Source organism: Octopus sinensis, linkage group LG1, assembly GCF_006345805.1.
Source record: "Octopus sinensis linkage group LG1, ASM634580v1, whole genome shotgun sequence".
NCBI classification, from domain to species: Eukaryota; Metazoa; Mollusca; class Cephalopoda; order Octopoda; family Octopodidae; genus Octopus; species Octopus sinensis.
This window is the reverse complement of record NC_042997.1, coordinates 136,630,655-136,702,743: the sequence shown is the minus strand read 5'-3', so window position 1 is coordinate 136,702,743 and position 72,089 is coordinate 136,630,655. Positions and strand designations below refer to the sequence as shown.

General features: G+C 38.6%; 1 protein-coding gene across 1 annotated transcript; it reads left to right on the top strand.

Annotated features, from left to right (window-relative positions):
- The first annotated feature begins 36,923 nt into the window (after positions 1 to 36,923).
- Positions 36,924 to 66,669, top strand: LOC115215647. The gene is made up of 11 exons (XM_029784901.2): positions 36,924 to 37,403; positions 47,913 to 48,004; positions 49,135 to 49,244; positions 50,625 to 50,747; positions 53,767 to 53,971; positions 56,663 to 56,792; positions 61,024 to 61,214; positions 62,459 to 62,683; positions 63,789 to 63,867; positions 64,354 to 64,403; positions 66,197 to 66,669. Exons 1-11 carry the CDS (start codon positions 37,313 to 37,315, stop codon positions 66,311 to 66,313), a joined length of 1,413 nt encoding a protein of 470 aa, XP_029640761.1. The 5' UTR covers positions 36,924 to 37,312; the 3' UTR covers positions 66,314 to 66,669.
- Positions 66,670 to 72,089: the final 5,420 nt, after the last annotated feature.

Sequence of the window (72,089 nt, the reverse complement as noted above, 5' to 3'; positions counted from 1 at the left end):
ACAATAACAACAACAACAACAACAACAACAACAACAACAACAACAACAACAACGACGACGACAACAATAATTCCCTTCAACCACTGCTCACTCCATCACCAACAAGTGAAAAAATAACGACGACAAGCAAACGAAATGCCGAAATTTGCGCTAATGCAGGACTAAATTACGCAGGCAATTTTCCACCCCTTGCTAGTTGCATAATCAGCAACCACAAACCTACAACCCACACCCCTGCCATCAACACCAACACCACCGGCAGTAACAACAATAACAAAACAACAACAAACTTCGCCGAGGCGATAAAAGAAAAGGTAACAAAAGTTTCGTTTACTACACAACAGATTAAAGATTGCAGAAACCTTATTACAAATCAAAACGGAAAAATACTCTTACACATACCTCAGCACATACTGAATGAGGAGAAAAAAAAGACAATTGTATATAAAATCACAAATAAGAAAACAAAAAGTCCAGAAAAGGCAAGCACAGACAAAGTCGAAAAGTGCTTACGCCCCATCTGGGGATACAAGGATTGTGTGACTTGGGCGAACAAGTTCGCACACGTACAGGTGGTTTTTCAGAATGAAGAGTTGGCGAAGAAATTCTCAACGATAACCCTTCATTCTGATGAACTAACGTTGACACCGAGTTACCTCGGCCAGAAGGTGATGAAAGTCATTATCAGTGGTGTCCCCCAAGTGACTACAACACTGTGGATTACATCCGCCTTAACATCCGAAATGGAGGACTTAAACATCCTAGATATCGGTGTTTCGGAAAACAAGGACTGGCTGGGAAAGAGAATAGAGTTCCTCTTCCACATAAGTCAAGAGGACATAAATAAAATCCCCACCCACGTACATCTTGAGGATGGCCGCAAGTTATACGTAGTAGTCGAGGGCAGAAGGCCACGATGCTATACATGTGGAAGTGAGGCACACCTCAAAAAGGAGTGCAAATCTGCCGCAAAATTACAACAACAACAACAGCCACAGGAAAAATCACAAAAGCCAGGATTATTGCCCACACCACAATATGGACAGCTAGTCAAGAAGCTGTATGCGGAATGCAGGAAAAACAACAAAGAACAAGCCAACCCAACCAAACAACACCAACACCAGCGCCAAGAACAGAATCATCACCACCAACAACAAATAAACCAATTCCAACACCAAGAATAACAACGAAGAAGACAAGCACCAAGGATGTAGGAGAGACAATAACCACAACAAACCCCCCAGCAACACCCTCCCCGCGCACCACAACAATATCTACAACCGCACAAACACACCCAGACGCTTTACCCTTGCCCCCTGCTGATTCGTCAGACTTTTCATCTAACGATGAAAGTTCGACAGAATGGCAAATAGCCACAGGGGGTAAAAGAAAAAGATCAAGAAAAACCAAACAAGAAATCGCAACCAAAGCAGGGAGATACCTGAACCCTGAAAACTCCATACACAACAAAACAAGCACCAACACCACAAAAACAATGCTATCAGCGATAGACACAAAAGACTCCAAACTAATGGAGTACATCACAGGATACACAAACATTTGTGAAGATGACTTTAAAAATAGCAATCATCCACGCACTACACCACCCAACACATCAAAATACTACACATCACACAAACACAACACCACAAACTCAAAGCCCTCTTCTCAAATGCTGTAGGGGGTTTCCAGAAATATCTGTCCCAAAAACTATATAGAAACCTCCTCGAAGACACATCAAAGAACGAGGAAGCCAAAACTTTCGACACAAGTAAGTAATTCTCTGTACTTTCATTTGTGTGTTTTAAAGCACACACCCCAATAGAATCATGGTCAAGATTGGTTGTGTGAATGCGCGTGGCTTGGGGTCTCCTTGGAAACAAGGATACCTCCTAAATGACATCAAGTCACATGATTTGGGAATCATAGCCATAAGTGAGACCAGACTCCACGATCCACGGGCCCTAAAGTCCATGTTTGGCGGACAGTTTAACATTTATTTCGCTCCCTGTCTGCCGAGGATGGGCGGTAGTGGCACCGCGGTACTTTTTCACAAGAGCCTGGATCTCGAAGTCAAGACGATATTCGTAGACCCGGAGGGTACACTGATCGTTCTGGATGTTGACGGCAGCAATGGGTGCGCTTTTCGACTCGTATCAGTCTACGCACCGCCCTTAACAGGTCGGGCGGATTTCTTTCGACGTCTAGAAGTATTCTTGGGAACGTCTCGTCCTTTACTCTTAGTGGGGGATTGGAATGCTACCTTGGACACGCATGTAGACTACGTGGGTAGAGACAGAAACAGAAGGGGATGCAAATGCCTCAGAGACCTGCTCAGACGATTCCAACTGTCTGACAGGTACCGACTCGACCACCCAAATGCACCAACGTGGACATGGAGCAACCGCAGTGGGTCGTCGAGATCGTATCTAGATAGGATACTGTGTAGGACAGTAGACAAGGATAACTTAGGATGTCCACAATTCCACACAGTCAGCTACACGGATCACAAATTGGTGACGTGTACGCTAGACTTAGATAAGGCACATAGACAGGGTCCTGGGTACTGGAAACTGAACGCATCATTCCCGTCCAGACAAGTTTTCAGAGACCGGATTAGCACACTAGTAAAGAGGGCTTTGACGGGAGCCATCATCAACAACAAACGGTGGTTTGCCCTCAAGAGAGCAGTAAAAGCAGAAGCGATTAGGTACAGCAAAGCACTAGCCATAGATAGAAATAGAGTAGAGGGTGAGCTAGTTAAGAAGCTAGAAGAGGCAATTAGAAGCGGCATCGCATCCGACGTTTTGGCGGCGAGGTTGGCCCTCGACCAACACTTCAACGCCAAACACGAAGGATGTGCTGTCAGAGCTAGGATGCGTGCTCTAAGGAACGAAGGTGTTGGAGCCGCGAGAGAGGCCCGGGTGGCAGAGGCGCAACAGGGCAACAAAGCCACCATTCGGTCACTGGTAGATGAACAGGGGCGCGAATTGCTCGATCCAAGTAAAATGTGTGAGGCCTTTCAGCAGCATTTTGCCCGACTGTTCGGGACGAGTGGAGGGCAAGAACGTAGGGTAGACTTCAGTGCCTACCTACATAGCCTGCCACGACTCTCGACAAGAAAGGCAGGGTGCTGCGAAGGTGCCATCACGGCGGCGGAAGTGCGGGAAGCGATGGCAGAATGCTCGAGGGACAAATCACCGGGTTTGGATGGTCTACCCTACGAATTTTACTATTGTATGCCAGACTTATTTGGAGACGTCTTGGCAGCGGTATACTGCAACTGGCAGCAAAACGGGAGCATACCCGGTTTTGTGAGTCAAGGAGCTGTAACTCTGCTGAAGAAAGATCCAAACAAGGGAAACATTATAGATAACTTTAGGCCAATCACTCTGCTCAATGCAGACCTGAAAATTTTAACAAAGGTGTTAGCCAAGAGGTTGGCGCTTGTCATGGAGAAACTGGTCGACAACGCACAAACGTGCGCCGTGCCGGGCCGGAGCATCCATGACAACCTCCATCTGATGCGCTACATCATAGACAGGGTAGTTAACGAACCTGGCATGGGTGGGGCCCTGATCAACTTGGATCAATCGAAAGCCTTTGATAGGGTAGACCATCGATACTTGGAGGCAGTCCTGAGAGCGGCTGGTTTCGGTCCCGTCTTCCGCGGCTGGATAGCTGCCTTGTACAGGGGCATCCGTTCGGTAGTTCGCGTAAATGGACATCTATCGAGACCCTTCGACATTGCACGTTCGGTCCGTCAGGGATGCCCCTCTCGGCGCTTCTATACGTATTGACTCTTGAGCCACTACTGCGGAAGCTGGCGACTCTGAGGGGCATCCCGCGAGAATTAGGATGCGGGACGAGCGTGTCTGCATACGCGGACGACGTCACCGTCATAGTGTCAAGCCACGAGCACATCGAGCGGGTCGGCGAGACACTGAAAGACTACGAAGCGGTGACAGGAGCAAAAATCAACCGGGAAAAGTCAGTGGGCTTGCGGCTCGGCACCTGGAGAAGCAAGCCCATGCCGTCCACCAGTACCTCCGTCGTGGGACGCTGGACAGACGGCCCGGTTGAGTTGCTCGGGGTCTGGTTCGGTCCGGACCTCCAAATGGAGAAGAACTGGAACGAGATAACGAGTAGGGTGGTCACTCTCGCCCAGCAATGGGCCGAGAGGAAACTGTCCCTAAAAGGTCGGGCGGAGGTGGTGAACGCGTACATCGCGTCCATCATCTACTACCGCCTGACCGTCGTACCTTGTCCCGACCCTACCATCACCAAACTAGAACGCATCCTCTTCCGCTTCTTGTGGAAAGGATGCGTCCCGATGGTCAGGCGATCCATTTGCTGTCAACACCCGTTAAAAGGATGGCTGGGCATGCCGTGGTTGATGATGCGCAGACACGCGCTGAGACTGCGACATCTCCGGCTCTATGTAGACGACGGTGAACAGGTGTGGTCGCCGTTTGTGAGGCACGCATTCCCGCAACTCGTCTCCATGACCGAACTACAGTCGTGGATCAAAAAGAGGCCGAAGAAGGGCGAATGGCACCGCGAGTGTCGCGTTGCTCTCAAGCAACTCTGCCGTCCCGGGTCGACCTTGAGTGACTTCAACACAACCAAAGCATTCTATAGGGGATTAGTGGAGGGGAGGTACGACGACGAGCTCGGGGCAAACCTGGGCGTCGACGAGGAATACCTGACCCGCCTGTTTCAAACGACTTTCGGCCCGGGACCTATGGACAACTTCCAGAGATCCCTGGCCTGGCGGTGCTACCGAGAAGCGCTACCCGTTCGGGATAAGCTCTATAGGCATGGCTCGAGAAACACGGGGCCGACCTGCCCGAGATGCGGGCAGAGCGACGAAACCGCTCTGCACGCAATCGTGCAGTGTCCAGCAATTTCCCACCTGTGGGCTTATGTCGAACGACTGCTGTCACGTGTGGACGTGTCGGTTTATCAGCCGAGTCTATCGTTAATATCGTCACGCCTCCTTCCTTCAAACGGGAAGGAAGAGCTATTTTTATCATACTTGTGGCTATGGCGAAAGAATGTATCTGGTGGACGCGTCTGAAAGGATTAGAGACAAACACTTTCCTCTCTGGTCAATCTCTCATCAACTTCTTCAAGTATCACTTGAAGAAAAAAGTGAGAGTAGAGAGGCAAGTTTTGTCTAGTGAATGTTTTAAAAAAAGATGGGTAAATGTAGCAAGGATGGCACGTATGAATGACGAAGCCACCTTGACTATGATTCTATGAACCGTAAAAATTAATACAGAGAGTTGCTTATTTGCAAAAAAAAAAAAAAAAAAAAGAAATATAACATGTGACTTCATTGACCGAGGTTACCGTGGTCTTTTCCGTAGGCTTTTCTTTCCACGGGTAAACCTCACCTGTCCTCCCCTTTACACTTCATATTGACATTTCTGTGATAACGATCCCTATTGATCAATTTTTTTCCTCTCCCCCTTTTTTCTTTAACCCCCCCTTTCTTTTTGTCCTCTTTCTCTCCTTTTACGATCCCTTTTGATCGACCCCCCCTTTTTTATTTTAATTTTATTTTATTTTTTATTTTTTTTATTTTTTAAACCTTCAAAAGAAAAGCTCTACCTTGTAATTTGTTCTATCTGTGTGCAGCCCTGTGTGGCTAATAAAGAAACATATCTATCTATCTATCTATCTATCTATCTATCTATCTATCTATCTATCTATCTATCTATCTATCAACGAAGGAGTTGGAGCCGCCCAAGAGGCCCGAGTGGTGGAGACGCAACGAGGCAACAGAGCCACCATCAAGTCTCTTATAGATGAACAGGGGCGCGAATTGCTCGAGCCTAAAAGGATGTGTGGGGTTTTTCAACAACACTTCACCCAACTGTTTGGGATAAGTGGTGAGTCAGAAAGCAGAGTGGACTTTAGTGCCTACCTGCATGCCTTGCCACGACTCTCAGCAAGGGAGGTGGAGTCTTGTGAAAAGCCTATCACAGCTGCGGACGTACAGGATGCGATGGTAGGCTGCGCGAGAGACAAGTCACCAGGCTTGGATGGTCTGCCCTACGAATTTTATTTTCATATGCCAGACTTGTTTGGAGGCGTCTTGGCAGCTGTCTACTGCAACTGGCAGCAGAACGGGAGTATTCCTGCTTTTGTAAAGCGAGGAGCAGTGGCACTGATCAAGAAAGACCCAAACAAGGGGGACGCCATAGATAATTTCAGGCCCATCACTCTGCTCAACGCAGATTTGAAAATTTTGGCCAAGGTGTTAGCCGAGAGGTTGGCGCTTGTCATCAAGAAACTAATCGACAAGGCGCAAACATGCGCCGTGCCGGGTAGAAGTATTCATGACAACCTCCACCTGATGCGCTACATCATAGACAGGGTAGTTAAAAATCCTGGCATGGGTGGGGCGCTGATCAATTTGGATCAATCAAAAGCCTTCGATAGGGTAGACCATCACTACTTGGAGGCTGTCCTTAAAGCGGCTGGTTTCGGTCCAGTTTTCCGCGGTTGGATCGCTGCCTTATACAGCGGCATCCGCTCAGTAGTTCGCGTAAATGGTCATCTATCCAGACCTTTTAACATCATGCGTTCGGTTCGTCAGGGATGCCCCCTCTCATCGCTGCTGTATGTACTGACTCTTGAGCCACTACTGCGGAAACTGGCGACGCTGAGGGGCATCCCACGAGAGCTGGGATGCGGGAGGAGCGTGTCTGCATACGCGGATGACGTCACCGTCATAGTGTCGAGCTACGAGCACATCGAGCTGGTCGGCGAGAGACTGAAAGAATACGAAGCGGTAACGGGAGCAAAAATTAACCGGGAAAAGTCAGTGGGCTTGCGGCTCGGCACCTGGAGAAGCAAGCCCATGCCGTCCAACAGCGTCTCCATCGTGGGACGCTGGACGGACGGACCGGTTAAATTGCTCGGGGTCTGGTTCGGTCCGGACCTCCAAATGGAGAAGAACTGGGGCGAGATAACGACTAGGGTGGCTACTCTCACCCAGAAATGGACTGAGAGAAAGCTATCCCTAAAAGGTCGGGCGGAGGTGGCGAACGCGTACATCGCATCCGTCATCGAGTATCGTCTGACCGTCGTGCCTTGTCCCGACCCTACCATCACCAAACTGGAACGCATACTCTTCCGCTTCTTGTGGAAGGGAAACGTTCCGATGGTTAGGCGATCCATTTGCTGCCAACACCCGCTAAATGGAGGGCTGGGCATGCCGTGGTTGATGATGCGCAGACATGCGCTGAGACTGCGACATCTCCGGCGCTTCATAGACAACGGTGAACAGGGGTGGTCGCCTTTTGTGCGGCGCGCTTTCCCGCAGCTCGTCTCCTTGGACGAACTACAGTCATGGATCAAGCAGAGACCGAGGCTAGGCGAATGGCACCGCGAGTGTCGCGTTGCTCTCAAGCAACTCTGCCGTCCGGGATCGAACTTGTGCGACTCCATCACAACAAAGGCATTCTATAGAGGATTAGTGGAGGGGAGGTGCGACGACGAACTCGGGCAGAGTCTGGGCGTCGACGAGGAACACCTGACCCGCCTGTTCAGGACAACTTTCGGGCCGGGACCTATGAACAATCACCAAAGATCCCTGGCCTGGCAGTGCTATCGAGAAGCATTACCTGTTCGGGATAAGCTCTACAGACACGGTTCCAGACACACTGGACCGACTTGCCCGAGATGCGGTCAGAGCGACGAAACCGTTCTGCACGCACTCGTGCAATGTCCAACCATTTCCGACCTGTGGGCTTATGCCGAACGGCTGCTGTCACGTGTGGGACGAATCCGCCTATCGGCCGAGTCTATCATGAGAATTGCTCCGCCCCCTTCCCTCAACCGGGAAGGCAAGGCAGTTTTTCATCGTACTGGTGGCCATGGTGAAAGAATGTGTGTGGTGGACTCGAGCGAAAGGATTAGAGACAAACACTTACCTCTCTGGCCAATCGCTCATCAACTTTTTCAAGTACCACTTGAAAAGGAAGGTGAGAATGGAGAGGGAAGTTTTGTCTCGCGAAAGATTAAAAAAAAGATGGGTGAATGTTGCAAAGATGGTGCGTGCTAGTAACGAAACCATTTTGAGCATGATCCTGTAGATCGTAAAAAAGAAAGAAAGAGAGCATTTTTGACCTCATGTGTTTATTTCCTCCCTGACTGGGGTTCCCGTGGTCTTTTCTGTAGGCTTTTCTTCCCACGGATGAACCCAATCTTGTTATATCAATGTTTACACCATTATTTCTGTGATACACGATTTTCTTTTTTTTCCTTTTTTTTCCTCCTCTCGATCCCTTTTGATCGCAATCTTACATTTTTTATTTTTTTCCACCCTCGAAAAGAAAAGCTCTGCATTTGTATTTGTCCCCTCTGTATTCAGCCCTGTGTGGCTAATAAAAGAAAGTTATCTATCTATCTATCTATCTATCTATCTATCTATCTATCTATCTATCTATCTATCTATCTATCTATCTATAGTTAGAGTTGGTCGCTGATACTGTGCATTTGTAAACGATGTTTTTAGTAAAACAGCGATTATTTAAAGGGTAGGAGGTTGAGTGTCTGCAGCTACAAAGTTTCATAGGGAGTGTTATGGATGAATTTATGGGGTAATTGCTATTTAGTGAAGGTCCAGTGTTAGGCTAGTGTCTGTTTCATTTCATTTTTAGATGGCGGATAAAAGCTCCCTCCAGTTTTCGTGAGGCGTGAATACGTTTGCATTCTCCACCCCAGCTCTTGAAGGAAGCTTGAGTGCAAGAGTAGATAGATAGATAGATAGAGAGAGAGAGAGAGAGAGAGAGAGAGAGAGAGAGAGAGAGAGAGAGAGAGTTTCTGTAATATAGTCCTTCAAATTTCGCTACTGCTGTCACTTTTATTGAGTCTTCAACGTAAAAAAAAAACAAAGAACAAAAACAAAACAAAATAAAGAGACAAAAGAAAACTAAGAAAAAACAAAACAAAAACCTATCGAACTTTATACGTGTGTAAGAAACATCAGTTACATTATCATTTAAAGAAGTTTCGCATTTTCATTTATTATTATTATTATTTTAGTTTGGCTAGAGAGGAGAATCTCTGTCCTCAAACAGCATACATCATATAACTTCCTTCATCACAGCTATTATGTAGAAAATCTCTTGCTATAACGGCGAGTGGATTCTTATTGCAGGAAGCCGGACCAATGACTACAGAACTAATCTCAAACAAATAATGTTTTAACCAACCCATAGCACTGTTCAGGCCGAGGACTTTAGGAAATTGCTCATAATCCATGCCTTAAAGTCTCTTAGAAAAGATTACTTAGATTGTCCTCGTTAACGTTTTGAATAATTTCCTAGTCAATTTCACGTAAACAACCCACTAATTTACACAGAATAAGTGTTGTCTTTCCGCTGACCATATTGTCCGAATGACTCAGTGTAATGAGCGCCAAATGTCCAACTCCAGCCTGTACTCGATCCATGAGAGTAACTCAGTTGCAGAGACGAGATGTGAAAATATGTGTGTGAACTGCACCCACACCTATTCGCCTTCATCGTCATCTTAGTCTTTTGCTGCAATGTTACCTACCGTTGAAAGTGAACGTTAAAGTCATTTTGGTTCTTATCTTTGGGTTTCTAAAAGCGGCGAGCTGGCAGAAATGTTAGCACGCCGGGCGAAATGTTTAGCGGTATTTCGTCTGTCTTTATGTTCTGAGTTCAAATTCCGCCGAGGTCGACTTTGCCTTTCATCCTTTCGGGGTCGATAAATTAAGTACCAGTAGTGTACTGGGGTAGATCTAATCGACTGGCCCCCTCCCCCAAAATTTCGGGCCTTGTGCTGAGAGTAGAAAAGTATATTTGGGTTTCTAGAATTATCTATAGCTAAGTTGATAGTAGCTGATGTTATTTTGATATGATTTTCCTGAATTATTGTCGACGAGAGTGTCATATTGAACTGGATTTCACAAATTTCATGAGGTGTAAATTGATGTTTTCCCTTACTCTCAGTGGCTATTACTTTTTTTTCTTTTTAATTGTGAAAAAATATAATTTATTAACGATTCTTTTTTAATCGTGGTAAAATATAATTTGTTAATGATTCTTCTCTGCCTTTAAAATTTTCGATGTAAACAGTCTGCCACTATGTGTGTCGAAGGAGCAGGGTAAATGGTTCAAGTTCCGCGCGAAAAAAGTTTATCCGTCTCGGAAACTTAGTCTCAGCAATGTCGCTAAGGTAGATAGAAGCAAACTGTCTGAAAAATTTCAGAAGGACTGTCTCTCTCTCTCTCTCTTTTTTTTTTTTTTTACATGTATCACGAATGTATACCTGTGTAACAGCCGAACTAGATCACTAAAAATAGAGTAGAATGGGCTTATCTAAATCAACCTCTGTTTCACCTAAGATGATGGCAAATTTAAACGGTTCAACAAATAGATATTATGTGCACATTCTGATGTCAATGGGAACAAACATGAAGACTGAGGTTTCGGTCTTTGGTTACGAATCCATTGTGTATCTCTTACAGATCGAACATATTATGTAGAACGAAGAAGAGCTGAAACTGTAGCCATGTTTGCTCCAACTTCTAAAATTCTCTAAATTATGATTTTAGTTAGTTGCTTTGCGTCACTTCCTGCCTTTTTTTGCTTCTGTTTATTTCGTGCTTCTTTCACTATTTTTCTCAAAGACTTCATTTCATAGGTGACAGAGTATAGTTTAATTTATAGGGGCTCGGTAAAAATCCATAAGTTTTATTAAAAATCTATTATAAAAAATAAACTTATCCAATATATTCTTCCGTTTTCGAAATCTTTTGAGTGCGCTTTGATGGAGATTTGTCTTTTATTTCTAGCTGATTGAACGACACCATAGAGATTTCGTTGTTGGTTCATATAGGACAATGTTTCTCAACCATTTTTTTAACCTATGGACTTCTTTGATTCCTAATTTACTCGAATTGACCTTCCTATCCATTCGATGTTTAACAAACCTTATTATATATTTATAATTAAATATTATTAGGAATTGTATATAAAAAATTGTGAAAATATTTTGTGTATTGCACAAGTATAACCAATTTATTGCAGATAAATTTTAACAACAAAATTTTATATGGAATCGCAAGGGTCATATGAATCCCGGTTGAGAACCACTGATATGGGACGTATCAACAAATATATTGGAAATATAATTCTAGAAGAATGTTGCTTTCTCATGTAGAAAATACTGAGGAATCTTGGTTTTGAAATTAAAACAGTTCGACGAAGAACTATATTCTTTCTTTTAGTTATAAACCAAATATTTTTTTTCACTTTTAAAATTTTACTCGATTTTTAAATGTCTCAGAAAATTATATATAAAAATAAACAAGAACAGAAATAATTCCAATTTATTTTCTCACTAGTATAATAATGATTAACGATAAGCAGATATGGTCGTCTGTTATGAACCACTCGTCGCCTGCAAACGTAAAGAGGAAAGCGAGTATTCAGTGTTGTGCGATGTACACAGGAAATCACAAGCTGGGTCAACGTCCGGTGGTACCACCCTCCCATTTAATGTAGGTCATGAACGACATTGGCATGACGGGTATTCTAGGCATATATCAGATAAGACTTTTGGATCGAAGATGAAAGATAATTGGCGGAGGTAAAGGACATGAACCGCATCCCATTTCGGTTATTATAATTTTTTTCCATACAGAAGCCCACTTTTTCGACTGCGGAAATTCCGAATCTACAAAAAAAAAAAAAAAAAAGTCGGCATTTCAAAATTTTAATCCCCCCACCCCACACCATTTTTTTCAGAATTTTTTTTAGCGAAATACGTAGAAAAATACCGAGATTATGATTCTGGGGGAAAAAAATTGCAAAATTTTAATTTTTCAAAAATAAATAAATAAACACCTCCTCCACTCCACCAGCGCATCCGTGACAGAAAGTGAACATGTGGTTGAGGGTCTTTTGGAATTAAGAGAGGTATGTAAACATTAGTTTTTTTGGCACACATACATACACACGACATTTTGAAATACCGATTTTTTTTGCAGATTCGGAATATCTCCAGTCAAAAAGGTGGGTTTCTGTAGACCCTTCCCCCCCAAGAAATAACCGAAAGGGGGTGCGGTCCACGTCCTTTCCCTCCGCCAGATAATTTCCAAATATTTTTAGTGTTTGTATTGTTGCCAGGTTTTACTGCCAGATCAGGTTAAGCTACACAGACATGGAAGTCTCATCAACGAAGCATTGCCGAACTGTAAAGAAGACAAGGAAAGTATTTCTTTACTCCACCCTAGAGAAAAAAATAATGATAAATAAATAAAATTAAATTAAAAAAAACGTTACTACCGCCTTCTCAATTCGAGTAGCTCTCTAAACCAGTGGTTTTTAGTTCATGCCTCACTCCCACACCTTTAATTTTTCCGTGGCTTTTAGATATTGTAGTGAAAAATTTATTTGAATTTTGTAATAAATGGTTAAAAGTAGAAACAAGTCACTTTTAAAAAAACTTAAAAGCTTTAATAAAAACCATAATTTGTTAAATTCATCAAAATAATGAAATTTTAAATATCAATTGTTTTAATTTAGTTTTATTATGAAATTTATTTCTATGAATATTGTTTGTAATGATGTAATGAATTTTTTGAACAAAAATTTATAACAAATAAACATTAAACAAATGTTATTTTTAGTGGTGACCTCTTTTGCTCCATTAACATAATAGACTCCATAAAAATACCAGTATCTATTAAATGCATATTTGTTCTCTATTTTATTTCACAAAAAGTAAAAATATTTTGTAGGTTAAAAAAAAAAAAACAAAAAAAAAACAACTATTTATAATTATATATGATTTTGTGATATAACATGCGTAACAAAAAACTTCTATTGACACTTTTGAGAAACAAAAGCATAATCTCTTACCCCCCCCCCGCCAAAAAAACAACAACTTTTTATCCTTTTAGTGTATTTATTCAGTAAAATCCTTGTAACTGACGCAGTTTCACTCGCTTTTCAATATCAAGACCATGGCTGTTAGAGACAAACAAAAATCATCTCTACTCACAATTACTAAGCGATTGCGTGCTTTAGATTGCAGGAAAGACGCTTGAATGTAGTAAAATATAATTTTAATTCCTGCCAAAGTGAAGGGAATTTCATAGAAATTTCACTACTTGTCCATAAATTATTGGGCCCGTGATTAAATTTAGCTTGAGCAGTGTGATTGCTCAGTTACTCAATAAAGCTTTATTATATCAACATCAGCTGCATTTGTCCGAAATAAGTCTTCCACCAAACTTGGAATGTTCATTTCCAGGAGATCTTTCAACCTAATTTCCATATCATTGTGTAATTTCTTCAAGTACTCAATGTACACTAAAATATCATTCTCTTGCAACTCCTCAACAGCAGCAAGTGTTGGGAAATGTATGAATTCCTTACTCCCAATATTTATCCTGGAAAAAAAAAAAAAAAAAGAATCTTTGTGGTTTTCATCACTGTTAACAGTTTTGTCCCAATTGTTTTCAAATTTGGTATACGGATTAAATTTTGTAGGATCTTTTCGGTTTGAACGGCAGTTTTTTCTAGCGGTGTCATATGAAATTGTCACCCATAATTATGACCCAAGAATTAATCTATTGCACTTCAATCTCTTTTAGGGTTAGGGGTGGGGAAAGGGTATCTTTTTTTCTTCACAAATGTAAATAAACCCAATCTGTTTCTTAAACGAGGGACATATTCATACGGCACAGAATGTTTTTACCTCAATAGACGTATTTGATTGGTTGAAATTGCCGAAATTGAAGAAATTAAAGACCCAATATCTTACAAACTATAGAATTTTCTCAATAAAGCCAAGAGAAAAAGATGTTTTATAAACACATTCTACCAGTATACGAAGTTTAAAATTTTTTTAGTTACCTAGAAATTATGTTAAAAACTGCCGTTCAAACCTAAAAGAATCAATTTTGTATACTAATTATGAAAATGAAATTCATTTTCCCTATAAATCCATAGTTAAAAAGTTATCAGCCTTTAATATTTGCAAAATTTGGGTATTTTAGCCAATCAGAAGCGAGTATTTTAGACGTCATCGTGGTGAAGAAGTCTGTTTCTTTAGTAACCAAAGTAAAGAAGCACCACGCGTTCCATAGCTGATTGCGAAGAACTCTGTTTCCATAGTAACCATAGATGCTGCGCATACGCACAAATAGTGTAACCACCACTTGTTCTGTAATTGTTTTTCATAACAGATGGGGCTTTCAACAAATTGAAAGTACTTGAGCATAGTTGACTTTTATATTTGTGAATTTATGTGGAGAAGGAGATACGAGAAAGATAATTTATTTTATAAAATCCTAGAGTGCATTGCAAATTTTCGTTCTTGAATTTTTCTAACTAATAAATTCTGTGTTTTAAACAATGTTTTGCTTGTTGATGTAATATTTTAAATATTGTGAATGTTTTAATATTAACTTTGCTCGTGTATATTTAAATGTTTTGACTGTTATTTCTAGAAACTCCTGTTTTTTTTTGTTCGTAGCTTTTAATTTAAAATTTAATTTGCTCGCGAAGCTAGTTTAATGTTTTGACATGCCGATACCCCCCACCCCCGATGATGAAAGAGGCAGCAAACGTGCTGTTTTCTGATTGGCTGAAAATTCCGAAATTGACCAAACTTTGAACACCTGTAACATTTTTGCAAAATTTTTCTGGAATAAATGAAAAACAAATTCGAATTCAGTGTCAAAAATTAATTCTATATGATACATAAAAAAAAAGTTTGGGATCTTTTCGGTTTGAACGGCAGTTTTTCTAGCGGCGTCATATGAAATTGTCACCCATAATTATGACCCTAGTATCGATCTATTGCATTTCAATCTCTTTTAGGGTTAGGGGTGGGGGGAAGGGTAACTTTTTTTCTTCTGAAATGTAAATAAACCCAATCTGTTTCTTAAACGAGGGACATATTCATACGGCACAGAATGTTTTCACCTCAATAGACGTCATTGATTGGTTGAAATTGCAGAAATTGAAGAAAAACAACAAATATCTTACAAACCATAGAATTTTCTCAATAAAGCCAAAAGAAAAAGATGTTTTATTAACACATTCTACCAGTATACGAAGTTTAAAAGTGTTTAGTTACGTGGAAATTATTAAAAAAACTGCCGGTCAAACCGAAAAGATCCAAAGTTTTTAAAGATAATTGTAAACAGTGACGAAAACCACGAAGATCAAAAAAAAAAAAAGAAAGAAAAAGAAAAAAATTTAACCGTTTTGGAAACTAAAAAAATTGTAGTTTTACTTTTTAGCTGTTTGTTCAACAAATTTAGCTTCTCAAAAATATATGCAAGTTTGAATATATTACATTTGGTTGCTTATCATTCAGAAACATTACATTGTCTCAAAGTTCAATGAAGCGATGCAAGCTATTACCCTGAGAGATTGTCACCGGATGTTTGAACTTCAATGCAGTAATATGATATTTAATTCATACCAGACTTTCCAATGTCAACTTGACACTTTATTCATGAATGATAAGTTATTTTCGAACTTATCAAATGAATCCTTTTTTCTGTCATGCCGGAACTTAAAACATAGAAAATGCATTGTATGTATGTGTGTAAGTGGGCTTTTGTGTATAAATTTTTAAAGAATTACGGACAATATCAGAAAATTTAAAGAAGAAACAGAATGGTAGTTATATGGCCTCCTTCACCGAGCCTATGACTCCATCTAATTCCCGAATTTTCTGTGAACCCACTGAAGTTTGCCATTGTTCCAAGGATGGGAAGCACAGATCTAAGCGATCATGAACGTTTTCATTTAACGAATTTCTTCGATCAGATCTCACGGATCCACATCGATGCAACTCACCTCTTACCACTTTTCGAGAAATCTGTTATATAATCTTCAATTATTTCATCCGATGACATTTGATTGTAGAAGAAAAACCTAAGTATTTAAGATTATTTTATCTCATAACGACGAATATCTTTGACAATATGGGAAATCCTCCAGATGCTTCAAGAAAATATAAAAACTCCGTATCGCTTCATATAGATAAAACTGCTAACATAAACAGGCTGACCAGATATAGTGTATTACAAATAAATATGATATATTTACTTCTTTGGTTACGAAACACTGATTTAGTCGGACTCTTAATTTGACTTAACTTACGCATCGCACAACGACTGGCAATAACTGTTCATTTCTAGAGTTAATTATTTGCAGCAGATTGTATTCACACGGATTAAAAGAATATATGTTCCTCTTTATCATTTAGTAATAATAATAATAATAATAATAATGATAATAAATGAAATTCGGACTCAAGAAGTGTGGTATAATGTGCCTGAAAAGAGAGAAGGTACAGTCCTTGCAGGGATAGAATTACCTAATAGAGAACTGATTAAAGAAATCGAAAAAGGCTACAAATACCTTGGTATACTAGAGTTCAACGAAATCATGGAGAAGGAAATGAAAGAACAATTGAGGAGGGAATATTTCCGAAGATTAAGATGGGTGTTGCGCTCAAAACTGACCGGTTGGAATAAAATACAAGCGGTTAATACATTGGCGATAGCATCACTTCAGTATGGAGTTGGAATCATAAAATGGCAAACGAAAGAACTGATGAACATGGATACGAAGACAAGAAAAATATTGGCAGTGCATGGAGCCATCCACCCTAAGAGTGACACCGACAGGTTGTACTTGTCTAGAAGAAAGGATGGGAGAGGTTTGATCAGTTGCCAGAATTCTATCGAAACAGAGGGAAACAGCTTAGGGTGGTATGTAAAAAAATATCGTGGAACCATTGTTGAAACTTGTGAAGAAGTCCGGCGTCATTAAAACTGATAATTGTGTAAAGAAAGAAAAACTTAAAGAGGAAAAGAACACACACACACACACACACACACACACACACACACACAACACACACACACACACACACAACCAACATGGAAGGAGAAAATCTGTAGTTAGTTTGCAAGAAATACAAATGTCAAGACAGATACTGAAGACCAGTGACTATGGATGAGGAGGAGTGACCTGAAGATAAAGACAGAAGCACTTATATGCACAGCACAAGTATACGCGTTGAGGACTAACTATGTGAAGTGCAGAACTGACAACATTACCGACAGCGACAAATGCAGAATGTGTAGTGAGAGGGATGAAACGGTATGGTACTTCATTAGCGAATACCCGAAATTGGCACAACGGAATTACAAAAGACGACATGACAATCTGACAAGAATGATCCATTGGCAGCTCAGTAGAAATCACAGCAAAGACGTGGTATGAGCAAATAGCAGAAGGAGTCACCGAGAATGAAGATTGCAAAATCCTGTAGGATGTAATGATTTAGTGCAATTACCTGTCCAGACATCGGAGACCGGACATTGTTGTAGTGAATAAAAAAGAAAGAACTTGCTTGATAATCGGCATAGCATGTCCCGGTGCCAACAGGATCAAAGAGAAAGAAGAAAAAAACTAAACAACTACGACGATTTGAAATGGGAAATACGAAGGCTGAGGTCAACGAGGAGAGTAGCCGTGATACCAGTAGTAATTGGCGCACTTGGAGGTATCAGCACTCAACTACCAACATGGCTCATAAAAATTTGTACACATATAAAGATAGAACACCTACAAAAATCAGCTTTGCTTGGAACTGCAAGAATTCTTTGCAGGGTTCTTGAAGCATGACCAGTAAACACGCGTCACCTTAGTCTGCTGGTTATGGACTGCTGGTTATGGACATTTTCCATCATACTCAGCAAAATAAGCTGATGGTTTTCATCAAATAATAATAATAATCCTTTCTACTAAAGGCATAAGACCTGAAATTTTTGGGGAGGGGACTAGTCGATTACATCGACCCCAGAGCTTCACTGGTACTTACTTTATCGAGCCCGATAAGTGAACCTCGGCAGAGTTTGAACTCAGAACGTAAAGACGGACGTAATACCCCTAAGCATTTCACCCGGCGTGCTAACAATTCTGCCAGTTTGCCGCCTTAATAATATTAATAATAATAATAATAATAACAACAACAATAATAATCTTTTCTACTAAAGGCACAAATTTCACCAAGGCACCTGATAAAGGCTGGAGGGTATATCAGCCGAAACGTTGTGTTAACATAAAACAAGATGAGGGCAAATATCCGTCAAATGTAAATAATGTACATAATTGATGACACTATCTCACTCGCTGTTTCCGGAAAGGATTCTTATGTTCCTGTTGTGAGCCCTTCTTTCTTTGTGGCTGCTTCGGGTGACTTTTACCTCCAGTTACTCGTTTCGTTTCCGAAGTTGACTGATTTGTCATTTCATCCGTCGAATCCAATCCATTCCACGAGACATTTCATCACGACTAAGGGACCTCCAGTTTTTTCCCAACCGCACCGTTTGTCTCTAGAGAAACTCCGGATCGCCCGGGCTGAATTTGAGCATATGCTCCAGCTGGGCCTTATTCGTCCCTCCACGATCCCGTGGGCAACATCTTTATACATGGCCAGGAAGAATGAAGCTAATTTTCGACCGGTTGGAGATTTTAGATGTCTTAATACTGTCACTATCGTCGATCGCTATCCCCTACCCAATGTGCAGGATTTTTTGTCTGCTATGCAAGGCTTTTTTTCTAAAATCGACTTGGTACGAGCGCACCAACAAATCCCTGTCAACCCCGACCACATTCCAAAGACAGCCGTCACCACGCCTTTTAGAGAGTTTGAATTTTTGTCTATGCTGTTTGGTCTTTGCAATGCGGCCAGCACGTTCCAAAGGTTCATTGATGACGTTGTTTGTGGGTTAGATTTTGTCTTCGCATACGTCGATGACCTAATCGCCAGTGTTACTCCAGACCAGCACCTCCATTCCTATGATGTGAAGATCAACCCGCTAAGTGTGTATTTGGTTCTACCAATTTGGAATTCTTGGGGCATCTCATTGACGACGACGGATTTCGTCTGCTTCCCTCTAAAGTGGAAGCCATCAAACGCTTGTCTCCTCCAGTTTTCCTTAAAACAGCGCAGGAATTTTATTGGTTTAATTAATTATTATCATCGTTTCATTAACTGTGCAGAGAAGTTTCTTCCCTTGACCCAGCTCTTGAAAGATCAACGAAAAAAAGATTCCCCGATAACGCTGTCTCCTACAGCCATCTAAGCTTTTGAATCTGTCAAATTTGACCTTGCTCAAGCATCCTTTCTCGCTCATCCTGTTGCAGATGCAAAATTATCACTCACTATCGACGCGTCATCGTCCGCTATTGCCGCAGTTTTAGAACAATCTCTCAACAGCCGAAGCCAACCATTGACCTTCTTTTCTCGCCAGTTGAAAGATGCTGAATATAGATACAGTGTGTTTGGTAAAGAACTCTTACCAATTTATCTAGCGGTGATGCATTTCTCTCATCTTCTCAAAGGTAGAGATTTCACGATTTTCACCAACCACAAACCACTAACGTTCGCTCTCTATGCCAAAACAGACCAGTACTCGCCCAGAGAAACAAAGCATTTGGACTACATATCACAGTTCACTAGTGACATTCGCCACATCACTGGCACTGACAACATCCCCACTGACGCCTTATCTCACCTGCCTGTTGGTGCATTGTTATCTCCTGCTTTGATTGATTTGGTTGCTATGGCTACTGACCAACTCTCCTTGAACTCTTTGGATGTCTCTTCACCACAGTTTTCCTGCTGCAAGTTTGAACACCTGCCTCTGCCTTTTTCTGAAGGAACCATTCTCTGCGATGTTTTTACCGGGTTACTCCAACCCCTCGTCCCTGAACATCACTGTCGTGCTGTTTTTGAAGCACTGCATCCACTGTCACACCCAGGCATTGCGGCCACAGCAAAGCTTATCTTGGCTCGCTTTTTCTGATCGAATATGTGTCGGTCTATTATTGCTTGGTCACATGCCTGTCTACCATGTCAGCGTTCCAAGGTGCATCGTCACGCGAGAGCACCTCTTGGGCACTTCCAGCCACCGAACACCAGATTCCGTCACATACACATCGACCTGGTTGGTCCTTGGTCGGTCAGTTGCGGATTTACTTATATATTGATCTGCATCGACCGCTTCTCCAGATGGCCTGAAGCCACCCCTCTCGTGGATATTTCCGCAGAAACAGTCACCAGAGCACACATCTCCGGTTGGATATCACGCTTCGGCGTACCCTCTAAGATTATTACTGATCGTGGGCGCCAATTTGAAGCTTGACTGTTCCGCGAGCTTTCGAGATTGCTCGGAGTTCAGCACATCCACACCACAAGTTGCCATCCCGCCGCGAACGGAATGGTGGAATGATTCCACCGCCAGCTTAAAGCCGCTATTCACGCGGCTCCTGATCCTCATCGTTGGTCCGAGTTTCTCCCCATTGTTTTGCTGGGGTGCCGCTCAGCTGTCAAGGATTTAGGCTACTCCTCCGCTGAGCTCCTGTATGGCACTACCTTAGCACTTCCTGGACAAATGTTGGCGCCCGTCGACTTACCGAATGCGGATCCCACATCTTACGTCACGCGACTCAGGTCATTCTTTGCAGACCTGCCACCAATGCTTCCTCGCGACCAGTCTATTTATTCTACAGTACCTCCGAATATTTCTACTTGGATTCACGTGTTTGTAAGAAATGATGTCGTCAAGGGACTGCTCACACCTCCCTACACTGGTCCCTATCGCGTTCTGAGAAGCACACCGAAACTGTTCACTGTGGACATTCACGGAAAAAAAAGAGATTGTCTCTATCGATAGAGGAAAAGGAAGCCATTTCCGAAACATTTATGCCCCTTGCTGACACACCTATCATCCCCAAAATACTGCCACCCCACCCCCAGAAGCATCACCTCCACTTACCAAAAAAACCAACTATACAAACGCATTCTTCACCTTACAGGACATGTTCTGGCAGATCGGTTCATTGCCTGAAAAAATTGTCTCAGACTGTTTACATTTCTTAACTTTGCCTCTCCAGTGACTGTTCCGGAGAATAGACTTACGTTGTTATAGACACCACATTCATATTACGGCCTTCTGAAGGAGTCATCCTTTAGATGGCTCCACGTATTTTACAAGTATGACATTGAATTTTATATGTATGAATTGCATCTATGCATACATATTAGTATATTTTCTCGGTATTATTAAATGTTAAAACTGTTAAAATGTTAAAATTATGATTATGAATATTCCCACTTACACATATCAATTGGTTCAGTTACATTCCGTTATTGGAAAGTCTTGGTTTTCTACACTTACTACAGTATTGCCGAATTTTCAAAATACAAGAACTTCAGTGGCTTAAGAATAGTTTTAACATACACCTCGTTCGAAAAGCTGTACATGTGAACAAATTAGACCATTTTCATTATTATTCTTCCATTTTATTATTGTCACAGACTTTTAGAAATACTTTAGAACTTACACACGAGAAATCTAGTGAGCAGTGCTATTAACCTCATAACTCTTCATTGGTCAACTAACTCTTCCCAGTTTATCCTAAATACTGTAATTACAAAACTGACATTTGAAAAGGTCTAGCTTTTGAACTTTAGAAGATGTAATTTTATCCATCATGTCTGACACGTTAAATGTGAGTGCGGTTTTTTCCCTGAATTTAGTATCATTTTCTAATGCAAACCTAGTTTATACGTAAGAAAAACAAAACTAAAATGTAACCTGTTCTCTTACATATATATGTAATTTTTATGGTTAGAAAGATTAATACTCTAATGATAAATATCCAATCCATACAATTGTGCGAACACGGAGACAATTGAACTTTATCATTATTAGGTAAGCTATTCTGAAATGTTATATGTATAAACCTAAAGAAAACAACGGCAATCTGCTCGATATTCGGTCTTAAGCCGAAATCTGCCATCATGTCGATCAAATTTGGAATTGCATGCATGGTAGTGTTGGTTCGGGTCACAAGTTGCCCTATGTTTAAATCAGGGAACAAGAGGATATCTTACTCAACTATAAATATTCCACATTAACTGCTACAAGTACAAATACGGCGACGATAACGATCACACCGTACTACTCAAAACTTTTTCAACTCTAATCTTCATCGCTTTAAACAGTATATTTCAACTTTATACGATACTCGTATCCTCCAACGCTGAAGATTTTCGAGCAGATAAATTCACACTTCTTAGGTACTGAAGTAGCAAATAAAAATGTTAACGGTATTAGAAATACTTTGAATACTTAATTTTTAGTGGTGGTCATGTTGCCTTAAATATTTAACTCCAGTATGTATGTATGTATGTATGTATGTATGTATGTATGTATGTATGTATGTATGTATGTATGTATGTATGTATGTATGTATGTATGTATGTATGTATGTATGTATGTATGTATGTATGTATGTATGTATGTATGTATGTATGTATGTATGTATGTATGTATGTATGTATGTATGTATGTATGTATGTATGTATGTATGTATGTATGTATGTATGTATGTATGTATGTAGTATGTATGTATGTATGTATGTATGTATGTATGTATGTATGTATGTATGTATGTATGTATGTATGTATGATGTATGTATGTATGTATGTATGATGTATGTATGTATGTATGTATGTATGTATGTATGTATGTATGTATGTATGTATGTATGTATGTATGTATGTATGTATGTATGTATGTATGTTGTAGTATGTATGTATGTATGTATGTATATGTGTATGTATGTATGTATGTATGTATGTAGGTATGTATGTATGTATGTATGTATGTATGTATGTATGTATGTATGTTGTATGTATGTATGTATGTATGTATGTATGTATGTATGTATGTATGTATGTATGTATGTATGTATGTATGTATGTATGTATGTATGTATGTATGTATGTATGTATGTGTATGTATGTATGTATGTATGTATGTATGTATGTATGTATGGTATGTATGTATGTATGTGTGTGTGTGTGTGTGTGTGCGTGCGTGTGTGTGTGTCCGTGCGTGCATGCATGCATGCATGTATGCATGTATGCATGTATGTATGTATGTATGTATGTATGTATGTATGTATGTGTGTGTGTGTATGTACATCTACATTTTTGTGTGTATGCGTATATCGTGTGTTAGTGCGTGTGTATAAGTATGTCTGTCTGTACGCATGTGTACATGCACGCGTACCTGTGTATAAATATACATACATACATACACGTATTTAAAACAAAAATGAACCAAGAGAAATACCTCAGGACGAAATAAAGGTACATTAAATATCATACAAGGTAAATTCTTGATTTATCGAAATTATTTTCGCTTCGTGAGGATGGTAAATAAACTCAGAATCAGTAGGGGAAATAATCTTAAGAATGAAGAATTCTCCGGAACTGAGGTACTAGTGAAGAAAAGACTGCGGTTCTGCCTCAATAGGCGTTATCAGCACAGTTGTATTACTATAGCTCTAACAGACTTAAACTAAGACATGTACAAAAAGAGTACACACACACACACACACACACACACACACACACCAGCATGGCGAGAGCAGAACCTAAAACAAATATCTTGATATATTTCTGTTTGACAGAGTTATCTCCCCTTACAAGAGTATTCACTGCGTTTCGTTGCTAACACGATTCACTATATCTCATTGGTTCTTGCTCACCCCAAGCGTATAAATCTTCGCCTTTTATTTTACGAGACCAATAAAATAAGTACAAGACAAAATAATGGGGTCAATGTACTCTCGCACTCTTGCAGACGACACAGCAGCTGTCCAATGACTGAAACTAACAAAAGAATAGAAGAATGATATATAATGCTAAGTGATTTTTCAGTAAAAATCTAAGGCCAAGTTTCAGTTTTCTTGCTAATTCAATTGGAGAACGTATGAACGTCATACCTTTCTTCTACTTTCTCATTCAACGCTAACCAGTTAAAAAGAAGAATTATTGGGTTGGCTTCGTAGCGACTTGAAGAAATCAAACGAAACGTAACCTCGTAACATTACATCTTTCATTCAGACATAATGTATCTATAAGGACATTATCCAAGATAGTAGGGGTTGGTGGTGATTTGAGTTACTGTTTCTAGCAGGTCTATAAACCATTTAAAGCTGGGTTTGTAATTGGGAGTATCCATACTCCTTACAGGCACGGCAATCTTAACAGTATTATAAGCCCCTGAGCAAAGCAACTCATTAGGGTCGATGGTATTTATTAATTGACAGCAAGTCACAGCATACATAGATAAACTTTGGGTCCCTATGTACCTCAACCTTAAGACAGTTCTGCTCAAGTGTTGGAGTACATCTTGTATCGATTTCAACAATAAATATGACAAATACCTTTCGATTCACGTTCCTGTTCTGTTCATGGTTATATACATGCAAAGTAAAACCCAAACCCTGGGACCTTTTGACGTCATACTGGCACCTTATAGTGATGACAATGATTTCAACAGTCTAACGAAGTGGGTATGTTTGGCAATCCTTTTGAGTCTGGAATCGTAAAAGTGTTAAACAATCCCCTAACGTTGAAGTACTCTTGATGTTTTGACCGCCCTAGTACTTATTTTCAGAGAAACTATGGCGTTAAAATTATACAGTGATATATCATCTATCATCTATATATATAAAGCTGAAGTTGTCTGTGTATGGCAGGTTTGGTAGCCTTCAACTAACACTATCTCCTCCGAGACTCTGCGGCGCAAGTTGACCAAAATTGAGAGTATGATAGAAGAAGGCTTGCTCTTCCTTCCGTAGTAGAAAAAATTCAAATCAGACCATGTTAAGACCAAAAATTATTTACATCAAAAAGGTGCTTTTTTTCTATGAAAATCCTTATTTTTTACGATTTTTTGACTGCTGTGTCGCCATTTTTCGGTGCATTTCAACCAGAAAGATGTTCACGTAAAGAAAATAACAAGCTACATACGAGGGGCGTTAAATAAGTAATGCCCCTGACCCACTTCCCATAGCAGTAGAGCAACGAAACTTGGCACAGTTATTAGTCTTTTTCTACATAGGAACCACCCAGAGTTACGCATTTCGCCCATTGTTTGATGCAGCTCTGGAGACCGTTTTTATAGAAGACCCCAGCTTGGTCCTCCAACCTGAACGCGACTTCAGAAATCAAGGCTGCATCATCTGGGAAACGCTTTCCTTTCAAAAACAAGTTCATGACTGGGAAGAGGTGAAAATCAGAGGGTGCAAGGTCAGGAAAGTAGGGGGATGGGGGAGGAGTTCATAGCCATACGCCTGTGCTTCTGATCTGGCGACAAGCGAGTTGTGGACCGGAGCGTTGTCCTGCAGGAGGAGGATGCCTTTGCTGATCTTGCCCCGCCTCTTGATTTTGATAACTTCTCTTAATTTCCTCAAAAGTGAAGCATAATAGGCTCCTGCAATTGTGGTACCCTTTGCCAGGAAATCTGTCATCACTACTCCGTCCTGGTCCCAGAAGACTGTGAGCATGACCTTGCCAGCGGAGGGCTGCACCCTTGCCTTCTTTGGAGGGGGTGAGTCACGGTGCTTCCACTGCATTGACTTGGCTTTGGTCTCTGGATCATCGTGATGGACCCAGGTTTCATCCTGTGTAATCAGTCTTTTGAAAAATTTTGACTCATCTTCTTGGCACATCTCCAAATTCACCCTCGAGCACTCGACGCGTTCTTGCTTCTGGAAAGGCGTGAGCAACCTGGGAATCCATCTGGCAGATACCTTTTGCATATGCAAATGGTCATGAATGATAGTTTCCACAGACCCGGTACTAATCTTGACCTCATGGGCTATTTGGCGAATAGTTATGCGTCGATCTTCCAAAATGGCAGCCTCAACTTGATGGACAGATGCCTCATCAATGGCAGAAGGAGGCGACCAGATCTGGGAGCTGTTTCCACAGAGTTCCGACCATGTTTGAATTCACGATGCCAGCGTTTTACAAGGTCATATGATGGGGCATCATCACCATAAGTTACTTTCATTTCATCAAAAGTCTCCCGTGGTGTGCGTCCTTTCAAATACAAAAACCGGATCACTGCTCGACACTCAACAGGTTCCATTTAACACTTGACTCGGTTCAAACACCTGTAAATCAGAAACCACAATTAATTCAGTGCTGTAATTTGCCACTTACTCTATAGAGATATAAATGATTGCACGTGCAAAATTTCAGCTAGATCAAACAACTGCAAGTGGGTCAGAGGTATTACTTATTGAACGTCCCTCGTAATGCAAAATTTTTACTTTTCAAAATTTCCAGTTCTAAAGGGTCGAAACAAACCCGAGCAACGCCGGGCGATACTGCTAGTTATAATATAAACAAATAGAATGCTATTGCATTAATCTCAGGGTTATATAATTGTTGAAAGACCGATCCATTATAACTTAATGGGGGTTAAAGGACTCCGTCGGTTGACCATATATCTGCACCTACATATACAGGCGTGGGCAAAGTTTTTTTCTTTGTGTAGAAGACTGGCAGTTGTCCATGTATTCAAGTCTTCTTTCTCCTCGCCACCGATGTCGTTCAAGGAAAAGGTCACTGCTTTGCATAGCTTGGCACTAATGTCATTACGGAGGTTGCTGCCAGAATGCAAAAGACTAGAACAGATACTGCAAGGCTCATACTGTTGTATTGCTCACACAAAATTCTATCTTGATAACTGGTACTCCGTCGGTTACGACGACGTATGTTCCAGTTGATCCGATCAACAGAACAGCCTGCTCGTGAAATTAACATGCAAGTGGCTGAGCACTCTACAGATACGCATACCCTTAACGTAGTTCTCAGGAAGATTCAACGTGACTTAGAATATGACAAGGCTGCTCCTCTGAATTACAGGTACAACTCATTTTTGCCAGCTGAATTGACTGGAGCAACATGAAATGAAATGTCTTGCTCAAGGACACGACGCACTCTTGGGAAACGAACTCACGACCTTAAGATTTTGAGCCGAATACCCTAATTACTAAGCGCGCGCTTTCACTCTATCCTGATAGATCGATACTGTCGCTGCTTTTGATGATAGTTCTACTCAGTAAAGGCTGACCTGTAACTAAGTAACAACAACAAAAGCTGACCAGAATTCTTCACTAAAGGTATGGATTCTTTTTATTGAAAGGCCAATGATATCGAAATAATTCCTGAGTTGTCTCCCATACAACGAATACAATTTGAAAAGAATATACTTAGCAAACTAGACTTCGATGTAATTTATACACTCAATGTAAAGGGACGTAACTAAATACTGACAGATTTTATCGTCGCTCAACCAATTTTGCCAGACTGCTCTAGTTTTTGTTAAGCTTAATCATCACATCAGCTATATGAGAGATACAGAGGATGCAATGATAGATAAACCAACGAACAGACAGACAGATATATATATATATATAGAGTGAAAGAGACAAAGAGAGAGAGAGAGAGAGAGAGAAGAGAGAGAGAGAGAGAGAGAGAGAAATAGAGAAAAGGGAGGGAGTATGGGTGTGTGCATGAGAGAGTGAGAGGTAGAGAGAGAAGAGAGAGAGAGAGAGAGAGAGAGAGAGAGAGAGAGAGAGAGAGAGATATGAATCATAAGATCAATAACAGTAGAGATGTATTTAATAATCTTATTAGATTATTCATTGTCGCTCGGATCCGTCGTAACTGAAGCTTTTACTCTTTCATTTAAGCAGAAATATTTTACTTTAATTCTAGATAATTTGTTTGATTCATTCACTTATACCCATACGAATGCTATATCCATACACGCATAAAGTTAGATTCATTAAATTTTGTACACCGAAGAGTAAGCACAAATAGTCCAGTGGATAGGGCAGCAATCAACCATGAGGTCAGTGGTTTCTATAATGCCATTCACCAGCTCTGAGCTGCGTCCACGATCAAAACACTTAACTCTGAAATGATCCAGCCCAGTGCGTTACAAAATAAGTAAAACGATGCAGCAGATTGAGGGAAGCCATTACGTAGTCACACACTGTGTTAGAAATACTAGCCAAAACTTCTTCAAATCACAGTCTGCCGTCTTAAAGTAAGGACACATTGCATCATAGGGTGGTTGCAGCTGGAATGCATTTGATCATAAATCTTCTCTGTTAGCGTAAACAAAAGCCCCCCCCAACAACAGCAGCAGCAGCAGTGGAGGCGCAATGGCCCAGTGGTTAGGGTAGCGGACTCGCGGTTTCGATTCCCAGACCGGGCGTTGTGTGTGTTTATTGAGCGAAAACACCTAAAACTCCACGAGGCTCCGGCAGGGGGTGGTGGCGACCCATGTTGTACTCTTTCGCCCCAACTTTCTCTCACTCTTTCTTCCTGTTTCTTGTCCCCGACTTCCTACGCAACCGCTGAGCCTGGATGCGCATTCATCCATCCGTCGATGCTCTCAGTGTCGGGGGTTGACCTGATTTCTCTCTTCTGCGGGTCTTACGAATAGCAAAGGACCACGTTTCGAACTTCTCCCACTGCGAGCTCAGGGACGAAGACCGCTTGGCTCAACAGCAACAGCAGCTGCAGCAGCCGAAAAAGGAAACGGTACTCTATCTTTATTTTAAATATGAAATGACTTTAACTTTTTAAAGCCACGTTGCTTTTGAGTAGTGAGCTTTTAACCGAATAGACACTCATACAAAGCATATGTTTTCAGTTGCTTTTGAGTAGTGAGCTTTTAACCGAATAGACACTCATACAAAGCATATATTTTCAGCTGCTCTTAATGAGTGATGTTTTTTAAAGACAAATATTTATTCTGAATGCCACTGCAATGGTTCAGTGTCTCCAGTATATATTCGTTACAACATATATTCATCACAATATCAACTATGTGTAGCGTAGTTGTAGTTCAGTGACTGATAACAGTAAAAAGATAAATAAATGAATGTAGAAAATAAATAAAATAAATAAATAGAAGGTTAATGGGTATATGGGTATTAACGATTGAAAACTAGAAACCATATAGGAGGCGCTGGAATTGTACTGTAGTTAAATAGTTTGCTTTGCAACAATGTAGTTTCGAGGTCAATACCACTGCGTAGCACCTTAGGTAAATGTCTTCTATTAAAGCTCTTGACTGATCAATGCGTTATAAAGGAATTTGATGGACGGAAACTACGTTGAAGCCCACTCTGTATATATATATATATATATATATATATATGATACACACGTACCCGAGTTTCAAAACCATATATATATATATATATATATATATATATATATATATATATATATATATATATATATATATATAAAGTTAATCCAAACATGAAAACACAAAGAAAAAACACAACAACGCGAGGATGTGGAACAAGTATAGTGTTATTGGACGCTCAGGAAAGGAAAGAAAGAAGGAGGATTTAACGTTTCGAGTGGAGCTCTTCGTCAGAAACATAGGAAAAGGAAACATCCAAGGAAGGGAAGACGGAAGGAAAAATCGCCAACGATACACACGCGGTCACATGATATACACATACACAAATATACACACATACATTTATGTATGTATATATATATATATATATATATATATATATATATATATATATATATATACATACACGCACACGCATAAATATGTGTGTATATTTGTGTATGTCTATATCTATGTGTGTTCTGCCGTTTGACATGCAGTGTTTTTGCTCGAGTTCTAATATCTTAACAATTTAGGGTAAAAAATTACCCATAGAACAAGCACCAGACTAAAGAATGTACTTGGTGAGTCGATTTGATCGACTAGGCTCTTCAGAGCCACAGTCAAATGACAGAAACATAAAGGAATGTTCGTATAGCTCTAACAGTATTTGTGGATTATTCGTAGGTCTCCATAAACATTAATTCATTACTAATTATTGGTAAAGTTTGGAGAAGAGTTTCCGACGTTTCGGATAAAATCCTTCTTCTAGGAAAGAGAGCTTTTGGATACAATAGAGAACAACATAATAGTTGTGCAAGTGTAGAAGGGAAGTAATTGGAGAGACAAAAATGTTTGTAGAAAGAGAGAGAGATATAGAGAGCGACAGAGAGAGAGGAGGAAGGAGGAGAGCAAGAGAGAGGGGAGAGGGAGAAGGAGAGCGAGAGAGAGATACGAGGATAGAGAGAGACAGAGGGCATTTGAGAGAGAATGATGAAAATAAAATAAGAGGGATAAGGGAGTCAGTCGAGTGTTAGAGCAGGGAAGAATTGGTCAGTTTTAAGAAGCCGAGAGGTTTTCTTTTTGGTCAGTGATTACAAGAGGAGGTTTGTTAGTAGTTGTAGTCAAATAGGCTTCTGAATGTGTGTGTGTGTGTGTGTAGACATGGCCTGGGTCAATCTTTGGTCGAAACATATGCAAGTTATTTAAGTTATATACATATATATAAAGTAAAGCTGCTTCGCACAGATTGAAGTAAGTGCATACGCACTAAGTTTTACAGATTTAACATTCTTCCGCTGTTTATAGCAGTGCTTAGAAGGAAGGTGTGTAGCATGTGATCGTCGCATTGACCATGACAGAGAAAGTGGAGCAGAGAATCTGCATCAGATTTTGCCAAAAGCTTGGCGAGGCCTACGCAAAGTTTTCAAAAAGTTACCATCGTTCTCGACAAAATCAAGGAGATTTTGTGCAATTAAAAGCCGACTGTCTTTTTAGTCAGATGAAAGCAGTTTTGGCACAAACTAGGCAGACACGCGTCTCATACCCAAATCTTCAGTGATAATGGATTGAACTGCACTGTAACTAATCTGCACATCCTCTGATAATTCACGGATGGTGATTCGATGATTTCCCCTCACAGCTGCACGCAAATCTGCGATGTTTTCCTCAATTCAGCTGCTTGTGAGTCTCCCAGAACGTTCGACAATATCGACATTTTTCGGCCATCTTGGAAACGTCTGAACCATTCGTACACTTGTGCGAGGCTCATTTATTCCTCTCCATACACTTTCTGCAACTTTGCATTGGCCCCTGAGCAGGTATCGCCATGACAACTTTCTATGTCATGGTCAATGCAACAATCACACACTACACACCTTCCTTCCAAGTACTGCTGTAAACAGCGGAAGTGAGCTAGAACATTAAAACTTAGTGCGCATGCACAGCAGAGTTCAAGATCAATCTGTACCAAGCAGCTTTACTCTACGTGCTTTAGTTTCGTTACTATGGCAACAGTCCTCATATCTATATTTACATCATGTTACACACACACACACACACACACACACTCTCTCTCTCTCTCACACACACACATACACACACGCTCACACACGTGCGCACACACACGCTCACACACACACACACTCGCACACACTCGCACACACACACACACACTTTCTTTCTCTCTCTCTCTCACACACACATACACACACCCTCTCACGCACCCACCCACACACACGCAGAAAATGAAAACTGATTGTCAGTTTGTATGTTCTTACTTGCGCGCACGTGCACACAATAATGCCCTGATGCAGTACCATACACTGGCTCTCTTAACTGATTGGAAGTGTTACTATGTACATTGTTTTGTCTTGGTACAAAAGATGGTCTACAGAAAATATCTGAAATAAACTCGACTGCTCTCACAAACAAGAATCTGAAAATGAACCCGATCGCTCTCAAAAATTAAGTAAAAAATCCGGAAGAATAATCCAGAATCCTTGTCCACTATTGGATCGATCCTAAAATCTAATCAGTTCTTGCCAGTCATGAGGCCAAACATCCCTGAAAGTTTCATCTGAATCTATCCAGCGGTTTTTGAAATATCTTGTCCACGGATAAACAAGCAAACGCGACTGAAACAATACCCCCGCCTTCGCTAAGGCGGAGATAATAATAATAACCTTTTCTATAATAGGCACAAGGCCTGAAATTTGTGGGGAGGGTATAAGTCGATTACCCCAGTATGCAACTGGTATTTAATTTATCGACCCCGAAAGGATGAAAGGCAAAGCCGACCTCGGCAGAATTTGAACTCAGAACATAAAAACGGACGAAATATCGCTAAGCATTTTGCCCGGCGTGTTAACGATTCTGCAAGCTCGCTGCCTTAGCCTTTCTATTCTAGGCACAAGGCCTGAAATTTTGGGGAAGGGAACTAGTCGATTACATCGACCCCAGTGTTTCACTGGTACTTAATTTATCGGCCCCGAAAGGATGAAAAGCAAAGTCGACCTCGGTGGAATTTGAACTCGGAACGTAGATGCAGACGAAATACCGCTAAAGATTTCGATGATCTATTCCTTTTGAACGGCAGTTTTCAACACAATTTCTAGTTAACTAAACACTTTTAAACTTCGTATACTGGTAGAATGTGTCAAAATAAAACATTTTTTTCTCTTGGTTTTCTTGAGAAAATTGTAATTTGTAAGTTTAACGTAGTTTAATCTTTCGAATTTTAATCAATCCTATGCCCTCTATTGAGCTAAAATCATTTGCTGCGTCTAAAACCGAGACAACATCCTGTCACTAACCTTAACCCTCACCCTAACCCTAACCCTAAATTTTAGCCTTTGGTTTTTTTTCCTTAATTGTTAAATTAATTTAATTGTTACGCGTGTGTCAAATTATTCGTTTTGTTTTTGTTTTGAGTTTTTGCTTTCGTTTTAGCCTTTCGTTATTTTCTTAATTGTTAAATTAAAATTATTTTCCATTGCTTTCGTTTTAGCCTTTCGTTTTTTTTTCTTTATTATCCTTAAATTAATTTAACAATTAAGAAAAAAAAACGAAAGGCTAAATTTAGGGTTAGGGTTAGGGTGAGGGTTAGTGACAGGATGTTGTCTGTTTTAGACGTAGCAAATGATTTTAGCTCAATAGAGGGCATAGGATTGGTTGAAATTCGAAAAATTAAACTACGTTAAACTTACAAATTACAATTTCTCAAGAAAGCCAAGAGAAAAAAATGTTTTATTTTGACACATTCTACCAGTATACGAAGTTTAAAAGTGTTTATTTAGTTAACTAGAAATTGTGTTGAAAACTGCCGTTCAAAAGGAAAAGATCCGATTTCGCCCGGCGTGCTAACGATTCCACCAGCTAGATGCCTTAATAATAATAATAATAATAATAATAATAATAATAATAATAATGATGATGATGATAATACTGATACAGTATCAGGCAGTGGCTCTCAGCGGTGACATTTTTCCGGGTGTAGTGTATCAAGCACTGCGTTGTATCTTTTCCTTTGTTATGGTAGTATGATATGAAGGAAATTTGGATGCTATTTTTAGAAAGTCGTTGCTATTTTGATGTTTTTCTTCCGTATTCTCTTCATAATTAAAGTGGTGTTTGTAATAGGGGAGGTAACTCTACACTAGAAAATCGGAGTGAGAAGGTCACCCTCATAAAAAACGAAATTTTTAAAAATCAAAATATTTATAACGTAATGGTAAATAGGGTGGTTGTGGTGCTACTACTACTACTACTACTACTGCTGCTGCTGCTGCTGCTGCTACTACTACTACTACTGCCGCCGCCGCCGCCGCCGCCGCCGCCACCACCACCACCACTACTACTACTACTATAGAATTGAAACTCGATGGTTAACCTGCAGAAAAGTACCATCCTGTATTCTGCAAGAATTTTAAGAAAGATTTTTGAGATTTGAGGAGACTTGTTGTTGCTAAACCTCAAGATAAAATATCTGTTAACTAAAGCAGCATGCACAAGCGAAATAATAATAATAATAGTTCTTTCTACTATAGGCCTATAAACACAAGGCCTGAATAGTTCACAAAACATTTGGGATGGTATTGGACGATACAACATGGGATATAACATGCGTGGAAAAATAAATGACAGTAGCAAAGAAACAATAAATTCCAAACAATGAATAATCTCCAAAAGGGGGAGATCTTCAAGGGTTATTAGCGGAAATTCCTTAAAACTACGGTCACCCTGACCACGAATGCAAATGTCCTCTTCTAGTTGTCCTCCTCTAATCTACAGGCACATGCTCAATGCAGGTTGTTCACTCGGATCATGCTCACCGCTTCCATCCACCTTTCACGAAATTTGCTGCAAGTCAACAATTCTCTTTTCACTTTCACTTTCCGTTTAAAGTGAAACTTGAGAAAAAGTCGATGACGGCTTGGCTAAAGAGTAAGGTGCCTGTCTTCAATTCTTTCAATCTCGTCCGCCATACTTCTTTCGCCAAACTCACCAAACAGATAAGGACTACATGTTCTTTTTGTTTAAATGAAGGATACTGGACAATCTTCACAATGGATTCAGCCAATAGCTAGATCCCTCCCACACTTCACTGCAAGTTTTAAAAATATTACCACAAGTCGGACACTGGACGAGTGCATGCAGAACGGGATCGCCGGTCGGCGCATCTCGAACAAGTGTGACTGACGGTATTTTCGTACCTTTAGAGTCATCTCGAAACGATACTCAACCAGTAGTGCCGTCAGGCCAAGGCTTTCTGGAAATCATTCATGAGCCCCTGTCCGAAAATTCTCCGGAACAAACCAGCCAGCCAGCCAGCCAGGTAATTTCTATTGACGTCCAGAGTATTTCTGAGAACATTGTTGCTTTTGATCGCCCCTAATAATCTATAGAGCGCTAACGTAGAACTTTCACCGAACACATTGTCCAACTGGTAGAGCTTGACTGGGGGAACCCAACTGGCTACGAGCGCTTGATAACATTCTGAATGTCGGTCTTTGCTTGACTCCAAGACTGCAGTTCAATCCAAAATACGAGCGGTGGAAAAACGAATATGACAAACAGATCAGCCACGGTATACCCAGTCTTCCGCACGACGAATATTGATTGCAAATGGAGCGCCTTCAGTGGCCAGTGAAACAGTAGAACATGTCCCTTCTACAAAAAGAATAGCAGACGTTCCAGTATGGTCAGACGTGAACTGAGGCGAGGCACGAAGATTAGACGGTTAACAGATGACAGAAATGAAGTAGACATTCGCTATCTCTACTCTGTCTTTCAGAGATAGCATTTTCTCGGCCCATTTTTGTGTGAGACTAGCTATCATGACGTCTCGTTTCTGCAATAGCGGCTCAAGAGTTACTACATGCAGAAGATACGAGAGGGGTTAAATTTGACGGGCCGAGTGCATGATACGGAATTGTTCTGATAGTTGACCATTCACCCAAATCATCGAGCAGATGTTGCTGTTCACTGCAGTAATCTAACCCCAGAAGAGGGGAATTAAAATCAATAGTAGTTAGCTGCCAAGCGTTGATTGTTGACCCTGTAGAACGACCGTACGAAAGGAATTGGTGACGAATGAATGACTCCTTTAAACACACAATAAAAGCCAAAATATGGATAAATGAATAAGAGTGCCAAAAGGAATGAGAGAGACGACACAGTCGTAATGTTTAAGAGAAAGGTTTTATTCAGGTGTTGACATGTGGGTAGCAGAGTGTGTGTCCGTGAGTGCGACATAATTGTGTGTCTGTGTTTATCAGAACCGCACTCGTGCAAGGCTCCTTGCCCTCACTCTACTCCTATGATGTATAATACGAGTTAGTGGTCTGTTCGAGATTATACATATTTGCTATCGACAAATGCCAACTTCTTCGCTAACACTTTGAACAAAACCTTGACATTTGCGCATAGCAGAGTTATGGGCTGAAATGTGGTCTCCCTTGTCGGAGTCCTTTTTCAGTAACACAAACGCTCCTCTGCTTAGAGAATTGGGGATTTTCCCGTTCGGCCCTCAATTGCAGTAGATGTCTACTAAGAAGTCACTACCGTAAAGCTCGTAGTGTAGATCATCCAAATCAAATGGTTTTGCTCCTTGTGCAACCAGCCATCGCTTCCTGTATTTCAGTAACTGTCGTCGGCTTTTCGCAACACTCCGTCTCCCTTTCCGAGAATTGCAGAAAAAAAAATTAAGAAAATTTAAGACACTGCAGTGCATTCTTGTTTTGGTGACGACAAGGTGATTATGGGCCATACATTTTATTGTTTGGCGTAAAATGCCTGACAAATTAGAAGGATTGGCTCTTGCTGTACATCTTGAAAATCTAATCATCCCAAGGAAGCTTTCAAGCAAACGCGGTCAGTCTGAAGTGAAGATAATGTGTGATGAATGGAAAAATGTTCCACCACTAAACGTGAATGGCACTCAGCTAAATCCCCACGGTTATTCCAAATGCTGTGCATCACTAACATTAAGGATCACTCCCGACGAAATCACATCCTTAGCATTGTTAGGACCTCACCCCGAAAACTGGTCCTTCTCTTCTGGGTCAGAAAATATTTCGCTCCCAAACAACAGCTAACACTATAAGGCTCAAGTGAGGACTTCAAGGAATACGGTTCCTACATCTGGGACGGTGCTGTCACTACATTCGCAGACATCCTGAATGGCCACTCAACTATTGGCATATACTCACTAACCGGCACGCTGTCTCTTTCGTTTTCCCTATTGCTAATATAACAGTTGTTGTTTCTCGGAGTTAGGAGACTTTGTACTTTCACCATTTAGGTACTCTCGGCCCTGTCGTTTCGCCAGCTCTCGTCACTTGTATTGCATCCGACCTCTCCGCCCTACTCACCAATCACTGTATCCAGTCCTTCCTCCCCAGAGCATCGATCCTCTAGATTATTTTCTCAGGTCTTGTCTTTCCCGCAAGTGTATTAACGGCATCAATCTCCCCGGTCTCGAATGGCTTGCGAAAGTTATGAACACTATCACTTCATTGAGACTCATACAATTAAAGAAAAAGACCAAAACGAAAGAATAAAACAAAAACATCGAAGTACTTTATTGATTCTAACAAAATAAACTAATCCGTTTTCAACAATATCGATTTGAGTGACATATATCAATAATTAGTTATTTCAAGTAAGCTGGTATCTTACTGTCATACTTTTGTTATGTACAAGCGTTTGTTCATAGCTTTCTTTCTTGGTCAGTAGAATGGTTTTATACAAAGTCTACTAGTATACTTAATTACATACACATACATACACATTTCGTCACTGACAATAATAATTTTCAAAATTGCTAAGTCATATCATGTACGTATCTCATAATACAATTACGTGTGCAGATAAATATTTCGTTCATAAATTAAAAAAAAAAAAATCCTAAAGAGTTCCTGCAGGTATTAACGAAAAATAATATATAAACAAGTAAAAGTTAATCTATAAGGCCCGTTCTGTGTTCGATAAGCTAGTTAGGCACAACAAGAATCTATATATTGTAATACGATGACTGCTCCAGCGGTCTCGCCCACACCATTATTGAAAAGATCTTCCTTCTTCCTTCAGCTGGAAAAAGCCTCGACATGAATACGACGACTACGACGCACCGTTTACATCGCTCTCTTACGTTAATCTGTTTGCGACACACTCGAGCACACGCAGAGCTATAGACGATGGCCCAAAGCGAAGATGAACACAAAGTTGAAGTCTACATTTATGATTTATCCAAAGGAATGGCCACAGCTCTTTCAATGCCTTTATTAGGTAAGTCTCACACCGATAGCTAAACTCATATATCGCCGCTACAGGTATCTATCTGCGTTAACGATCTAACTGCTCGTCCATGCAACTGTCAAATACACACACGGCCAAGAACCAACGTGAAAATTGACAACATTCATAAGTGTGTTTGTTTGTAAACATATATATGTCCACAACACAGACGAGTTTGTTATGTATGTAGAAAATGCTTATACTTTCTAGCTGGCTAAAAATATTTTTTCAACTACCTTTTTAAGACATCTGTATTTATTACCTGTGTGCTGTGCAATATTCGATAGTTAAGAAATGGATAATTTTAAACGAAATCTTATGTCTATATTTTTAATTCCTTAGATTTGTAATCTCATCTGATAAAAAAAAAAACCCCCAAAACCCCCCAAAAAAACTTTAAAGATTTCTCTCGGAATATTTCTTACGGAAATTACTCCGGCGTATTTTCAAACGAAATGTCCTAGATTGAATAATACTACTTGTATCCGAATTATACTATAAAATAAATTACTAATCTATTTACGCTCATTGCTACTGTCAAATATCTGACATTAAGCCCTGCTTTTCAGAAAATGAAAAATTAATAAAAGACATGAAAAGACGCTGTAAAATAGCTACACGCGCTTATGTTTAGTAAATGTGTGCTGTGCATGCCTTTCTCAAGGACATTTTAAATGAAATGAAAAGGCTACAAATGAGATAATAAACTGGACGACAGAATCAGTTTACCTGGAATAATTTGTCTTCTTTGCTCGCCACTCAGAATGACTGTTGATGAATTAAGGTGATTTTAGATAACATGAAAGAGTTAAAGAGTTTCTTTGAAACGGAATTTCAGAATTCCTTGGTAACTAATGTCCGTAATATAAGCTAGTTATTTTATCTTATAGTTTACTCCGCATCTAAACGAGCTATTTCAATGCTTGTTAGCTAATGGTCATAGGTAGGAAATGAATTTTTAACGTAAAAACATATCGAGCAATTTATCGTAAATCTATAAATATTCTTTAAAAATAACTCACACAGTAGTTATAATAAAAAACAATTTTGATTTGAATTTATTTAAATTCTGTTAAAATAACATCTTTTTTCTTTTGAAGGAGAAAATATTTTTTCGTCATATAATATTTATTAAATTAACTCTAGTAGGTGCACTTGAAATAAATGCCTCACAGCAAGGAAGCAATAATTTACTATTTTACAATGACTCGGCAAAAGAAAAGTAAGGGAGATAAATACCATCTCCACAAGATGACAGTCTAACTATAACATAGTTGTTTAGCACCATGTCAACCCTGCTCACAGAGACCGATGAATGAATGGTCAAAATTAGTCCAAGCCGTGACCATCGGGTCATTTCAAGGATAACTATGACTACAGCATTTAATATGTTTTCCATAAAAGATGTTACGATGTGATTCGAGTGCTATTTGATTGCTATTTACTTATTGTTCGGCCACTCGTATTTGGGGGTCGTCGAAATGATAGCTTTCATTTTTAACAAACGTAATACTATACTTATAATCTTGACTTTAAATATTGTACTTGTGTTTTGTTGTGTCTGGGAAGAATGCTTTAATCTAGCGTATCTCACTTTACCAAGCTATCTGCTAGAAAAGTTTGGGCATGTTGTCTATATAATGGAATTGAAAGTTTAGATACCTGTGGAGTATTTCCCCCCATTATAATTGTTTTGTGGTTTCAAGGAGCTGGAACGGATCGCCGATTTGTGACGTCCGTGCGAAGCGAGGTGATGGGAATGGCTCCTTAGTACATCACACAATCGATACAATAAATATAAATAGAATAATTCATGTATGTGTCAGAGGGAAATAAGAGACTCAACCGGATAGAATGTTTAAGAGAAGATTTATTGATATATTAACATGTGTGATTGTGTGTGCATCATATATACAGAATAATAGACATGCCGTCATAAAAATAAGATGTATGCGTGTGTATGTAGGCATAGATGTATGCATGTTAAGAACATACAAGGATGGCGATGAAGAAAAGACAGTGAAAGAGTCTATAGCCATCGAAGTGAGACGTAAGTTCATAGACACAAGGTTGATGAACACCAATTTGTATTCAATTGTACTCGATAGTTGAAATACTGTATTCAGAAGTTGCGGTGATGATGCAGAGCCGGTTGTGGTACATGTGCAAATAGATAATTAGAATACTTGCATTTAATGACTCAGAGAAGAAAAATGCATGTAAGTGCTGCTATGAAAGGTTGCTAAGTGTGGAAAATGCATTGGAAAAGGAGAGTCTTTCAAATATAGAACTGAGGGACCAGTCATCAGAGTTGACAGCAGTATGATAAATAAGGCAAGTAAAGATATGAAGACAGGGAAAGCTCTTGGACCAACAAGAATAACTGCTGAGGTACTTTAAATATCTGGAGTAGGATATAGTTAGCTACGACAAGGGTAAAGGTGATGCCTTAATTAGAAACAACTACAGATGTATCAAACTGTTGGACCAGGTCCTAAAAGTTACAGAGAGAGTTATAGCTTAATTGATTAGGAATAAAATTAACCTAGATGAGATACAGTTTGATTTTCTACCTGGAAAGTGTACTACAGATGCCATGTTCCTAATGAGACAGTTGCAGATGTATCTGATCTAAATTAAACTATTGTACTTGCCTTTTGTCAAACTGGAGAAAACTTTTGACAGAGTCTCTTGCTCTTTTATCTGGTGGTCTCTAAGAAAGTTAGTAGATGAGTGGCTTGTTAGAGATGTATAAGCCATGTATAGTGATATTGTCAGTAAGGTGAGAATTGGCCATGAGTACAGTGACAAATTTTGTGTACAAGTAGGAGTTCACCAGGGTTTAGTTCTCAGTCCCCTCTTATTCATCATAACCCTCCCGGCCATAACAGAAGTATTTAAAATTGGGAAGTGCTGTATTCTGATGACCTTGCTCTTATAGCAGAACTGGAGAAGAAATTCCAGGTATGGAAGCGAAACCTGGAATCAAAGGGCCTTAAAATTTATCTAGTAAAGACCAAACTTCTTGTTAGCAAGAAAGTGGATAAGACTCTTTCCATCAGGTAAATAGTTCTGCTCAATATATGGGAAAGGTGTTGGAAGAAATTCCTTTTGTTGCATCCACTGCAAGTTATGGATATATAAGAAGTGCAGTGGAATCACAGACAGGTTAACTGGAAAAGTCGTCTTTGTATGTGGCTGATGCACAGGAACAATAAGCACTAAGGCCACATGGGAATTAGACTCTCTCTAGTGCCCAGGAGGCTCCGTTGAAGTTGTAGATAGTTTCTGTTATTTAGGCGAGCAGATTAGTAGTGGTGGAGGATGTTCTGAAAGTATTGTTGCTAGAATAAGAATAGGATGGATATTTAGAGAGCTATTACTTCTGTTGATAACAAAAGGCCCCTCTCTTAGAGTGAAAGACAGATTATATGATGCTTGTGTATGAATGCCTATGCTCCATGGCAGTGAGACATGGGCCCTGAATGCAGATAGCATACATAAACTGGAGAGGAATGAAGCTAGTATGCTCCACTGAATGTGCAACATAGGTGTGCATATATGACAAAGAAAAGTTGGGCATATATAAGGTCGAACTTCAAAGTCACTTGTTCAGAAATTATGTATGTATGTATGTATGTATATGAGACAGACAGACATTGGGATATGCTTTCAATTGTTTTACTAATAATAATTTCATCCTTCCTTGGTGCTTAGAGTAATATTTCTCTTAATCCAATTTTTATTTATTGTGATGTTACTGAGGGAATATTTACCTATAAATTTAGATTTATTAAACTTCTCATTCCAGCAATGAATTTTCTTTATATATTACCTTTATTCATATTAGTACATAGCTTCTGAAAGTGGGCGATATCGCCCACCAGTGAGCAATTTCAACTTACAGGTGGGCAATGGTTGACTTTTTAGAAAATGGTGGGTGATTTGAGATTTTGGTGGGGGATGTGAACATTTTGTGGGTGGCAAAGAATTTCTAGAAATTTGTTCTGCATTTACTTATATCTAGGCATGCCTAGAATAAGGATGCATTTTTATCGATTTGACTACTCCCATGAGACATCCCTTTGTATTATAAAAGTGGTCTTGCTTATCAACTGAATATTTTTATTACATAGTCATTGAGATGGTTGTCATATTTGCTAAAAATACCAGCCAAATAGGCCTTGGCCTTAAATCATGCTCCATCAAATATTTTGTTTTTTTGGCATAATTGTATGAAGTCCCACGTGTAGAATACAAGTTTGCAAGAATTTTCTGAAAACTTGGACAAATAAAAAAGTTATGAGGGGGTTGTATGTTGTGCGTAATTCTCCGGTTTCATACACAAGTGCTATTTTCAGGATGTTGACAAAATTGTGTTTCTTGACTGGGTGAAAATGATCAAACTTTAAACCTCTATAACTTATTAAAAACATTTTTCTGGAAAAAGTTGAAAAACTGTGTTTTATGCTTTGTTGAACTGTTTCATATAATCATATCTTTCTATGAAGATATTCATCTATCCACTTCATTGATGGTTGCAAGGTGCAATATCTTTTTTCTTTGTGATATATTCACAAAATTAAATGATTTGAACATGTTATTGCAAGGAAACAGAAAAACACTCATTGATTGTAAATCATTTACCACTACCTTCATTTCAAAATTGGTGCTGTATAAGACTAACATTTCAAAATGTCAATTGTTTCAATTTTTACAAGTTGACTCTTTGAAATATAAATTGGTTGATGACATGATGGAGTGATTTCAAGATGTTATTGCACTGAATATTCGAAATTGGTATAGCAATCCATTTGAGATCAATACAGTCGATTGTGAGGATGACATTCTGGAGGAATTGATAGAATTACAAAATGACGACGACGCCACAATGTGATATCATTGTAATGGCAAAGGTTTGTGGTAGCATCAAAGTATATTGAATTCCTACCCCAATCTGGAAACATCTGAAATTACTTTTGCTTGCCTTCCCTACCTCGTACCTGGTTGAATCTGGTTTTTGTCATGTTAGAATTTACTTTCCCATAAAAGAATTGAACTGGATGTGACACAACGAAGAGACTGAGGCTAAAGTTGACAAGTTTGAAACTGAATGTATCTGCAGTAGCTGCATTGACCAGACACATGGCTCTCATTAAAAAGTTGTATTCATTTCCTTTATAATATAATCATTAATTATTTTTGCATCAGTAGTTCTGATCTGGGGAAAATAAAAATCAGTGTAAAAGAAAGTGAAAGTTTACCAAAGTTAATCTGTCTGCATAATATAAACTTAACGTTAGAATTTTATTCACACTTACAGCAAAACTAAACCCACAATAAGGGATTTGTAAACAACCACATATTTAATCCAAATGGCACTAACCAGGCAATGAGTCTACAATATAGTGTGTCAAATGATACAAGGGGAGAGGGTTCTCTTAGGGGATTTAGTGTTAGGGGATGATTGTATCAGGTTTTTTTCTACTCAGGTGGGCAATAGAGCAATTTTTGGCTGATAAGTGCACGATATTGCAATTTGACGCAAAAAGTTTGGGAAACGCTATTAGTATAACACCAATATTTGGGCAACAGGAAGTGATTCAGCACTATGCCAGTATTGATCTACTTGGAAATGAATGATTCAGCAGTATTGGGTTGTTGTTGAGCTTTTCATACCAGTATTAAATTACAAGACTGACTCATAACTTTTCAAATTTTGAGCTACTAGAAAGTGACTTAGTGTTATACTAACTTTGAAATTCTGGACTGATTCAATTTCAACTTGGTTATTTAGCATTATATCAATACAGACACTCCTTGACTTATCAACTGATTGTGAGTTTATCTGTGGGATGGGTAATGGTAGCATCACCCATCCCACATTGGAATTACTAGTATTTAGAATTACTAGTATTATGTAATACATTTTATTTTATGCATTATTGTATGCAATTACAGATGGGCTAAGTAAGAGAGTAAAAAACTTAGTTAAAAAAAATTACATATCACCCCCCCCCCCCCTCCTCCTTCTCCCCCTCCTTCATCCTCCTCTTTTTCCTCCTCTCCCTTCCCGCTCCCCTCCTCCCGCTCCCCTTCTTCCCCCTCCTCCCCACCCCCTGGATGCCCTTCCTAATGCCAACCACTTTACAGGGTGTACTGGGTGTTTTTTTGTGGTGCCAATGCTTTTTATGTGGCACCAGCACCAGTGCGTTTTATGTGGTATCAGCACCAATGCATTTTGTGTGACACCAGCACCAGTGCTTTTTATGTGGAACTAACACCAATGCTTTTTATGTGGCACCAGCATCCATGGGGTTGCCAAGTAGCTTGCAAGACAAAGACCTCTTAGCCAAGTGAGGGAGTGGAACTGAGAGAACTGGCTGCGTACCAGATGAAAGATTGGAGTATGATAGAGGGACAGAGCTAGCTCTCTTACTATGGAGGAGATATTTGGTTATCTCAATAGGACAAGGAAGGTGGGTGAGAGAGAGAAAAGAGACCTACTCACAGAAAACAGTGGTGGGTAGTATAAGTAGTACAGAGGGGATGTTTCATAAAAGTGTGAGGGGAGATGTTTAGAGATAGCAAGTGATGTTGGGAGGAATTGAGTGGCAGGAGAGGCAGCAAGTGATGGTGAGAATTAGAGTGGCTGGGAGTGGGGTATGGTTGCTATGTGAGGGCATGGAGAGTGTGCAGATAGGCACTTTATATAAAGTGAAGGGGTTTGCAGTAGGCAGTGGGTGAATTTTGACAGAGGACAGATTTAGTGTGTATGGCTGTAAAGGACATGCCTGTATGCATGGATGGCCACGATTTAACTTAGCTTGATGTGTCTTCTCAAGCACAGCAAATTGGCAGAAGTCTCAGTCACAGAGCCTCACAGAGGAGATGACAAGTGACTGAGACTTGTCATCTCTTCTGTGAGGCTCAACTTCTGAAGATCATTTCTTACCACTTTGTCTCACTTCTTCCTGAGTCTTCTCCTTCCACAATTAGAGATCAGTACTTCTTTATGCAGCTGTCCTCATTCATACACATCACATAACCATACCAGCACAGTCTTTGCTCTTGCACATTACATCTAATGCTTATTATACCCAATTTTTCTCTTAAATTGTTTACACTCTTGTACATGGACACTGACATTACTCATCCAGCAGAGCATGCTGGCTTCATTTCTTTCAAACCATGTCTTCTGTAGTCACTGCCCATGTTTCAGTCATGTAGCATAGCTTTTTGTTCATAAGCCTCATACAATCTGCCTTTCACTTTGTGGACAAGGCCCTTTGTTACCAAGGTAGTAGCTCTCTGAAATTTACCCAGCCTCTCCTTATTCTAGAAACTATGCTTTCAGAGCTTGCTCCTCTACTGCTAACTTGGTTGCCTAGATAATGGAAGCTATCTACTACTTCTAAGGATACCCTTGGACATTTGAGGAAGTCTGTTTTCTGTACATTCTTAGTTTTTATTGTACCTACACATCTGCCACACACAAAGACTACTTTCTCTGTTAACCTTCCTGTGATATTGATGCTTCTCTTATTTGTCCATAGCCTTGTATTAGGTACACTTTATGGAGTTTCTACCAATATCTTTTTTAACTATTCAGGCCATAACAGTAAAGTAGACAGGGCTGTTAGAGTGAAGAAATGGGCCTTGAATGACTGGAGGAATGACGGTAGCAGAGAACTATATCAGGTAGCTTGAAGGGAAGCGAGAAGACAGGTATATTTAGCTAGGGGAGAAGCAGAAAAGAAGTGGGATGAGAACTGATCCTTGGTGACTCCTACTTGTACCCTAAATTCATTACTCATTGCTGACCTTCACCTTATTGATAGCATCCTTGTACATGGCTTGTACAGCTCTCACCAACCACTCATTTACGTCTAGCTTTCACATTGACCACCAGATGAGTGAGTGGGGAATCCTATGAAAAGCTTTTGCCATATTGATGAAAGCCAAGTATAGAGGTTTATTTTTGGCTAAATGCCACTCCTGCAGTTGCCTTACCAGAAAGATAGCATCAGTAGTGTTTCTTCCTGGCACAAAACCAAACTGCATCTCATCTAGGTTAACTCTCTTCCTAATTAGTTGAGTTTTGACCCTCTATAACTTTCATGACCTTGTCCAACAATTTGATACCTCTGTCACTTTTTCTGCCTAAGGTATCACCTTTACCTTTATAGCAGTTGATTATAATAATGACACCAGCCATTGGGTATGACTCCTTTGTAGACAACCTGATTAAGTATACAGGTGACTAGGCCACATCCCACTCCACCAGATATTTTAAGTATCTCAGAAGTGATTTCTGAAGAGCTGGGGGCTTTCCCTGTCTTTATATCCTTAATTGTTTTATTTACCAAGCTACTGTCAATTTGGTTAGCTGATCCCTCTGTTGGGTCCACATTAAACAGACTCTCTTCTCATGCATTCTCTAAATTAAGCAGCCATTCATAGTGGCATTTTCAAGCCTCTTGTAGAATCACTAACTGCAAGTGTGCTGTTATCTATGTGGATGCAATTCTCTCTTACAACATCATAATTTTCTCTGATACACTGTCTAGCTATCCCAAACACCTCAAGACTCTGGTCCTTACACTGCAGAAATTGGTAAGCTTCTTCCTTTCTGTTTCTTCCTTAACTAAATATACCTGTATTTTATCTTCCCTTCTAGCTACCTGATATAGTTCTCTGCTACCATAACTCTTCCAGTCCCATTTCTTTGCTTTTATGTCCCTGTCTACCACACTGTTCTACCACCATGTCACCTAAGGTCTGGGATGAACAGCCACAAATTCAGTCAGTGGCCCTCATTAAGTTGTGATTAAGTTGTCACATAGGAACCTGCAGTTGTCCTCTATTTTGTATGTTATTATCTTCTCAAATTAAATGAATTGTAATAGACACAGTCAATTCATGGGGTTTCAGACAAATACCTGAGAAGTTAGCAATTTAAAAAAAAATTCTGTCACTAGTGGTGAAAGCCAAGTATAGAGGTTTATTTTTGGCTAAATGCTGCTCTTGCAGTTGCCTTACCAGAAAGATAGCATCAGTTGTGCTTCTTCCTGGCACAAAACCAAACTGCATCTCATCTAGGTTAACTCTCTTCCTAATTAGTTGAGTTTTGACCCTCTATAACCTTCATGACCTAGTCCACAATTTCATAGCCAATACATGTAACTCTCATTTGACCCACTTCACTAAACTGTAAATAGGTATTACTGATTAAAATGGTTCATTACTGTACACTTAGCTATCATGAATAGGTATTAAGGCATGTGGGAATGTTATATATGATACACTAATGTTCTGACTGTCAAGGGTCTCTCACGGCTTTGGAGGGGGTAAATGTTTAAAACAATATTTTATTGGTACATTCTTTCCTGGGTGAAAGTACAAATTTAACCATTATGTAATTAGAACTCTTGACTGTGAGAAAGCAAACTAGATATGATTAAATATCTGCTATCTTTGCTACTTTAATACTTTCTGCGAACCAACATTTAAGATGGTAACTACCATACATTGATCTCTTGGCTAACATAATTTTTGATTCTTTTTTGATTTCTGGTTCAAGCTAGTTCACATTGTTAATGCTCTTTCAAATAAACATGAATGTTACAACACAACAGTTTCTGTTTCGTGTAAAATTTCAGGTTTATACCTCATATAAGAAAAAAGATGGTTTAACATGGTCTGCCTCTATATTATCAATTGTTCTGCTAGAAATAGCATCCTCATCTCCCTCAATGTGTCCTCTTATCTTAAAGAAGGACCACATTAGATAATGTAGTCCTGTATATGCAAAGATACAGATGATTGTGTCTGGAATGTCTGTGATCACAGGTCTACTCCATCATTACTGACCTGGGGTTAAATAACAAAATTGACTATGAGTCAGAGAAGGAAACTTGGATTGCTAGAAAGATCAGGCAAATCTCTCTTGAATCACATTCTATGGTATTAAAAAAAGAGGAGGACATTGAATAATGCAACCTGTGATAAACTGTCTAAAAAGGGTGGTGGCAACTAGCACCTCTTTGATTGTAGGACACCTTGATTGAGGCTGTCTTGGGCTTAACATTAATAACATTGAATACAAACAGTGTGGGTTTCTTATCACTATAAAAGGTCACAAATATATATGGAAGAGGAAATATAGACAATATAATTAACCTTAGAATATATCTGATGCCTATTTTATCATTGGTTAAAAAAGTGGTATCTAAACTCAAAGCATAGACGTCAATTTAAATGCTGTATGGCATTTAATGTAATGTTCTGTGTTTGTCAATTCATTGCCTATTTAACAAATAATATTGATCTGTTTTATAGGATCAAGGCCTTAAATTTATAAATGAGGAAAGAGTAAATGAGCTTGTGTATGTGTGTTATCCGTGCTTCTTTTTCAAGGAGTTGGTCACTAAATTTCAAACTTATAATCAGTGTTAGTTGAAAACATTAACATTTTTTTTTCTCCTCTCTCATTTCAAGGTAAACAAATTGATGGTATATGGCATACTGCTATAGTTGTTTTTGGCATGGAATACTATTTTGGAGCAAATGGAATTTCTTATTGTGAACCGGTAAGTGATCCATTTTGATTTTTATATCTTAAGACTTACAGCATTTTGTTAAAAAAAAAAAAAAAAAAAAGCAGTTTGATCAGATAACATTTTTTGTATTGTTACAACTGAATGCATTCCTATCTTGAAACTGAAAGTTTGAGGAATCCTTGATTTGTGGTTTAACTCACTAGAAATAGCCAAATCTCTCTCATATCACATACTGTCTTAAATTTTTTAAAGATGGTATTCAGTTATGATTGAAGAAGGCTACTGGTTGTCAGAACTTCTTCTTTCTGTTTCTGGTGTTGTTTAACCCTGATCAAGTAGACCTCTAGTCAAAGACAATGTTCTCTCTAAGCTCAACTGGTATACACATTCATAGTATCACTGTATTGGTATCACAATACAGCTACTGCAAATTGGTTACTGCATTGGTGCACATCAAAATATTGCTCATTTTACAAAATACTATTGTTTTGGCTATCATGCATTTCTGTTATTTTTCCAAAATTGAAGATAGGTTCCCCCCATCCCAAATAATGACATCACATGCATTCCTGCCTTATTCAATGACTGTACCATTTCACAGTCTATATGAGAATGATTCCATTTAAAATGGAATAATTATATTAAAAATGAGAATAAAAAATACAGCATTTTGCTTTAATTATTTGTGTATGACTAATAATGAACAAATTTTTACATTATATCATTCCAGTCATTGTCAATTTATTCACTAAATTTATGCTTTATTTATTTCCAACAAAATACTCATACTATATTGTATGTAATATGCATTTTGGAAATAAATGATATACAAATAAACTTAGTGAATAAATTGACAATGAATGGAATGATATAATGGAAAAATATGTTTATTAGTGATACACAAATAAAGCAAAATGCTGTATTTTTTATTCTCATTTTGAATGGAATTAGTCTGTTTTAGATGGAATTATTCTAATATTGAATATGAAATGGTATATATCTGGGAAGTTATCAAAATGTCAATAGGGGCAGGAGTGACAATTTAGATGTTTGTTGAAACTGTTTTTACATAAGGATATATATTAAGATAAAAAATCGTTGTATCTTGCTTACTCCAGTTTTGTGTTCATTAAAAATTTCAATTATTTCCATTTTTTAAGGCCCAAACCATCATAGGACAACCAGACACAATAAAAACTCTTGGGACAACCAGCATTAGTTGTGATGTGTTTACAGACTTTTTATATGGTCTATCGAATGATCAGTTCAAGTAAGTTTGTCTGTTTTATCTTATAATTGTGATACATTACTATTATCATTATTATCTTATTATTTCATTATTTCATCTAGTTTCAGCTCACAAGCTGTGGCCATGCTGGGCACTGCCATTTGGTGTTGCTACATGATTTTACTTCACAAATGTTTTTTAGCAGTTGACATTTGGTGCATGAGAGAGTTTGATGCAGCTGCCCTCATCTGCACCTCCTGTTGCAAAGTTGGTTCATCTGGGACACCTGACAGGAAGAGGTCCAGCTTTATTTTGAAGACACCTACATCCACCCCATGCAGGTCTCTCAGGTCCTTTGGGAAGATATTGAAGAGCTGTGGACCTTCTTGTCCTACATCTTGATGGCAAATTTGGAGTCTTTGGCACTATGCAATGGCGCCCAGTTTTAGTATTTGTGTAACTCTCAATGCCAATGTTTGGGACAAGTCCTTCCAGAATCTTCCAGATGTATATTATGGCATATCTGATTTTAAAAAATTGTTCAAACCTTCAGCTTAGCTCCGTATTAACTCTGTTTGGCAGGCCTACAAAATAATCAGTTGTGATTAAAGACTCATTTACCTTTTCTCATAAAAAAAATGAGTTGACATCACGAACTGTGAAGAAGGGCAATCTATTTTGAAGAGTAGCTCTTTTGAATCAGATTCTATTTATTTTAGTACACAGAGAGGAAAGAATTCCTCTCAGGCAAGTATGGCCTGACTGAATAGACCTAGTCTGAGTATACTGATATAGGTGCATACTCCTAGTAGTCAGAATAATCTTGGGGTTATGGAGGGTGGGTTCTTGATTAGTTCTGGATGTTAGTCCTGCATCACATACTTAAATATTATTTATACTGTCACTCTTCATGATTTCACTTTTTGTAACCTGCCCCTGTAATGTTCCCTATTTCTTTGCTTTGTGGCAGTGGTAAAAAAAAAAAAAAATATGGATAGGGGTATTGGATTGCCATAGTTGTTAGGGAATCAGAAAAATGCCTTTTGGTATTTCTTTTAGTTCTGTATGTTCTAAGATCAAATCTGCTGATATCTTTGGCTTTCATCTTTTCAAAGTCAATATAATAAAGTGCCAGTCAAGTACTTGGGTTGATGTAATTGACTAACACTCTCCCTTTAAAATTGTGACCTTGCACTTAAATTAGAAACAATTATTGTTAACTTTGTTTTTATGCTCCTTTTGTTGTTTGATATTTGTTTACAATATACAGTCTTTCAGCAATTAAAATGTTAGTTCCTACATTTTAATTTTTCTTTGCCATAAACCTTTCAAATAACCTATTACCTGTTTGTTAGATACCAGCACTCTATTCTTTGTTATTTGATATCAACATTCTACTCTTCATGTTGCTCTCTTTGACAGACCTGAGAGGTACAACCTATTTGACCATAACTGTAACACTTTTAGCAATGAAGTTGCACAGTTTCTGACTGGTAACAAAATTCCCTCATACATCATTGATTTACCTGCTGAAGTTGCTAACACGTAAGTTTACCTTTTTACTTTTTTTTTCTCTTGATCCTTTTATTTATTTATGCAATATGTAACTCCCTAAAAAGACTTAAATAACAAAGTATTTTACTCCATTTCACATGCATACATTTAGTTGACTTCAACATAGTTACATGTACCAGATTTCATTCTCAGGCTATTGTAGAAGGTACTTGCCCAAAGTGCTGTGCAGTTTTATGGAACCCAGAACCACATGGTTGCAATGAATTTTTTAGCCACACAAACATACCTGCACAATATGTTTATTTCCACATAATTATACTTTGATCCTATGATCAGTTCATACACACATACACTGCCACACACACACACACACGCACATGCACACATCTATATTGGTGCAATTTAATTTAACCAGTATGTACAAACATAATCAATCAGAAGCCTTTATGTAGGAGCTCACCCTATAGAAATAGCAACCACATTTCCTTTAACTCATACCCTACTAACTTAAAAAAAAGACAGGATGGCTACATTTGGAAGCATTTTTGATAAGTCTGCTTCATCCCAGTTGACCTGAGGCTAATCAGTGTGGCTATAGACACACATGGCAGTAACATGTTCCATGCTATAACACTAATTACATGAGCTAATAAGAGAGGATCTATCTATTGGTAAACCTATCTGAAATTATACTTCACCATCATTTAAAATAGAAGAACATATTAGATAATGTAAACCAAAATACATAAAATTTTACAAAATACAAAAACATCAGTGCTAGAGTGTTTCATCATAGGTCTGTTTTGTCTGGACTGACTTGAAGCTAATCAACAACAACCACATCTGCTCAGCAGTATGCTATTACACTCAAGCCAGCAAGCTGGCGGAATCATTACCATGCTGTGCAAAATGCTTAGTGGCATTTTGTTTATCTTTACATTCTGAGTTCAAATTTTGCCGAGGTCAACTTTGCCTTTTTTGGAGCTGATAACATAAGTACCAGTTTATCTATGGGGTTGATGTAATCGACTTACTCCCTCAGCTGATCTTGCTGGCTTGTGCCAAAATTTGAAACTATAATGCTATAACATTCTATATTAACTCAAGTCTATAACATATCCTCACATATGCTGTACTGCATCATACCACCGTGCACTTTTACTAACTCAGTGCTCCACCCCACCATACTATCTTGCATTGTATTGAGAAATTCTCTATCTCCTTCACTCTATTATTATCTTGATATGGACTGGGTATGTATTCTAATATACACAGTGATTATGACAAAAACATGTAGTCCAATGTGCCTATAATAGTGAGTATAGTCATATACTCATACACCGTGATCGATCAGGCTATCAGATGTTGATACACATCGCTGGTCACAATGTGCTTTGCATTGTTTTAGCCTTGAAATGATGCCACCCCGCTGGCTAAGCAAGCAAGCCAACAGAAGAAAGAGTGAGAGAATGTTGCGGTGAAAGAGTACAGCAGGGATCGCCACCACCCCCTGCTGGAGCCTCATGGAGCTTTAGGTGTTTTCACTCAATAAACACTCACAACGCCCAGTCTGGGAATTGAAACTGTGATCCTACAACTGGGAGTCCGCTGCCCTAACCACTGGGCCATTGCGCCTCCACATACTCATACAGTGTGTATATAACTAAAACATTTGGTCCAGTGTGTCAAGAGCACTCTGGTGAAAAATATTCTATGTCTGTCTACAGGCATCTGTATGTATGTGTGTGTGTGTGTGTGAGAGAGAGATAGATAGATAGAGAGAGAGAGAGAGAGAGTTGGTTAGATGAAACTATACTGCTTTCTCATCTTAATGCATTGTTTCATAAGTGTTCTCAAATAGCCTTCCTTCCTGTATGTATAGATAAAATTGATGTTTGATAACCTCATTGTACTCAACTTCATGAACCTTGATTATTAAATGTTCTGCTAATGAGCTGCTGCTGTTTTCTTTAATATACACTAATCAATATTTTGTCTGCAACAATCAATTACTCTGACCAGTCCACAATTTAAGACTCACTTACACTAAGAACTGAATGAACATATGCTTGCATGTGTGCATTAACATTCATTCCAAGTTACAGAAAAAACAAAACCAAGCTAATTGCATTTGGTTGTTTTACTTGGTGTTCTTGATATTGTAGATTTTCTGTCCAGTACTTCACTTCAATCTGTTTTATGTACCTAATTTGGTTCTGTATTGAATTATCAAGCAATCAGACAGAAAAGCAACTTACTTGTCTATATATAAATTCATCAGAATAGATATTCACTCCTTGATTAAAACTGTCTAATATACAGAAAATTGTTTTTACCATTTATTCCATGAAATATCCAAGTGATACTATTTGGAAGGAGAATCACCTCTATTTAAGCAAAATGGATTTGTTTGGTGTTGTCTGTCCCCAAATTAGCTCTGACTGAGCAGTTTTATGATCAAAGGCATCCCAACCTTGATGATCCTGTCCCATCTCTTCAGACACAGTGTATCCAGAACTATATTGTTCAATATGTCCATTTTCAAGGGGTAGTGTGCAACTTGAATGAAATTTGACTGCTGTTGTAATCAAATATTCCAGCTGTGATCATCCTATTCTTTTTTGCAGATGTATATAGAACTACCTTATCCAGAGCATTCTCCCATTCTTTTTAAAAGGGGTAATTTGAAGGAGATTTAGTTCCTATTTTTAGCAGGTTAAGTGAAAATATGGCGGCTTCAAGTATGTAGAATTGAATATAGTGCACATTCATACAACAATGTATCTGAAGGCACAAGAACTGGGAAAGTTGTAACTTTTCAGAAGTTACCAACTGGTTGATAGGTTTATTCAAGCTTTTGGCTTATTTTCCAAGCACCATGTCTAGGTGTTGACTGGACAGGATGCTTGTGTATTCCAATATTATGATGTTTTAAAAATGCTTCTGTAAAATTTTCATTGTTTCCATTATTTTTAAATATTAATATTTAAATAAAACTAGTATGATTATTAAATGTTATATGCTAATTTTATTAAATATTTTTTTAAAGGCCCCTTGGCAGTATGATGAAAACCATGTCAAACAGTATTGCTGTTCAACCAAGTGGTGGCAAAACTTTGTTTAGTTCTTCATCCTCCTCCTCATCATCACCTTCTCCTCAGTTACAGAATAATTCACTTACATGGAACTCTACTCCTAAAAATACTAACTCAAATTCAGCTACATTCTCTCCTGTGACATATCCCACTTCTGAAGTAAGTATGTGATCAAACTCATTATGTTGATGATTAAAAATATGTAACATTCTGAACTATTTTTGTTTTATTTGCACAGCTTTGTACATTATTTTAAAGTTCCAAACTTCATCATTAGTGGTATAAAGAAGCAGAACTGTCTTTTGGTTTATATTTTAGCTGTTTTATATGAGTTCTGGATGTAGTATTTCTAGACTGATGTCTATAGTATTGTAGATTAATTTTAAATGTTCTTGTAATCATTTTTGAAATTACCTATTCAGCCTCACCTGAGCCTTTAGCACAATTCCAATGTACCCTCTATTATCATCATCATCATCATCGTTTAACGTCCGTTTTCCATGCTAGCATGGGTTGGACGGTTCAACTGGGGCCTGGGAAGCCAGAAGGCTGCGCCAGGCCCAGTCTGATCTGGCAGAGTTTCTACAGCTGGATGCCCTTCCTAACGCCAACCACTCCGAGAGTGTAGTGGGTGCTTTTTATGTGCCACCTTCACAGGTGCCAGACGAGGCTGGCAAATGGCCACGATCGGATGGTGCTTTTTACGTGCCACCAGCACGGAGGCTAGTTGGGGCGGCGCTGGCAACGGCCACGTTCGGATGGATCTCTTAGGTGCCACCAGCACTGGTATCTCAGCTACAATTTCCATTGATGTTGAAAGATTTCGATTTTCACTTGCCTCAACAGGTCTTCACAAGTAGGGTTTGTGTCACAAGAAGGAAAGGTATGCATAAGTGGGCTGGCTACATCCCAGGTAGAGGCCACGGGTTATGGTCTCACTTGTCCTGCCGGGTCTTCCCACGCACAGCATACTTCCAAAGGTCTCGGTCTCTGGTCATTTCCTCTATGTTGTCTGATTGTGTCTCCCACATCAATAATGTAGGAATGGACTATGTGAGTGGAGTCCAAAGCAGATGCATTGCAGAAGCATTGTGATGGCACATGGCTCAATTGAAATGAAAGGGCTTTGAAGTTGTTATGAATTATTGCTATTTAGTTGTTTAGTCACAGATCAGCTCTGGTCAAGCATATCTATCATCAAAGCAATGATCATTCCATTATATTTTGAGACATTGTGTCAAATCTAAATATAATCTTCCTTTTTGTAAGATGGTAAGCTGTGGTTTGAGAGGAATTTGGTTGCTATTTGTAGTTGTCAAAATGAGCATGTTGAAAGTTGTTGGTGCTAGTAACAAGACAAGTGAGTGTGGAAGCATCCACTTGAATGAGGAGAATATACACCATATTAATCTTAAGATGACCACAGTTAGAAACACTGAGTGGCTTTATTCAAATATATTTATAATAGGTGTAGGCATGGGTGTGTGATTACAAAATCTGCTTTATAATCATATAGCTTTGAATTTAATCCCACTGCATGACACTTTGGCCCAATATCTTCTATTCTACTATAAGTTTGGGCTTCATGAGTAGAATTGGGATGAAAACTGAGGCAGCTAGTCATGTGTATATATATGTATGTGTGTATGTTTGCATGTGTCTGTGTGCACATTCACGTGTGTGTGTGTGTGTGTGTGTGTATGAGAGAGAGAGAGAGAGAGAGCTTGTGTGAATGTGTTATGAATGTTAATTTTGCTTGCTTTCATTAATGCTGTCTGAGCAAGATACTTTGAATGTTTACATTCTCCAATAAACAAAAGTTTGTACTTTTGTCAGTCTGATATGAGGTTGAGTTTGGAAGTAAAGAATAAAAAATATTTTACTTGAATATGGAGGCGCAATGGCCTAGTGGTTAGGGCAGCGGACTTGCGGTCGGAGGATCGCGGTTTCGATTCCCAGACCGGGCGTTGTGTGTGTTTATTGAGCGAAAAAAACACCTAAAAGCTCCACGAGGCTCCGGCAGGAGTGGTGATCCCTGCTGTACTCTTTCACCACTCTAAAGGCGGTGCTCCAGCATGGCCGCAGTCAAATGACTGAAACAAGTACAAAAAAAAAAAAAAAAAAAACAAGTAAGGGTTGGTGATAGGAAGAGCATCTGGTTGTAGAGGTAGCATGTAAAAAGCACCATCCGAACATTGTTGATGCCAGGACTGCCTGACTGGCTCCCATGCTGGTGACAAATAAAAAGCACCATCCGAACATGGCTGATGCCAGTACCCACTGACTGGCTCCCGTGCTGGTGGCATGTAAAAAGCACTGTCTGAACTTGATCAATGCCAGGTCTGCCTAACTGGCTCCTGTGCTGGTGGCATGTAAAAAAAGCACCCACTACACTCTCGGAGTGGTTAGCGTTAAGAAGGGCATCCAACTGTAGAAACATTGCCAGATCAGATTGGAGCCTGGTGCAGCTGCTGGCTCTCCAAACCTCAGTCAAGACCTCCAACCCGTGCCAGCTTGGAAAACGGATATTAAATGATGATGATGATAAGTCATGCCAGCATGGAGAAACAAGCATAAAGCCTGTTAAACTATGCTAGGTTACTCAAAGAGGATAACACTAACTGCATGGACAAATATTTTCAATTTGCTGAGTGTTTTCCTGCACTGTATAAATTCTTTGTCATAGATTTTGCACTTTAAAAACTGTTGTAGTACAGTTAAGAGATGTTGCTTTTGAATACAAAGAGCTATATCATGTATCATGTACCATAGTTGAAAGTTGCTTATATGATCATAAAATATTTGCTCCAATGCAACTTATATAAATGGAATTTTCTTCTATTTTTCCAGTCCTTTCCAGACAGCCAAACATTTTCCACAACACTTAATGAAACTGAAAAGAAACTTCTAGAAGATATTTACAAGTGTTTATCCAGTTCTTCAAGTCATAACATCGGCAAAGCACATTTGAAAATGTTAGGTAATTAATTTTATGAAAATGTTTGATCTTCAAAGTTGTAACACAGTCTTTACATTTCACTTAGTTTTCAGTGTTTACACCATTTTCCATTTATTTTACTTACATTTGAACTCCATTCCCATTTCTTAAAAATCTAAACCCTCTCACTCCATGTATTATATTTCTTTCACATTCACCATTCTTTTCCCCTTTATTTCAACCTTGTTATTGCTATGTGATTAAGAAGCTCACTTTGCAACCTAATACACTATGCAAAGAAGTTGGCAAATGAGTGAAGACACAATAGAGTCAAGAATATTCTTTAGTCTTATTGAGGAGATGACAACTTCTCTGATGTTGGGACCATGATAAAATGCATCCAAAACACTATGCAAAGTGCATAGAAACCAAGTCAAGATTGAAATGTTCATGTGAAGTGTATATTGTACCATGCAGGTACTACAATAACGCGATGCAGAGTGGTTGGTTGTCTATTCAACTGCCGTTCTCCCAGCCACCGCAACAGTGTATTTAACTAAGTTAAACTAAGTACATTTAGCCTTGTATCATTACAACATCCCTCTTTTCTTTAAGCAATTCACAGAGTAATAAAACTGACAAATGAAAATAGGGTTTCTTCTCCCTCAAAGAAAGGAAACAAAAATACTGTTTTGTTGCAAGAGCAATACGCAACATGCACTTCAAATAACACAAATAGTTCTGTAGTACAAAGTTTTTGTAGCACTCCGGTATTTTCACTGTTCTTCCTGATTTTGTGATTCTTTTGGGGGTTGGGATTGAGCACTCCTCATGTGTCTCACCATTATTTTGTTTCTGCATTATCAGGAGGAATATTTGATTTCTTTTTTTGAGTCAAGTTGAGTAACATGTTCCATGGGGTTTGCAGGGTTTGTAACCCATTTCCTGGAGTTTGTAGGGTCTGTTGGATGGTTGTCTCTCTCTATATTTTAGAGCAATCTGGCAGGCCTTTCCATCTAAGTGGTCTGTTCATACTGTCTGTCTATACCTATGCCAATATCTCACAGTTCCATTCTGTTTCTCTATATCTCCATATGTAGCTTTCACAATGTAAGACCTTGGTTCTTTACATTGTCTTGCTATTTCTCCAGGTATCCAATGTTTGTTGTTTTTGTCAAGGAATCGTACAGCTTGTCCTTTGTGCAACAGAGGCAATTCCCTCTTTGCATGCTGGTCATATACAGTTTTCATTTATATTTTCTTTTCTTCAAGAAGTTTTCTGTCTTTGAGTTTCATGAGAGTAGCTCCAGCATGATGGCACAAGTGTTGTGATCGGTCTGCCCAATAGGATCTCAACGAGTGACAGTATTTTTGAGTTTAACAGTGTGACTCTTAGATTCAACAATTCATTGTTTATGTCTTCTTTGCTTCGTTCACATTTTTGATGGTCTTTTTAATTGTCTGTACTTGTCTCTATGAATCCATTTGATTGGGGGTACCTTGGTGATTATATGTGTGTTGAATTCCCCATTCCTGTGTGAATTTCTGAAATGGTTGCCTGGTATATTGGAGACCATTGCCGCGAAAATTTCATCAGGTCTGCCGAAGAAAGACTCAATCTTTTTGAATTCCTCTGTGACTGCTTTGCTTGTGGTTTGGCTTAGGTGAGTCACAATCGGAAATTTGAAGTAGTAGTCACAAATGAGCAGATAAGATTTGCTGTTGATTTCAAATAGATCTGTTCCTAGTTTTTTCCATAGTGAACTGGGAATGTCATGAGGTATCAGTGGTTCTTTGTTGTTGGTAGTTGTGAATTCTTGGCATATTTGATAGGATCTTCACATTTCTTCAATGTCTTTGTTGATGTTTGTCCAATAGACGCCTTCACGAGCGTGAAGTTTTGTCTTTTCTTTCCCTTGATGAGAGGCATGGAGCTGTACTAGAATGTTATGTTGTAGAGGAAGAGGTATCAACACTTGTGTCCCTTTGAAGATGATTCTATCTTCTACAGCTAATTCATCTTGAAAAGACCAGTATAACCTTATATCATCTGGGACCTGTTTGATGTTGTCTGGCTACCCATAGGTGATTGTTTCCATCAGTGCAGCCAAAGTAGAATCCCTGCTGGTGAACTCATGTAGTTGATAACATTTGTTGATGGAAAAATTGACAAGGTCAAATTCAGATTGGTGGATTTCTCCTGCAGTCAATTCGATCCCACCCACTCTCAAGTCAAGGTCATTGTCTTCATGGCTTGGGAGGCAAAAGAGGGTGCCAGCCAATGTCATGGTATGCTCAGGGTGGTATTTGATTTTGAAATCATAACCCTGAATTTATTGGAGCATCCTTTGTAGTCAGGGTGGTGCTTGAAGAAGGGGTTTTTGTGCGATCACTCTAGAGGTTTGTGGTCTGTGATGATTTCAAACGGGTGATTCTGAATACCACAGCCAGCATTTCATGATTGATGTTTGGGTAGTTTGACTGAGTTTTGTCAAGGGCTTTCGATGCAAATGCCACAGGTTTGCCATCTTGTATGATAGCTGCTCCGAGCCCTTTCAATGAGCTGTCTACCTCTAGTTCTGTTGGTTTCTTTGGGTCAAAGGACCTGAGGTTTGATTTCTCTGAAATGGTTGATTTGTACATCTGGTAATATGTCTGCATTGATAATGTGTTACCTGCTGCTCCCATATCAATCTTTAATTTTATTTGTCGAACCTTTTCTTTCTGTGGACATATGATATCCAGTGTTGCAAATGCTTCGTTTTGCATGCTTGAAATTTGTATGCAGTGGTAGGGATCACAGTTCTCTTCCTCTGAGTCAATATGAGCCTTGTTGCTTGATTCTATATCATGGAATTTTCTGTGTGCTCTTTTTCCATCGCCATTTTTCTGTCTTGTTTTATCTTGTTTGTTCTGTTGACAGCAGAATTTTCCCCATTGTCCCTTTTTGTTGCAGAAGTTTCAGGAATCATTGTGTGCAGGGCACTTTCTTGGTGGGTGCATTTGTCCACAATTTCTACATGAGTGCTTGACAGCATCTGCATAGCTTGATTCTGCACTTGCAAGTTGTATCTGACTTCTTCCTGCAAGAATAGCCTCAAATTTTCTACCCTCTGCTAGGGCATCTTCAAGTTTGTAGCCTTTCTCCTTTCCAAGCAGCTCCTTTTTGGAAGGCTTCATGGGAGTTGAAGCAATCAATAATTCTATGATCCATTGTTTAAGCTCTTTTTCTTCAAACTCACATTTTTTTGCTATTGTTCGGGCTCTTGTAACAAAGTCGTCAATTGCCTCATCATGCTACTGTCTACATACCATCAGTTTAAGGCGATGTACTCTGAAATTGAGGTTTGTCTTGACTTGTGCTTTGAATAATATCCAACAGTTTGAGTTTTTCTTGTCAGCCTCTCAAACGTTTGAGTCCTTCATTTCTAATGCCTCTTAATATTTTTAAGGCTATTTTCCTTGGTTCTGTAACTTCCTCATCTTCACAATAGAACATTTTTTCTTTGAATATTTGCAGGTTTTCGGTTGCATTGCCTGTGTGCCACTGTATTTCGGGAATGCGAGATGTTGCCATATTATTGTTGTTGTTTTTCTTGTGCAATACAACACCATATGATTTGGTTATTTTCTGTGGCACAACACACACTGTATAGCCAATATGATAACAATAGTCTTGTATTTAAATTTGTAACAATACCTCCAGCTAAACATGTGTATTCCTGCAGTTTGTCACTGTGTATCCATTTTCTTCTTGTTCTTTTGTTTTGTGCCACGTCGTGTCCAGTGATGATACTGTTACATTGGTAGTGTTGAGCAATGTTTAATGATAATAATGTGCTGGTAATCCGATTAGTTTCAATTCAATATATATATTTATCTTGTTTTACCACTGTCACTATATTGTGCCATGCAGGCACTACAAGATCATGATGTAGAATGGGTGGTTGTCTATTCGACTGCCGTTCTTCCAGCCACTGAGCTGACCACTTTTTATCCATGGCAGTGTATTTAACAATGTGAAGCTAATTACATTTAGTTTCATATCATTACAACTGTAGTCTTTTGACCTGGCAAGGAGATCAGTAAATGAACAAGAACTGACTTGGACTGATAAATTGCCCAATTTATGTCAGCATAGAAAGTGGGTGTTAGATTGTGATTATGACACCCAAAATTTGAGAGGTAAAAGAGAGAAGATTTATTTAGCATATCCTGTTAATTGATATTATTATTCTTATTTTCTAAAATTTTTTATTTTCCTTTATATTAGCATCGTTAGTGACCAGAAAGAGTGTTACCAATAGCGTTATCAAGTGTGGTGCAGTGTCCTTACTGCAGGAACTCACATCCAAGAGATATGTTGTCCAAGAACTTCAGAAAGATGAAGACCATATGATAGCATCTCTATTACTGGAATTTAGAACTCTTCCTTTTGAAATTATGGTAGCAATCCTTAAGTTGGTAAGTACTTGATCTTGGCTCTGTTGTTTAGTCATTCTTATTCATTTATTCTTTTTATAGATAATGTCATCAAAGTCTTTCAGGTTGTTATTTTATCTGCAAGGTTGTAGTTAATAAGGCTTATTTGTGAAGTCATTTGTTTATAGCATCAAAGATTAAAGTTCATTTTTGTTGCTAACATTTTCATATGGTAATAGTTTCATTATCAGAATGCTGTATAAGTATCTTAGCCCAATAAATTGTTTGTAACCAGCTGCAACCAGGTACACCTACTTAACATACCCTGCTAGCATTATTCATTTTTGATGGTCTTTGCCTGCAGTTTTGCATGTCCCTGCAACACAATCATATACTGTGGGTTTTTTTTTCTGATGATGATCTGGCATGGAGAGAATGGTTTCCTCCTTTCACTCACAACTTAAGTTCAAAACAATGTAATGCTGGTATGACAAGAGTTACACAATTGGATGTCATATTTGATAATATGCAAACATTTCTAAAATGATATTATCCAAAGGTCAGTGTAACTTTATGTGTAGTACTTCTCTGTGACAATTGATATTTTTTAGACTTAGTGCTAGTAAAACAAATCCAAACTGGTCAGTTTTCAGATCTTATTGGCAGAGGTAAGAATTTGCAGAATAGCACAAAAATCTGGAATGGTTTAAAAATGATAATTTAGATATAAAAATTAAACTTAAAACTGAAAGTTGTTGAACTACATTCAGCCAGCCCAGGTTGCATTGTTGTTGTTAGTTTTGTTGAAGACTTATAACACAAATATGTTTAATTGAATAACTCAGAGTAACCTACATGGATTTCACTTTCAACATGTCTGGTTTCTGATTTGTTAGTTTGATCTGAACTTCATATGATCAAATTTTTTGCTATAGTCATTCTGTCTTTATTGTAGAAATTCTGTTCTGCAAACTTTAAAGACAACAAGGCAACATTACACTGTATTGATAATTTTAAGTTGCAACATAAAAACTTATCCTTTACTGGTTCATTATTGTAGTTAATTGTCACATAGCAGACTTGCTAGCATGCTAGTTTAAATACCTTAGTCTAGGTCTGATTTCCCCAAACCCTTATTCTGAGTTTAAATCCTGCTGTATTGTCTATTTTATATTTCATTTTTCTAGATCCACAGTTTATTTAATTAAAGGTTTTTTTGGCATTCTACAATTAAAGGTGTTTTTATTCTATGTGTTCATCTTCTTCTTTTTTTTTTATTCATTTAGATCACCAATTTATCTTCTTCTGAAGCTGGCCTACACTTTTTAACATCTACTGTTGATCATCGACTGGATTCTGAAAAAGTACCTCTTAGCAGTTCCAGTGGGAGTAGTACAACCTTTTCCTATCTTGCACTAACTGGTGAGGCAGTTGTGAATAGCCTTTTGTTGGAGCAAAGTGACATTAATGATGTGGCTGCTGCTGCAGTTTACAATATTCATCAGATACCGGTAAAGCACAACTCTTACTTGGTGACTAGTGGCTAGTTCCTGTTTTTATGTTACCTTCTTTTTATTTCAAAATTAACATTTATGGCCAACAAATTATTTTTGTTTAGTTCCACTTCTGACTGAGATTAATTTGACACTGGTTGGTGACCATAGCTGAAAGCAATAGTCAAAGTGGCTTAGGATAAGTGTCCTCCAGAGGACCATCATGGTTTCCTGATCTCTTGTTCCAAAAGTTCTAAGAATCCTTTTGGTCAGCTGCCTGCATTTCATTTCTAACTTAGCAACATGCACATAGAAGGATGCATCATTAGTCATGTAAATGCCCAGGTCTCGTACTGATTGTGCCTCTGGGATTGCAATCCCTCAGGGCCAGTGTATTTAATGGGTATTGCATTTAGTTTTGTATGCTGATAGCAAAAGGCTTGAAACTTTTCAGTGTTAAACTGCATGCTATTCTCTTCAGCCCACTTATATATTTCATTCAGCTCACATTGCAGGTGCATAGTGTCTTCAGGGTTCTGTATTACTTGTGAGATTTTTGTATCATCTGCATAACTTGTGATCATGGCTCTCTGTGTGGCTGAGGGCATGTCTGAGAGGGCCATTATGAACAGTAGTTGTCCCAAAACAGTGCCTTGTGGAACACCACTCTCTATTTGTGTGTCATTGGAGGTGGCCCTATTGGCTACTGCCACCTGACTTCTATCCTTCAGAAAGTCATGAAGCCATTCTCCCAATTTTCCAACTATGCCGAGATCACGCAGTTTGTGACATATCATTCCATGATTAACTTTATCAAAAGCCTTTGCAAAGTCAAGATATATCATTTCCACTTGTGAGTGGTTGAGCAGCTGTTTCAGCACCCAATCATAATGTTGTAAGAGCTGAGTCAGGCAGCTTCTTCCTGGTCGGAAACCATGTTAGGTGTCAGGCAGCAAGTCATTTCCTACCATTGGCTTGGCCTTTCTTAAGTTGATATTCATGTACAGTATCTACTTGCCTACAGATAACCATGCTCATGACAGCATACAAATTCTGAATCTTTTATGCTGGTTTTGTTTGCTCCTTTTATCGTATTTAATCTATTCCAATTTCTGCATTTCAGATGCATGATGACTTGCTGATAGCTGTTTCCAGTGCTCTAACACAGTGCCTACAGCGAGAGGAGATTCTAGAAAAAACTGGTAAGAAATCTCTTTGTGGAATCTATACAAGAATAATTAATGAAAGAAAAAAGTTAGAAAACACGTAACCATAACCTATATATGAATCCTGTATAAATGATTAATGATTACAGAGATAACAGGTACTAATCTGTATACAGCTTGGATTACTGAGCTGGTGAGAGTCAAGTGTCTTGGTCATAAACACAGTGCATATCCTCAGCAACCCTTCTGTTGATAATCTTGAAGTAAATTTCAGCTGATTTTTCACAGTCTGTCTTGTTTATGAGAAGTATCATAGGCATAAGCTTAAGGCTGTAGTTGGTGAGGGTCACAGAGAAAAATGTTCTTTTTAGACTTTAAGCTTTGATAAAATTCTCCAGTTGGTGACAATAGACAAGCATAAAATAATTCATGATATCTCTTTTTCATAAATTCTTAGTTAAGTTTTCAGCATACTTTGCACACCTTGCTCATTTTTTATATATTTTTTTAATGTATTTTCAGCTTTTCTTGGTTTACAAAGCCTGAAATGGTTTATTAAGTTAAATGAAGGGGTAAGTTTCAGTTCTATAGCTTTCTATGCAAATAGTGTAAGAAACTAATGCTTAAATTTTTCTGAGAATTACATGAATATCACCCTCATTACCATTATTTAATGTCCACTTTTCCATTGGTCAGACAAAATGTTTTTGAGGCAGATTGTTTTACAGTCAGATACCCTTCCTGTTACCAACCCTCACCTATTTTCAAGCAAGGGGATATTTTCTTATAGACATATTTTCCATGGAAGACAGGAAACAAACAATCTCACTTTGTACGGAAGTGAAGCTCATATACATCATCAAAGCGTCAGTGCTGGTGGCACGTAGAAAGCACTGTCTGTGAAGTAGTTGGCATTAGGAAAGGCATCCAGCTGTAGAAACTATGCTAAGCAGACAATAGAATCTGGTGCAGTTCTCTGGCTTGCCAGTTCCTGTCAAACTATCCAACCCATTGCCAATATGAAAATAGGTGTTAAATGACAAAGTGATGTCAAGACAAGGATACTCTACTGCAAAACATCAATATCAGTCCCTTCTGTACCTTAAATTTCCCAACTGACACAAAGCCACACTACCTCCCAGTTGAGGGGGTTTTGTCTTGCAAGGTGACAGTGTTGGTGCTGGTGTCACATGAAAAACATCCAGTACACTCTGTAAAGTGGTTGGCATTAGGAAGGACATCCAGCTGTAGAAGCCATGCCAAAACACATGATAGAACTTGGTGTGGCTCCCAGCCTTGCCAGCTCCTGCCATAACTGTCCAACCTATGCCAGCATGTAAAACAGACATTAAAGGATGATTATATGTACTCAGTTCAAATACGAGAACAATAAAATTAACAACCACAAACAAGAGGAAGTGCACAACCAAATGTATTAGTTTGATGCTCAGAGAGTTTTTGATGTTTCAAGCATAGCTCTTCATTGGAAAGGAGAAAGGGAAATGTCCGAAGAAGGAAAAGAAATTACCAACAGCACATGTGTAATTTATGTATGTAAGTATGTATATATGTATGTGTATGTATATATGTATGTGTATATATATATGTGTGTGTATATATATATGTGTGTGTATATATATATGTGTGTGTATATATATATGTGTGTGTATATATATATGTGTGTGTATATATATATATATGTGTGTGTGTATATATATATGTGTGTGTATAAATATATGTGTATATATGTGTGTATATATATCTATATATGTGTGTATATATGTTTGTATATATGTGTGTATATATATATATGTGTGTGTGTGTATATATGTTTGTATATATGTGTGTATATATGTGTATATATATATGTTTATGTATGTGTATTTATATTTTTATATATATATATATATATATATATATATATGTATATATATGTATAAATAAATATGTCTATATATATATATGACAGGCTTCTTTCAGTTTTCATCTAACAAGTCCATTTAGAAGGTTTCGGTCAGTCTGGCGTTGCAGTAGAAGACACTTTTACGAGTTTATGACTGGAACATCTTCTTATCACCACACGCTTTGCATCATGCTCTGAGATATTGCAGCATTGGAACTAGTCTTCTGCTGCCAAGACCAAGGTATCGAATATTGGAGAATGTTTACCTTTGCTCTGGAATAATCTGTAGACAACATGAGGTTCTGAGTTTAAATCTTGCCTTAGTCAACTCCATCTTTTATCTTTCTGTCAAGGTTGATAAAATAAGTATCTTTAGGTCGATTAAGTTTTCTAAATATTCTTCCCTATAAACATTGACCGAATATATGTAAGGAAAAATAATTATTAATTTTTTTTTATCAGGTATGTGCCTTGGTGAAAATGATGGAGCTGAATTACCAAAGTCTTTCTCAGAAGTCATCTCGTGTTAAAGAAACATGTGAACAGATAAATAATATCCTAAGGCAGTTGAATGATTGACCAGTGCCATTTCAAGATTTAACATCTATTATTTAATACACTTAAATCATTTATTTGAACCATTTGTATGATATACACATACATCAAGGAGAAACAGCTGTATTTTTGACCAAATTTCTGTCAACAAATGTTAACATCTTTTAAATTCTGTACTTTGTTATCCTTGTTAAGTTGTCTGATGATGGTTGGCTAGCGTAGAAGGGCATGGATTAAATGCTTTGCAATATTTAGTTTCATGACACCAGCATCACATTTACCTCTCAGATTGTTTTAAAAAAATAACCATAATACACTAATATTGATTCAATCAACTATACTCTCTCTGCTATAAAAAAATTGGCATAGAGCCTAGTTTGAAAAAAAAAAAAAGAAAAATATAACCCATCTATATGTTATAGAAATGAAAGAGCACAATAACTGCTGCAAAAAATTATCACCACCAACAAATAATGGAATACAAAGTCATGTTTTATGTATTATGAAAATTGTTACTCTGTGTTTTGAAAGTCCACTCTATATATTTACTAATCCATCCTTATATATATATATATATATAAATAATCCTTTCACATTATTTTTCATATATATATATAAAATTTATATACACACTTGCATTTGAGAAATAAGTTTCGTTTTGGATTTCATCTTTGGAACAACAGAACAATTTCTTAAGCAGGACTTTAAGAATATAAATATCAAGGAAATTATGAGAAGAAAAGAAACATCTTTCCACAAATAAGAAGACCAACATAAACAGAACCAAACAATAAAGGGAACACTTGAAATAGATTTTCTTTTAGTTGGTGTTTAAAGAAGACATTCTAGTATGACCAAATTGTTTCACCAAGACTGTTTCACTATTTTTTCTGCAGACTCTTTCAATTTTTTTCTTTGTGATTACTTTGTTTGAAATAGTTTCACATTAGCATTTGTACCATTCACACCCATATATATATATATATATATATATATATATATATATATATATATATATATATATATATATATATATTTGAGGTTGTGTGTGTATAGTCTTTTGCTGTACAGCTGATGATGATAATTCCTGAGCACTATTTTGTGTGTGTAATTCTTTGAACTGGACAAAGTTAACACATTCCCTGTGACACATTTTAGCTGAAGACTGACTTTACTTTGTTTTCTCTTTTTGTATGAATTTATGAACAATAAAAATCATCAGGTATTTGGGTTTCGAAGATAAATCCACTGGGCTAATATCTATAGTTTACTGCGGCTCTGATGGATCAACTGACAAGAGGTCTTAGTGCACTTGTCTCTCAAATATTTGGATCCTCTTGACAGGGCTAGTTGCAAACTTCAGGATTTGAGACCGTGTCCCAGCTTCCGGAAACTGCATAAATGCAGTGAGTTTGCAGTGGTATAGAATCAGAAGGATTATAATTTTACTTTTAACAAAAGTTAAACATATTTCCTGGCAACTGCAGAAACTCTGTGCTGGCTTAGTTTTACCAAGGATGTAAAATATAAATTTTCATTTTTCAACTCTGTATATTAACATAAATTATGGTTGTTAAACAAATGGTTGTGCATTTATACAGAATGGATTTTTGTGTGTGTGTATGTGTGTGTGTTTGCATGTGTGTTTGTGTGTGAAGTAAAAATATTATATAATAAAAGAATTTTAATTAGTATAAACTCCACTTCTATTGCACTAATTCTTTTGTAAATTGCATTAAAGTCATAAATTTCCATGATTTGCTTTCCATTTTCCAGGTTTCAGACTCAAGTTTTGTTTTTAATGTAATTTAATATTCTTTTCGTCTCTTATTTCATCTGAAAAACGAACCACTTTTTATAGTAGGTGTCAACAGCTACAGCAAGAGATAAACTGTGTATAAACAGAATTTATAATTTGGTTTTCTTTTCAGATGAAGCAATTTCAATCCTCCTTTATTATGATACACTTTGGAAAGTCATGAATATTCATTACCCCTCTTATAAAAGCTGGGTTTTTTGTCCACTTAGAAAGAAACTAAATTCTTTCTGATTAAAGGAAAGCTGAATTGCAAGGATTGTTATTTCAAATTTAATTCTTTTCAGTGTTCTATATTCTATGTTATGATTTTATGTCCACTTTTTAGTGTTGGCATGGGTTGGACAGGTTTACTGAGGTGTTTTTTCTTTTTTAGCAGGATGCCCTTCCTGTGGCCACTGGTTCAAGGGCTAGTCAGGTGACACTGGCATCAACCACGCTTGAATGGTGCTTTTTATGTGCCACCAGCATGGGAACCAGTCAGGCAGCACTGACATCAACCTCGCTTGAATGGTGCTTTATAAAATCATCATTATTTAGCATCCATTTTCCATGCTAGCATGAGGAAAATGGTTTGACAGGAGCTGCACCAGGCTCCAGTCTGTTTTTGCTTGGTTTCTACAGTTGGATGCCCTTTGTAACACCAACCACTCTACAGAGAGAGAGAGAGAGAGAGAGAGAGTGTGTGTGTGTGTATATATATTTATCATTTACTTGTTTCAGTCATGGTGGGGCACTGCCTTGAATTTTTAGTTGAATGAATTTTTTAAGCCTGATTATTCTGTTGGTCTCTTGCTGAACCACTAAGTTACGAGTATGTAAACACACCAACATCGGTTGTCAAGTGATGATGGGGGGGACAGACACACACATAGATATGTATATATATGTGAGGGCTTCTTTCAGTTTCTGTCTACCAAATCCACTCACAAGGCTTTGGTTGGTCTGAGGCTATAGTAGCAGACACTTGCCCAAGGTGCCATGCAGTAGGACTGAGCCTGGAACCATGTAGTTGGGAAGCAAGCTTCTTTATTTCATTATAGTTGCCATAAAGGCTTTACATAGAGATAGGAAGCTGCGGGCTGGACACAGACATAATGTTACATGAAATGAAAAAGGAAAATGATTAATTGGGGGAAAAAGTGATGCCTGCCAATCGTTTTTTTCCCAAGACTATTGATCTCTTATATTATTCATGAGGCAACAAACCTCTTACATTGTTCACAATTCAATAAAAGAATGAGGCACTAAGCCTCTTACCTTTTTTCCCAAACTAGGAACTTCCAATAACAATGAGGCTTTTCAACCTCTTTTCCATATTCCTCTCCAACATCGCTTGGGACCCCATCCTCTGCTATCACCCACGCCTCATTCAAGCACAAGGCGGGTACTGTGTCGGCATCGCCCGGCCACAAGCAATATTCCTCGTTGAGTACCTGCAGCGTACGCAACACGGGCAACATTATGACCTCCACTGCTATCTGCAGAGGCCATTCGGGATCCTGTGTGCAGGCTAAAGGTACTCCCTTATGGTGCTTTTCCAACACCACCTCTGTAGAAGACCAATAATTCATCTTCCTCCTGGGACGAGGTAGTCATTTCTACTGTCGGCGGCAGAATTCCCACCGTCAGTATCTCTTCCCCTGCTAGTGGCACAACCCCCACTGACGAGGTTCCGGGACATTCCGGTACTATGTCACTGACTGCGGCAATGTCCTGTTTCTCTTCCTCTTCCTCTTTTCTTTTCTTCTCACCTGAGGAGGGTGCGTCTCCTCTGTGACCGGGAGATTTGCCTCCCCTCCCTCATCCCTAGGAAGATACAAATCACTCTGTGGAAATTTATATAAGTTTATAAACTCAAAGAAATCTTGATTTTAAAACTAGACTTGTGAGTATGCTGTTAATTTCTTTTGATTTGTATCAAATACACAGTTAATTTCTCCAAACTTGCATTAACTACATTGAATCCACACACTCATATACCCATGCATTTTTATTTCCACATACATCGATATGACACATACATAATTATACATTAAGTCATTTAATAACGTACAGTATATAACACTCCTCTACTAAACGTGGCCAATAACATTCTAAAATGTCACTGGGCAGAAAATGAAATTGGTGCTCTAATTTACAAATGGTACACTCATCATAACAATGGTAAAACATCTAGCATTTACTGCTAAATCACTGAAAAATTAGCTTTGTAGTCCTTTTATAGAACTGAAAAGCGAATTGAGAACAAAAAACAAGAACATTCTACATCATACACATGCATGTGGACAAACTAGAAGCTATACTGGTCAATGGATTTAGAGCACCAGCTAACCCAATAGCAACATCAGGGGTCACTTCAATGATCTGTTAGCCCAGCAGCAAATAACATCTGCTTTAGTTTCACCATCTGACCTAGTTCCACCCAACCCTACAGTAGTAAGTTGTGAGTCACTACCACAACAGACTACTACCATTCTGACAGGTCAGAATTTGCTTCAACAGTCTACTACTACTATGTTCAGCTCTCTACTCCACATGCCAATGTAGAAAAACCTCCTCCATTTAAAAAAATTTGCTGTTATCATTCTCAGGGTATCTGTAAATTCAGCTTCAGCAGCTCGAACAACAAGGAATACTGCCCTTTCTCTCATCCTTCCTTATGCCATAGACTTATTAAGGGCACCTGTCCAACATTGTAAATCCCAAACTCTAGTAACACACACGCACCATCAACTAGAACATCACTTCACACATACAGCCCCTTTCAAAAACTATTCTCAGTGTTGCCACTGAACAACAAAACATATATATCATCTCCTGCATATCATCATGATGGAATTAAATTCTGTTTCAAACTCCTATCCTTATGCAACCAGGTGCAGCTTTTTGACAAAATGGCAGAAGGAATAGAGCAAAACGAGATAAAGAAGATAAACTGTTGAATAGTTCAGATCAAGATCAAAAGCGCTGAAATGGTGGAGGCGGGGGGGGGGACAGTGATCATTAGTGTCTTTGTAATAGATGTTACGGTGACTCTCATGCGAAATAGAGTGCTTTCTTTTCAATTTGTGTGTGGTGTGCATCTGCCTACAGATTTGTGTGAATATTGTTTGTACAATTGGTGGTGTACCTACTGTGATCACTGTGGGATGTAGTGATTTAAATTTTTTCCTTTCCCTTTTTCTTTTTTCCTTAAGTTTTTCTGTCCTTTTCCTTTTTTTCTCCCCATTTTTCCTTCCCCTCTGTTCATGTCTGCACGTGGTTTGTTGGTGAAAATCAGATTTTCATCCAAACAGGTTATTATATTCTTACTGTTTATAAAACAAAAGACAGAAATAGATAATACAATATGATAAAGTTAAATAAAATAAAATAAAATAAACAGCGGTGCTGCCCCAGCATGGCCGCGGCCTTCGGGCTAAAACATTTTAAAGGATTTAAGACATACAAGTAAAATAGAATATATCCACATGCATCTATATATGGACGGATATACATTTCTAACAAACATTCTTATATAGTTTGATCCTTACATTTAACTACTTTTAAAACATACATACATACCCACATACATACATAATTATACACACACGTACATATATATGTATGATAGCTATTTTTGCGCTATAACACTAGGAAGAGTTACTTCCCTTGGAGTTAACGTCTCCGTGTAGTTAACACAAACTTTGTTCGAACTGATTTTTGGGGCGCAAGTACTTGACTGATACTTATTTTATCAACCCATGAAGGATGTCAGGAAAGGTCAATCTGTATTCGAATTCAGAGCATAGAAAAACTAACTAAATATCATAAATCACTCCGCCAGACTTTGGCGGAATTTGAACTGAGAACTTAAAGGGATGGCAGAAATACCTTACAGCATTTTGTCAGACATTAATGAAAGACCGATGTTGATAAATAATGTTTTTATAAACGTTAGTTATTAACTATACCACATTGTTTTCTTAATTTTTGAAATGA

What these genes read in the sequence shown, in the direction of transcription:
- LOC115215647 (XM_029784901.2), top strand. Translation starts at nt 37,313, where the DNA reads ATGGCCCAAAGCGAAGATGAACACAAAGTTGAAGTCTACATTTATGAT. An exon ending in ACAATATTCATCAGATACCG is followed by an intron (nt 62,684 to 63,788) that starts GTAAAGCACAAC and finishes TCTGCATTTCAG; the next exon opens with ATGCATGATGACTTGCTGAT. An exon ending in GGAGATTCTAGAAAAAACTG is followed by an intron (nt 63,868 to 64,353) that starts GTAAGAAATCTC and finishes ATGTATTTTCAG; the next exon opens with CTTTTCTTGGTTTACAAAGC.